Source organism: Capsicum annuum, chromosome 2 (assembly GCF_002878395.1).
Source record: "Capsicum annuum cultivar UCD-10X-F1 chromosome 2, UCD10Xv1.1, whole genome shotgun sequence".
In the NCBI taxonomy this organism is placed as follows: Eukaryota; Viridiplantae; Streptophyta; class Magnoliopsida; order Solanales; family Solanaceae; genus Capsicum; species Capsicum annuum.
In genome coordinates, this window is record NC_061112.1 from 60,956,767 (window position 1) to 61,028,855 (window position 72,089).

Sequence of the window (72,089 nt, forward strand, 5' to 3'; positions counted from 1 at the left end):
TAATCTAATAATGGTACCATTGTGGAAATACTAAGAAACATTAACAATACCTTTTTATGATAGAAAATGTAATACCTTATAAAACCATCCCCAAGGGATATGACAAAGAGGAGATATGGATATATGGATTGTATATTGGTTGACTAACCCCTCATGGAACCTTTGTTGGAAAGCTTTATCTACGTAGGTCTATATGGAGGCTTTGCGATAGTCCCGAAGGTTGTTCAACAACATCGTGTATTACATCATCATCATTATAATCATCATTATTCTTATTATGTTTATTTTATTATACTTTTTATGTGATTGTATATTATATATGACTTGTTACTTATCCACTTTTCTAAAATCCCTTACTTGTACTTGATTCTCTAGTACATGTTATTCCCCTTTCCTTTGCTTATACGTGGTATAAATATATACTTGTATTCCTTTTTAGTGCTTTGTTGTATTATATTTAGATATAATAGAACTATTATTTCAAGCGGTGTGGGCGACCGTGACATACCCTTAGTATGTATTATGTATGCTTTATTTTTTACATTACTCGATTGGCCTATTATGCCTATTGAGTACAGGTGGAACGTACTCATCTTTATTGTACCTAGTTTGGGCAGATTTTGGTGGGGGTGCGTATCATATTGCTTGATTTTGGGGAACCTTCAGAGTTGTTCAAGGTAACGATTGGATTTTCATGCATCTGGTGTCCACTTCTGTCTTTATACATTAGTTCATTTCTTTAATAGTATTTAGAGATAGATATTGTTCCTATTGGATATTCTAATGTATTTGACTCATAGATTGTATTAATAGTTCTTAGACTATGGACACCATATTTTGGGAGTTGGTTTAATATCTTTGGTGTTATATTTCCACTTTTATATTATATTATATGGCTTAGCTTTATTTTAGAAGCGTTGCCTTGGGGTTATTTCTATCTTTTTCCACTTTTGTATCAGTTTGTGTGATAGGCTTACTTGTCTAGGTTTTTGCAAAAAGTGACATCATGACTCTTATTTTTAGGTCATAAAAAATTTGAATCATAGAATCTAGGTTTATTATTCTGAATGGTGTAAGAATAGGATTTCTAACAGTGTCTCACAAATTAGTACGCAGGCATCCTTAACTATCTTTGAGAAACTATAGGATGTCTTTAGGAAAATTTCCCTCATTATTTCCTTTTCATGTGAATTAATTTCATACCTTCTGTTCTGAGTTATGTTTCACTCTTTATAAGCATATGGTATTAACTAGGCCCTGTGAGGTCAAAGATATAGATCCTTCATCTAAAAGGCAAGCCAAAAGTCATGGACGGACTCGAAGGAGTGGACAAGCCTATGGATATACCCCATCTCGGAGTGGTGCTTGGGGACTCTACCCTAATCCTCATGTTGAATATGTTAGAGGTGTAGGTTCTATATCAATTCCACTGAGTTCTTCTACCCCATTCATAGAGGGGTTGTTGGTATTTGCTGAACAAATTAGAGTGTTGTCCTTTGGTTATATTGGGTGTTCCTCCACTCTAAAGTATGGATCCTTCAGTTGCACCCATATTTATTTTGGGTACTCCTTAGACCTCAAGTACTATTCCTATTTTAGCTCCAATATCTGAGTATGGTGTTCTAAGATCGACAACTCATTCTTCATCTATGATACCTCCTCATATAAGATTTTAGCCTGCCAGATTTACCGTGTCTCCTTTTACTGCGAGTATAGGTATGTCTTTTAAGGATCAAAAGAGATTTTAAGAGATTTACTCATTTGGGTCCTCTTAGCTTCAGGGGTGTTGTAGATAAAGATGCCTATGGCTTCTTGATTAACTGTCAGGAGAAGTTGAATATTATGGGTTTGCTTGAGTTGCATAGGGTTGCTTATTATACTTATCAATTTAAAGATACTGCTAGAGATTAGTTGAGTTCACCCATTGATTATAGTCCTCTTGATTCACCTACGATGATATTAGATGAGTTTGATCTCCTAGATTAGGGCACTATGACTATTGTAGAGTTTGAGTCATGCTTCCATGCCTTATCCACATAATCTTATACAAGTATTTCCACCGAGTTTGAGTAGATTTAGAATTTAATAAAGGGTTAGAATGTCTTTTTTCAATTATCTATATCTCAGATGGTTGTATTTACAGTGTGTTTCCAGAGTATAGTGGATCATGCTAAGATGACTAAGGGTATTCTACGAGCATCTCAGGGAGTCTTTAAGAAGGTGAACTATTTTTGTGAGTTCAAAGGTTAGGATTCTTAAGGCAGATATTTTAGAGGTTGTCATGGGTATCATGGTAGATCGGTGCAGATAGACTTGAAATTTAGGTAGCAGATCTTTCGTTCAAATAGTTTTGGGTTGTTGTTTGGGCCCAGCAACAGCTTCTTCTTTTGAGTTGGGCCGTAGAGGTTTCTTTATGTGTGATAATATTTTCTATATCCTTAAGGAATTTCCTCTCAGTATTATTAGAGCTATTTCTATTACAGATGTTAAAGGTAGGGGTTCTACCAAAGGTGTGAGAGGCTGATGTAGTGGAGCCTATGGTGGTAGTAGCTAGACTAACCATCTAATTGGTAGTCGTGGAAAGTGCTATGTAATACCCACCAGACTAAAGGAAAGGCTTCTAATGCTTTGATTACATGTATCATTCCTATTTGTTTCAGATATGCATCTGTGTGATTTGATATAGGATTAACTTTCTCCCATGTGTCAATAGATTTTTCTTTGGGTTTTGATTCTGTTAGTGTACCTTTTGCGTTGACTATTTTTATATCTATCCCTTTATGAGATTTCTTAGTAGTGGATAGGGGTACCAATCTTGTGTTGTAACTTTTGCTAGGTGTGATACTTGGGTAGACTTGATTATGTTTAATATGTTTAATTTCAATGTTATCTAGGATATTGATTGGTTAGATCCTTACCATGCTATCCTAGATTGTTATTCTAAGACCATGATATTAGCTTCACCTGCTATGCAAAAGATATATTGGAATGATATGCTTTGTTCAGGCCCTAACAGGGTAATATCTTATGTTCAGGCTCATCAATTTAATGAGAGGGGATGCTTGTCTTATAGGGCAAAATTTATGATACAAATGTTACTTCACCTCCTTATTTGGGTCCTGTTTGTGTTCTCTGTAAGTTCATGGATGATTTCCCTATGGATTTTCCTGGTATACCTCCAAATCACGATATTGATTTTTCTAATAATATTGAGCCATGCTCCAAGCCTATTTCTCTTCCTTCTTAAAGGATGTCCCTGTTGAATTAAAGGAATTGAAGGATCAGTTTTAGGAGTTGTTGGATCAAGCATTTATCCAACCTGGTATATCACCTAGGGGTGCACCTATCCTATTTGTGAAGAAGAATAATGGATCCATATAGATGTATATTGATTATCGGTACTTGAATAATGTGATGATTAATAATTTGATCATCTTCCTCGTATTAATGATTTATTTGACAAGTTTCAGGGTGTCGTGGTGTTTTTAAAGATGAATTTTATGCTCGAGTATCACCAGTTGAGTATTAGAGCTTTAAATATTTTGAAGAAGGCTTTTTGGACTCGATACGATCATTATGAGTTCTTGGTCATGTCCTTTGGGTTGATCAATACCCCTGACACATTAGAAGTATTGATGAACTGGGTGCTTCAACAAAATCTCGGCTCTATTATTATTGTATTTATTGATGACATCTTGGTTTATTCCTAGAGTTACACCGATCATGAGGAATATCTATGAATTTTGCATTAAAGATTAAAAGATTAGAAATTTGTATGGTAAGGTCTACAAGTGTGATTTAATATTGGAGTCTATTCCTTTCTTTAGTCATAAGGTTACTAAGTATGGTAATATGGTGGATCCAGCCAGAATTACAATGGTTTGTGCTTGGGCTAGCCTACTTTACTGACTAAGATTTAAAGTTTTATTGGCGTAGTACGTTATTATAGTTGTTATGTTATATGCTTATCATTTATTGAAGATCTGTTGACTAAGTTGACTCAAAAGAAGATTTCTTTTTAGTGTTCTGATACTTGTGAGGCGAGCTTCCAAAAGCTCAAGGATTTGTTGGCTTCAGCTTCTATCTTGACTTTTTCAAGGGGGCATCGGTTTTACCATCTTTTGTGATACTTCAGGTGTAGTGTTAGCTATTGTGTTGATGTAGTAGGGTAAGGTGATTGTGTATGCTTCTTGTCAGTTGAATTCCCATGATAAGAATTACCCTATCCATAATTTGGAGTTGTGCACAGTTGTTTTTACTTTGATGTTATGGAGGCATTACTTGTATGTAGTCCATTGTGAGATTTTTTTTATAATTATAAACTTCAATACTTCTACACCCAATAGGAACTTAATATGAGGCAGCATCATTGGCTTGACTTGCTTAAGGATTATGACTTGAGTATTCCTTCTCATCCGGCAAGGATAATGTAGTTGCAGATGCCTTAAGCAAGAAGTCAACTAGCATGGGTAGCTTGGATTGGTAGTGTGGAAGGTGTGATTTGATAGATTTTGGGTCTCATTTTGATCCTTGATGTGGAAAATTGTGAAATTGTTTCTGGGGGATCAATTTTGTAAAAATAACCTCTTTCCAAAAATCTGATGCCTTAATTGAGTTCGGAATGTAGAATTTAGTCTAGTAGCATATTTCATTTTCCTACACATTATTCCAAACGAATACCAAGTGATAGATCCAAAAGTTTGGACATTTAGAAATGGTGTTTATGCACTAATTATCTAGTGCAGCCGCTTTAACGGCCATTGACCGCTATGGAGATAACCTCTTTAGCATCCTACGCGATGGCAAAGGAGATCATTGTTGGTATCCTAGTACCGATAAACCAAGCTTTGGCCGCTTTAGCGCTATGTTAACTGGTATATTGGTTAACCTATGTAGGGCCGGACCACCTTAGCATTCGCCCAAGCCAAAATACTGACTGCTTAAGCAGTCAATGTTGGGTCAATATGAAAACGTTCTTCCTTGAATTTTCTTCCATTTTTGAGACTTTGAGCTTTGGATTGATAGTATTTTGGATGACTTCTTCCATTTTTGAGGTTGGGTAAGCTAAATCACTATTTCAATTGTTTTACCTTGATTTTTGTCATCCAAAACTATCACGAGTCAAAAACCCCGGGTCAGGATGACTCTTTTGCAGCATGCCATGACAAGTAAATCTATCACCCAAGATGATATTAAAAAGGGAAAAGCACCAAAACCGAATATAAGGCTCCTAAAATGAAACTGAACCACACATAATCACAATAATACAGAAAATGCATACCAATAATGCGATAGAACTCCCTAAACCCAATGTCATAGTGTAAGAACTAAAAAGTAAAACTCGAAACAAAAATATACTTAGGATAGACAAAACAAAAATTCATCTCTGAATAGAAAATAAGACATAGTCTAGCTAAGATAAGGTACTAGGCCAACTTTGAATGCATAGATCAACCGCTATGGGAGATACATGGATGAGTACAATCCAATTGTACTCAGTAGGTGTCAAAGGCCGACTGAACAAAGTAGAAAATAAAGCATACAAAATACACACTATAGGCAGGTCACGTGCAATTAGAAAATGTCCCACACGATAGCCAACATCATCTCCACAAATAGTTCTACAATATACACATATACCAAAGTACAAGCATGAAAAAGAAGCACAAATATATATATATCACATTAAGAATGAAAATACAACACAGAATGAACATAGTTAATGTAATGCGCTGAAGTTGATGATCATAATGATGATGTTATGCGCGAGGTCATAACACAAACTCTGTATAAACCTATTGCGTTGTGCTTCTAAGTAGGTCCCATAAGGTGTTTGCAACCTATATACAATCCATTACCAATATCCACAATTCTTCTTCAGCACATCCATCGGCAGAAGATTTTTAAGATGTCAAATTTTCTATTAGGAAAAGCCAGTATTTTCACGGTGTTACCAATGATTCATGAACTAATATGTTATGAGGTTGTAGTGCACACAACAACAAGAATGAGAATTTTTAAATCCAACCAATATACCAACCATGTGAGCCAAAATCCACTCAATACTCTGACCATCCATGAATCCATTATTATCCACAGTATAGTAAAATACACAATAATATGCCTTTGATATAACAACAACAACAACAACAACAAATCCAGTGTATTCCCACCTAGTGGGGTCTGGAGGGGGGGGGTAAGATGTACGCAGTCCATACCTCTACCTTTCATAAAGTAGAAAGGCTGTTTCCGATAGACCCCCGGCTCAAGACACGAGATACCACACAAACACATAGTAAAACATAAAAGCAGATTACATAACATAAATATGGCAACCATAAGTAATATAAAACAGAGGAAAGCAAAGGAAAGCACACAGATTCGTAAAAAAACATGGAACACAGAAGACGGAATCATAACAGGAATAAAACCCCCACCAAGTAATTCCCTACACTAGCGACCCAAACTTGCCCTAATCCTCTGCTGAAAATTGCGCCCTCCAGACCTTCCTATCTAGGGTCATGTCCTCGGTGAGATGTAACTGACATGGACTCGAAATTAGGATTTTTATCAAAAAAAAAATACAACAAAATATACACACACAAGGCTAACAACATCATATAAGATACCACATGGTCACACATAGCCAATAATGACTTAAAATGGACAAATAACAATAATATAGTCCCCCATAAGGGCATGACACAATAATATGTCAATTTTCATGATTGGTCCCCACACCCTAAATATGATTTTACACCAATATTAACTAATCAACCAATTCTGGAGATATTTAAGACATATCCTACCTCGAATACCAAAAAATTGTCAAAAAGCTTTTGACTCAGAGCTTTCCCCTCATAAACAGACTTGGAATAAACTAAAAGATATAAATATAGATCTATGCTTCAAAACAAAGCCAACAATACCATATTGCAAAATTTTGAGTCGGGGTCAAAATGGACCCCTGCAATGATATTTAGAAAAAGAGTGGTAGAATTGAAATTTTAGTACAAAAACATATTACCAGGATTAAAGGAACTCATAGAAGAAACCCCAAGTGAAAATGAGTTGAATTTGTAGTTTAATTCAAAGAATTACTAATTTAGGCCATCAAGGATAAACCCACAAAATTCCACTATTAAATTTATGTTTGAACGAGGTTTATAGGATAAGAATCGAACAAAAATAATTAAAATAGGGATTTATAGCTTACCCAAGATTGAAAATAGAAGAAATCGCCCAAAAACTCATAACCTCATGCTCCAAGTCTCAAAATGGTGAAAAATGACAAATGTGAGAAATTTATATCGCCCAAGCAATGCTTAAGCGATCACCGGTTCGCTTACCCAGCAACCAATTAAGTTATCAGGTGTTGCTTGCGCAATACCCACTGGCTGCACGAGTGTCCCAATAGTGACCTAACTATTACTTAAACGACATTCATTTATGCGATAGGGGAGTCTCTTAAGTGACATACTTTAATATTAGACAGGTTACCTAATCGATCAAAATGTCGCTTAAGAGATGCATCAACTGAAGTATAAATAAATTCCAAGTCTCCTCAGACCCCTCAAGATGTATTTAGAATCCCGAGAACACAAAGAAACTATTCTACCCTATAAATTTTGATGCTATGGACTCAATGGTTATCTCAGATATTTTGAAAAACATCATTTTCACGAAGTTAAAATCCAAAACCCAAATTAACAACTTTCAAAACCGAGGGTCAAAATTATATATAAAAGCCATGAAACATTTTATCGACATAAAATCAATATACCCAATCTATTGTCGCAGTCTATTTTGCCATTCGAGGCACATATCAATAAATGTTGATCGGAGTCAACTACAAAGCCTTTTTAACCACTAAAAATCACAAACTCGCACAAATCACACCTAAATGCATTGGGAACCATGCCAATAGTTCCATACCCCAGAACTACAATAAAGTAACTACAGGGATGGGTAAAATTATTAAATCATTAAAAAATGAATAATTCATAAAAATTACAAAATATCAAGTTGTTACATCATCCACTACTTAAATTCTAGGATGCCTTCAAACTAAAGGCAAGGGAAATACTTAAACCAGTGAAAAATTGGGGATAACTACCACGCATATCAAACTTAACAACCCCTCTAGCCTCATCTATAGGTTGATGTATCTACTGGACCTTAACCACTAGAATATATCCAGAACGTAACTATCCAATATCCCTGGCGAAAATGGAGATGGGCTCATCAACAAAAGACAACCTCTCATTTAACTAGACTGAATCCTAAAAAATGACATGACACTTATTCGAAATATAATGGTGAAGCATGGAAACAGGAAGAACTAGATGAACAGCTTATAAATTTATAGGCAATCCTAAGTCAAATCCCCAATAGTCCAAAGAATCTCACAAAGGTCCAATATACCTTGGGTTAAGCTTGCACCACTTCCCAAACCTCATCATGACCTTTATGGGGTAATCACACAGAAAAACTTGATCATTAACGCCAAATCTCAAGGCACAAATTCTATGATCCGCATAGAACTTCTACCTACTTTGAGCCACTCGATATCTATGCTGAATGTTCCGAACTCTATCCAAAGATCCGTAGCTCAAGGTCTAATCTCAGAAACCTCAAACTAACAAACTACAAAGTGACAACGTCAACCATATAAAGCCTCAAAATAAGACATCTCAGTATTGGATTGGTAGGTCTTATTATAAGAAAACTCTGCCAAATAAAAATGCCACATATTACATAAGCGGAGTATTTTCTTTAAAACCTGAATAAACCGCTCTGACTGACAATTGAAATTTGAAACTAAGATTAACCCAGGTACCTAACTCCTCCTCAAATGTCTTCCCAAAGTTAAATATAAACACTAAAACTTGATCTGAGAAGATAGACACTAGCACACCATGAAGATGCACTATCTAATTAATATATATATATATATATATATATATATATATATGGGTCAACCTTTTAGCATTGAAAGAAATCTAAATCAAAGTAAAATAAGAAGAGTTATCCAATCAATCCATGATGACCAAAATATTATCAGAATCGTGAGAAGTAATAGGGAATCCAGTCAGGAAGTCCATAGTGATCCATTGACATTTCCACATAAGAATGGGTAACCTCTAAAGCAAACCACTAGGTGTCAAATGCTCGACCCTTACTTATTGGCAACTTAGTCAGAGAGCTACAAAATCTGTCACACCCTTCTTCATAGCACCCCACCAGTAGTGCTTCCTTAAATAATGATACACCTTAGTCACTCCCAGATAAATGGAATATTTGGAACAATAAGCTCCTCTAAAATCAATCTAATCTAATCACCCATTCTCAGCATACAAACTAGTCCTCCAATACTCAAAATACTATCTAGATCAAGTGAGGCTTGCTTACCCTCACCACTCAACACCTTATCCCTAATCATTCTCAACCCAACATCATCAAACTAATGATCCTAAATTTGCTCTATCAAGGAAGACCTAGAGTTCACAAATGCCAAAATACAACCAGATATTGAAATATCAAGCCTAACTATTTGGTTAGTCAAAAACTGAACCTCTAAGTCTAAAGGCCTATCTTGGATAAAAAGTTGTACTAAGCTATCCATGCTAGTTGACTTTAGACTCCAGGCATCTGCAACTACATTAGCCTTGCACAAATGATAAAGAATAATAAAGCCATAATCATTAAGTAACTCAAGCCAATGAAACTGCCACATATTAATAGCTTTCTAGGTGAAGAAATACTGAGGCCTATAATGATCCAAGAAATTATCACAATGGACTTAATACAAGTAGTACCTCCAAAACTCAAAAGAAAATACAACCGCACACAACTCCAAATCATGGAAAGGCTAATTCCTCTCATGGGGCTTCAACTAATGAGAAGTATGTGCGATCACCTTCTCCTCCTGAATTAACCCAATAACTAACCCAACATTTGAAGCATCATAAATGATGGTAAAAGACTAGCCCTTCATAGGAAAATTCAAGATAGGAGATGATGTCAACAAATCCTTCAACTTTTGAAATCTCATTACACAAGCATCGAACCACTGAAGGAAATCTTCTTCTGAGTCAGTTTGATCAATAAAGCTACAATAAATGAGAAACCCTCGACAAAATACCGATAGTTACTAGCCAAATGAGCAAATCTTTAAATCTCGGGAGAAGAAGTGGGCCAAGCTCTATCACAAATTGTTGCAATCTTAGTCAGATCAACCATAATACCATTCTTGGTCACCCAGTATCCCTAGAAAGAAATGGACTCCAATGAAAACTCACATAAGAAACTTTGAAAGAAACATATCATCCCCGAATCTCTAAAGTACAATCCATAATTGCTCATTTTGATAGACCTCACTCTTGAAATAAACAAAGATATCTTCTATAAATACAATAACAAAGGAGTCGATATACATTTGAAGTAGCATCTTTATCAACTCCATGATCATGGTTGAGGAATTGGTCAACCCAAAGGACATGACCAAAAAATCATAATGATTGTAACAAGTAAGAAATGTTGTATTTAGAATATTCAAAAGTCTAATCCTTAACTTGTGCTACTCGAATCTCAAATCAATATTTGAAAACACCTAAGCACCCTGGAGTCGATCGAACAAATCATTAGTATGAGGAAGTTAATACTTATTCTTATCTATCACCTTATTCATATCTCAATAATCAATACACATATGCATAGAACCATCCTTTTTATTCATAAAAAATACAGGCACATCCCAACGTTATACACTAGGTCAAATAAATCCCTTGTCCAACAACTCCTGTAATTGATGCTTCAATTTTTTCTAGTCTGTTGTGGCCATCTTATTTGGAGGAATAGAAATGGGCTTTGTTCCTTGATCAACATTAATGGCAAAGTCAATATCGGTATTCATAGCTATACCAAGAAAATTCATAGCAAAAAATCCATAACCACATAGGTAATCAACTAGTATCAAGAATTTGAACCAAATAGGACAAGTACCCTATATTTACCAAATAATAATCTTAAATAAAAGGTATATCCCTCCTGGGACCCAAACGAAGTACACCCTTCAATGTTATCCTTGGCACAACCCATGAAGCCAAAGTCATGGTCTTAGCACAACAATCTAGGATAGTGTGATAAGGAGGAAACCAATCTACACCAAAAATTACATCATAATCTACCATTTTGAAGACAAGTAGATCTACCTAAGTCTCACGACCCGTAAAAGTCACAATGCAAGATCAGTACACCAAATTATCTTTAAAAAGTCTCTTATAGGGGTAAATACATGTATAGGCATGGCAAGAGGCTCACTAGTAGAATCAAAAGAAAAATATACAAATACTAAGGAGAAAGTTGACCGTGGCTCAAAAAACACAGCTACAGATCTAAAATAAATAGGGTTGATACTAGTGATAACAATATTGGAAACAACTACCTCTGTTTTGTTGGGTATATTATTACACTACCCATGACCAAAACTTAACTGAGTAGCCACACGAATACCAATATAAGAACCACTACCTCTTCTTTACACACCTCCAGTAGCACCTCAACCTCTTATAATTGATATAGAAGTAATAACACTAAAAATATGATGGGACACTTCTTAACCAAATGTACAACCTTATCACACACAAAGAAACTTCTATGACCCAACTTAATAGAAGGAGCAACGACTATCCTAGAACAACCACCTAATGATGCTGAACTAGAAAACCCACTACTTGAACCATTTAAGGCTACCTGTATGGGTCTTCCATGATACCTGAAGAAACTACTACAATCTTTACCTCAAGAAGTATGGACCCTGAACTCACCTTGCCTATGCACCATCTTGGTACCTCCTTTAGAAGCTTAAATAATAGACTCAACCATCTTGCACAATCCACTATACTCTAAAATAAAGCCCCTACAACTACCACATGGATAGTAGAAAGATAAATTAAAACATCAAACCCATTCTTGAATTTCTAAATCTTATCAAACTTGGTGGCAATATTGGCATAAAAATATCTAGAAATGTATAAAAATATGCCTCATACTCTATAACAGTCATTTAGCCCTGCTCTAGTTGATCAAACTCATCTCTCATATGATCACTCAAATTTTATAGCACAAACTTATCAAAAAAAGCCTCAACAAACTGATCCTAAGTCATCGTTGATAAATCAAATATTTTGGAACTAACATGTGACCTCCACCATTCCTGGCTGCAACTCTTAACTAGTAAGTCATGTAAGTATCCCCATGCATCTAAAATAATCAATGATTATGCAACTTCTCATGAAAATCAGTCAAGAACTCAAATTATACTCTTATGATCCTCAAAAAAAATAATTTTACTTAAAATACAAGAAGGCATAGTGAATATGGCTTGTTGATATCCCATCTAAGGAGGCAACATTGAGGAATATTGAACCCTTTGGGGTCTTTAAATACCATTCTCGAATGTTAACATAACAGGAGGAATAATATTCGAAGTTTGTTGAGTACTATAAGCAGATGTCGATACCACTGGAGGATCCATACTTGGAACTGAAGGTATACTATAAGCAACGTCTGGACCTCTAGAGGTATAATACTAGGATCACTCTTCAAATACATCACTAAGAAAATAAATAACCACTACAAAACTAGGGTAGAAGAAATCTGTGGGAATAGAGTAGGCCCCATAACTCTAATATGCTAAACTTGATGCTCTAAGGAGGCCCCCCCCAGTACTATCTCTAGATGGGGAAAATCATCATGCCCATATATGACTTGTAACTCATTTTCTAGACTAGGACTTAAATTTTTATGACATAAGTAAAATATGTGTTTTTGTGGGATTTAACTATTTTAACCCTCAGTATGGTTGAATTATGGTATTTTTGGGGTGTGGGGATGATTGACACATTCCTCAATGTATTTTTGTGCCATTTATGCAATATTATGGTTTTTGACGTCTTTAAGAGCTTATAGTTGATTTCAGTCGATATCTTGTGATTTGTCCAATGGATGGCAAAATGAACTACACCAGTAGATCTGTAAAGACAATTTTAGTATGGTAAAATAGATGGTGTGGCTGTATGGATATTAAATCTCATTTCAACCCTTGATTTGGAAATTTGTGATTTTTGGATCCGACGATCAACTTTGTAAAAATGACATATTTTTGACAATTTAATATCTCCATTAAATCTAGAACATTGAATTTGATAGGAAATCATAGTTCATTTGCATTCATGGGATTTTGGATGAATCCCAAGGGCCCGTAGAGACTTGAAATTACACCAAGTCCACAGCTGGTGTAGCACTCATCTATGCACCTGTCATCATGGTAGTAGTACCGCGATTACGATTAGGCCAGAATTACAAGTGCTACAATCACAACACCCTTTTTGCGATCATGAGAGGCCTTTCAATAAAGGTACGACGATCGCGACCCTGGACCACAACTACAAAGCCTAGGTATATAAATACCTGGTTTTTGCTATTTTTACCATTTTTGAGACTTGGGCCTTACGGTTTTGTAGTATTAAGAAACTTTCTCTTTTTTTAATCTTGGTTAAGCTTAATTTCACTGAGTTAAACTAATTTCTTCCATCACTAATATTAAATTCTTGTATTAAACATGTATTAAAATAAGAAATTTTGGAATTTTGGCCTATAAGGCCTAAAAATGGTTTTCCTTTAATTTAAAAACCCAATTTCACTCCCATTTCACTTGGATGAGATTCTAATTCTATAATTATTAGTTCCCTTAGCTTAATCTTCAAACAAATTTAATTCTTTATTTTTAAATAAATTTCAAAACTTTTACCCAATAAAGTTTAAAATTTGTTTCTCATTGATTTAGATCTCAATTTAATTTGTTTTTGCTTGAGTTTTCAGCTGTAGACTCCTAAAAATATGGGAAATATTTTTTCCAAATAAAGTTATAATTTTTCCCTTTTTAAAAACCCCCTTTCATAGGTCTATTTTGAACTGACACTAGGCAATATAGGTATTGTTGGCTTTCTTTTGATAGTAGATTCTAGATTTTGATATTTTAGTTGATTTCGGGTTCATTTATGAGAAGTTATGGAGTAAATAGAAGTGTTAAGACTGGTTTTGTCCTTCGAGGTAGGTTATGGCTTAACTTCTTTTAGACTGTGAAGTCTAGTTAATATTGATATAAAATGCACATTAAGGATGTGCAAACTAATCATGAAAAATAGTTATCTTATCTTTTTGTGTCCGTGTAGGGGCCTATACATGATGTAATTAGTGGATTTAGTATATTATTTTCTATGTGTGATTATATGGGGTCCTATGTGATGTTGATGGCCTGTGTACATGAGAATATTTGTGTTTTGTTTGATTAAAAGCATATTTTGGTACAAAACTACCTGTTGTCATATATTCATACTCTATTTTCATATGAATAATGTTGGATTTGATGAATGGTCGGAAATAATGAGTGGATATTTGGCTCATGTGATGGTATATTGGTTGGTTATGGAAAAACTAATTGTGGTTGGTTTTGGGGATACTTATTATGGTTGTTTGTGAGCATTACATCCTCATACTTCTTCATAAAATAATGGTACCATTGTGGAAATACTAAGAAACATTGACAATACCTTTTTATGATAGAAAATATAATACCTTATAAAACCCTTCCTAAGGGATGTGACAGGGAGAGATATGGATATATGGATTTTTTTAGGTTGACTAACCCCTCATGCGACCTATGTTGGAAAGTCTTAGCTCTGTAGGTCTGTATGGAGGCTTTGCGATAGTTTCAAAGGTTGTTCAACAACCTCATGTATTATAACATCATCATTATAATCATCATTATTCTTATTATGTTTATTTTATTATACTTTTTATGTAATTTTATATTCTATATGACTTGTTACTTATCCATTTTTCTAACATCCCTTACTTGTATTGATCCTCTCGTATATGTTATTCCCCTTTTCTTTGCTTATATATGGTATAAATATATACTTGTATTCCTTTTTAGTGTTTTGTTGTATTATATATAGATATAATTGAACTATTATTTCAAGTGGTGTGGGAGAACGTGATATGCCCTTAGTATGTATTTTTTATGCTTTATTTTTTACATTGCTCAATTGGCCTATGATACCTATTGAGTACAAGTGGAATGTACTCATCCTTATTGTGCCCATTTTGTGTAGATTCTGGTGCGGGTGCGTATCACAGTGCTTGATTTTAGGGCACCTTCAGAGTTGTTTAAGGTAGCGGTTGGACTTTCAGGAATCTGGTATCCACTTCTATCCTTATACATTAGTTCATGTTTTAATAGTATTTAGAGATAGATATTGTTCCTATTGGATATTCTGATGTATTTGACTTATAGATTGTATTATTAGTTCTTAGAGTATGGACACCATGTTTTGGGAGTTGGTTTAATATCTTTGTTTTATATGTCCACTTTCATATTATATTATATGGCCCAACTTCAATCTAAAAGCATTGCCTTGGGGTTATTTCTATCTTTTTCCACTTTTGTATTAGTTTGTGTGATAGGCTTACTTGTCTGGGTTCACTGTGAAAAGTAACATCATGACCCTTATTTTTAGGTCATAAAAAATTTATATCATAGCATCCAGGTTTCTTTTTATGAATGGTTTAAGAATAAGATATCGAACAGAGTCTCACAGATTAGTATGCAGGCATCTGTATCTATCTTCGAGAAATTATAGGATGTCCTTAGGAAAATTTCCCTCATTTTTTTCCTTATCATGCGATTTTTTTTCATATCTTGTGTTTTGAGTTATGTTTCTCTCTTTATAAGTATATGGTGTTGACTAGGCCCTGCGAGGTCAAAGATATAGAAATTTCATCTAAAAGGCAAGCCACGAGTCATAGACAGGCTCGAGGGAGTGGACAAGCCTTTGGATATACCCCATGTAGGAGTGGTTCTAGGTTACTCTCCCCTGATCCTCGTGTTCAATATGTTAGAGTTGTAGGTTCTATATCAATTTCACTAAGTTCTTCTGCCCTATTTATGGAGGGGGTTTTGGTATTTGCTGAACAGATTAGAGTGTTATCCTTTGGATATGTTAGGTGTTCTTCCACTCTAAAGTATGGTTCCTCCAGTTGCACCCACGTCTATTTTGGGTAATCCTCAAACCTCAAGTAGTATTCTTATTTTAGCACCAATATCTTAGTATGATGTTCTAAGATCGATAGCTCAACCTTCATCTATGATACCTCTTCATATAGAATTTTAGCTGGCCAGATTTATCGTGCCTCCTCTTACTGCGAGTTTAGGTATGTCTTTTAAGGATCAAAAGATGTTTTGAGAGATTTACTTATTTGGGTCCTCTTAGCTTCAGTGGTGTTGTAGATGAGGATGCCTATGACTTCTTGATTAACTGTCAGGAGAAGTTGTATAATATGGGTTTGTTCGAGTTGCATGGGGTTTCTTATAATACTTATCAATTTAAAGATACTTCTAGAGATTGTTGTTGGTCACCTATTGGTTGTAGACCTCTTGATTCACCTATGATGAAATGAGATGAGTTTTATCTCCTAGAGAAGGGTACTATGACTATTGTAGAGTATGAGTCTAGCTTCTCCAAATAATCTTATGCTAGTATTTCCACTGAGTTTGAGTAGATTTAGAATTTCATAAAGGTTTTGGATGTCTTTACTCAATTAGCTATGTCTCAAATGGTTGTATTTAGAGTGTCTTTACAGAGTATTATGGATCTTGCTAAGATGACTGAGGGTATTCTATGAGCATCTCAGGAAGGCTTTAAGAAGGTGAACTATTTTGGTAAATTCAAAGGTTAAGATTCTCGAGGCAGAGATTTTAGAGGTTCTCATGGGTATCATGGTAGAACGGTGCAGAAAACCTTGAAGTTTAGGTAGTAGGTCTTTTAATCAAATAGTTTTGGGTGGTTGTTTGGCCCAGCAACAATTTCTTCTTTTGAGTTGGACCGTAGAGGTTTCTTTATGTGCGATAATATTTTCTATATCCTTAAGGAATTTCCCCTCGGTATTGTTAGAGCTATTTCTATTACAGATGTGAAAGGTAGGGGTTCTACCAAAGGTGCAAGGGGCAGAGGTAGTAAAGCCTATGGTGGTGGTAGCCAGGCTAATTGGACAATTGGTAGTCTTAGACCGTGCTATGTAATACCCACCAGACCAGTGGGAAAGGCTTTTGATATTGTGATTACATGTATCGTCCCTATTTGTTTCAGATCTGGCATCTGTGTTATTTGATATGGGATTGACTTTCTCCCATGTGTCTACAGATTTTGCATTGGGTTTTAATTCTGTTAGTAAAACTTTTGCAGTGACTATTTTTATATCTACCTTTATATGAGATTTCTTAATAGTAGATGGGGGTACCAATCTTGTGTTGTAACTTTTGCTGGGCGTGATACTGGGGTAGACTTAATTATATTTGATATGCTTAATTTTGATGATATCTAGGGTATAGATTGGTTGGATCCTTACCACGCTGTCCTAGATTGTTATGCTAAGACCATGACTTTAGCATCACCCGGCATGCAAAAGATATATTGGAATGATGTGCTTCGTTTAGGCCCTAATAGGATTACATCTTATGTTCTAGCTCATCGATTTATTGAGAGGGGATGCTTATCTTACAATGCCATATTTATGATACAAGTGTTGCTTCACCTCTTTGTTTGGGTCCTGTTTGTGTTCTCTGTGAGTTCATGGATGATTTTTCCTATGGATTGGCCTGGTATGTCTCCAGATCATGCTATTTATTTTTCTACTAATATTGAGCTAGGAGCCAAGCCTATTTCTATTTCTCCTTAAGGGATGTCCTAGTTGAGTTGAAAGAATTGATGGATCAATTCTAGGAGATGTTGGATCAAGGATTTATCCAACCTAGTAAATCACCTTGGAGTGCACCTATCCTATTAGTGAAGAAGAAGAAGAATGAATCCATACGGATGTATATTGATTATTAGTAGTTGAATAATATGATAATTAAGAATTTGTATCATCTTCCTCATATTGATGATTTATTTGACAAGCTTCAGGGTGTCGTGGTGTTTTTAAAGATGAATTTTAGGCTCAAGTTTCACCAGTTGAGTATTAGAGCTTCGAATATTCTGAAGAAGGCTTTTTAGACTTGATACGATCATTATGAGTTCTTGGTCATATCCTTTGGGTTGATCAATGCCCCTGCCACATTAGTAGTGTGGATGAATTTGGTGCTTCAACCAAATCTTGGCTCTATTATTATTGTATTTATAGATGACATCTTTGTTTATTCCTAGAGTGACACAAATCATAAGGAACATCTACGGATTTTTCTTCAAAGATTAAAATATGAGAAATTGTATGGTAAGTTCTACAAGTGTGATTTAATGTTGGAGTCTATTTCTTTCTTTAGTCATAGGGTGACTAAGTATGGTATTATGTTGGATCCAGCTAGAATTACAATGGTTTATGATTGGGGGAGACCTACTTTGCCGATGGAGCTTTAGAGTTTTGTTAGTGTAGTAGGTTATTATAGCCGTTAAGTTATGTGTTTATCATTTATTACAGATCTGTTGACTAAGTTGACTCAAAAAACGATTTCTTTACAGTGTTGTGATGCGTGTGAGGCGAGCTTTCAAAAGCTCAAGGATTTGTTGACTTTAGCTCTTATCTTGACTTTTACTATGGGGCATCAGTTTTACCATCTTTTGTGATACTTCAGGTGTAGTGTTAGCTGTTTTGTCGATCTAGGAGGGTAAGGTGATTGTGTGTGCTTCTTGTTATTTGAATTCCCATGAGAATAATTACCCTACCCATGATTTGGAGTTGTGCACAGTTTTTTTTACTTTGAAGTTATGGAGGCATTACTTGTATGGAGTCCATTGTGAGATTTTTTTTATAATCATAGCCTTCAATACTTATACACCCAATAGGAACTTAATCTGAGCCGGCATCGTTGGCTTGAGATGCTTAAGGATTATGAATTGAGTATTCCTTATCATACGGGCAAGGATAATGTAGTTGGAGATACCTTGAGCTGAAGTAAACTAGCATGGGTAGCTTGGCACATTTTTTGATACAAGAGAGGATTTTTTCCTTAAAGGCTTAGTCTTTAGCTAACCAATTGGTTAGGCTTGATATTTTGACACCTAGTTGTCTTTTGGCATTTATGGAGGCTAAGTATTCTTTGGTGGAGAAGATTCAAGCCATCAGTTTGATGGTGTTGGGTTGATGTTAAGGTTGATTCTGGAAAAGGTACTGAGTGGTGAGGCTAAGGAAACCACACTTGATTTTGATGGTGTTTTAATGATTGGGGGCCGAGTTTGTGTGTCGATAGTAGGTGATTGGATTTAATTAATTTTGGAGTAGGACCATTGCTCTAAGTATTCTATCCATCCAGGAGCCACTTTGAGGTATTGTGAATTAAGGTAGCATTACTATTGGGGTGATATGAGGAAGGTTATAGCTGATTTTGTAGCTTGATTCCTTAGTTGCCAATATGCGAAGGCCAAGAAGTTGGACCTAGTTGATTGCTTCAGTGATTACCCATTCTCAAGTGGAAGAAAGAGTGTATCACTATGGACTTCATGACCAGATTGCCTCACACATTGCATGGTTCCAATAGTGTTTGGGTCATTGTGGATCGATTGACCAAGTTTTCTTATTTCTTCCCAGTTCAGTAGGCTTGCTCGTATCTATATTCGGGAGATTGTGTAACTATATGGTGTACCAGTGTATTTAATTTCAGGTCGAGCATCTGTGTTCACCTCCCACTTTTGGAAAACTTTTTTGGATGAGTTGGGTAATCGGGCTGAACTTAGCATAAACATTTCAGCTCTAGACTAACGGCTAGTCATAATGGCATGATATTTTGATAGCTTAGTGTGTTTTGGCATTTGTGGAGTCCAAACCTTCCTAAATGGGGCAAATTTGTGTTCATTGGTTTAATGATGTCGGGTTAAAGGTGATTTGGAGTAAGATGTAGAGTGGTGACACTAAGGAAGCCTTACTTGACTCTGATGGTATTTTATGTATTAGAGTCTAATTTTGCGTGCCAAAAGTTTGTGATTAGGTGAGGTTGATCTTAGAGGAGGCTTATTCTTCTAGTTATTCCATTCATCCGGCAATGACCAAGATGTATCATAATTTGAGATAGCATTAAAGATGGTGTTTTATGACGACGGATGCATCAGATTTTGCAGCTCGTTCTTTTGTTCTAGTAGGTGAAGGCCGATCATTTGTGGCCTAGTAGTTGGCTTTAGAGGTTACCTATTCCCTAGTGGAAATGGAAATAAATCACTATGGCTTTATGACTGGGTTGCCTCATGCTTCTCATGGTTCTTACAGTGTTTGGGTCATCGTTAATCGATTGACAAAATCTACTTATTTTATTCCTTTACTGGTTTCCATCAGTTCGGAGAGGTTGGTATGTATCTATGTTCATGATATAGTTCATCTCCATGGTGTACTAGTGTCTATTATCTCAGATAGAGGCTTACTATTCATGTCTCACTTCTGGAAGTTATTTTAGGAGGTGCTGGATACCTAAGTTGATCTTAGCTTCACTTTTCACCCCATACTGATGTTCTGTAGGAGCGTACTATTCAGTTTTTAGAGGATATGCTCCACGCTTGCATTACGACATTGGACGTTAGTGGGAGTACCATTTTTCCTTGGCAGAGTTTGCATATATTAATACCTACCCTCAATATTAAAATAGCACCCTTATAGGCCTTATATGGTAGGTGTTCTCGCTCTCTTGTTGGTTGGTTTTAGGATTCTGAGATTAGACCATGAGGTCCAGACTTACTTCGGGAGTCTTTGAATAAAGTTTAGGTCATTTAGGATAGTCTTCAAGCGGCTCAGGTATGCAGAAGTGCTATGTAGATTATAGATTTTGTGGATTGAGATTTTGTGTGGATGATCATGTTTTCCATCATGTTTCACCCATAACGGGTGTGATGACGTTTGCGAAGAGCGGACAGCTTAGCCCCAGGTATATTGGCACATTTGATATTCTTCGAACTATTGGGGATGTATCTTATAACTTAGCATTGCCAACAGATTTTTCAGCTCATCACCTAGTATTTCATGTTTCCATTTTACGAAATTATATTCTGGTTGAATCTCATGTCTTTTGTTGGGACACAATGCAGTAAGATGAGAGGTTATGCTTTGTTGAAGTGCGAGTCTCCACATGAGCTTGAGATGTTAGATTGTTATGTTCTAAAGATATTTCAAGGTTTAAGGTCCAATGGATACACTATCCTATAGATGAGGCTAGTTAGGAGGTTGAGTTCAGTGTGCATAGTAGTTATCCCAACTTTTTACTAATTCAGGTATGTCCCTTTCCGTTAGTTCAAGGATGAACTAGATTCTTAGTGGTGGATATTGTACGATTTTGATTCTGTTAATTTTTAATTTGTATGTATTTTTACAACTTTAACCCTCCTCATGGATGGTACGTGATGTTTTTGGCTATGGGGATAGGCAGCACAATTCCCAATGCCATTCAAAATAGTACATATGAGTTTGAGATTCTTAGAGGTTAAAAATGCCTTGTAGTTTACTTTGGTCAAAATTTATAGTTCTGTGTGTTGGATGGCAAAACAAACTGCTCTAGCAGATCCAAAACATCAATTTTGGATTGGTAGTGTGGAAGGTGTGATTTTATGGGTTTTGGGTCTCATTTTTATCCTTGATGTGGGAAATAGTGAAATTGGTTCTCGGGGATCAATTTTGTATAAATAACCTCTTTCCAAAAATCTAATGCCTCAATTGAGTCCGGAATGTAGCATTTAGTTTAGTAGCATATTCCATTTTCCTGCACATTATTCCAAATGAATACCAAGAGATAGATCCAAAAGTTTGGACATTTAGAAAAGGTGTTTGTGCACTAATTATCTAGTTCAGCTGCTTTAACAGCCATTGACTGCTATGGTGATAACCTCTTTAGAGTCCTCCGCAATGCCAAAGAAGATCCCTTTTGGTATTCTAATACCGATAATCCAAGATTTGGCCGCCTTAAATCTATGTTGACTGGTATATTGGTTAACCTAGGGGCAGACCACTTTAGCGATTGGCCCAAGGAAAAATTGTGACTGCATAAGCATTCAATGTTGGGTCAATATTAAAACGTTCTTCCTTGATTTTTCTTCCATTTTTGATACTTTGAGCTTTGGATTGATAGTATTTTGGACGATTTCTTCAATTTTTGATGTTGGGTAAGCCAAATCACTATTTTAATTGTTTTACCTTGATTCATGTCATCGAAAATTATTACGAGTCAAAAACCCAGGGTCATGACGAAACTTTTGCGGCATGCTATGACAAGTAAGTCTATCACCCAAGATGATATTAAAAAGGGAAAAATACCAATACCTAATATAAGGCTCCTAAAATGAAACCGAACCACACACAATCGCAATAATAGAGAAAATACATACCAACAATGCGATAGAACTCCCTAAACCCAGTATCATGGTGTAAGAACTAACTAATAAAACTCGAAACAAAAATATACTTAGGAAATACAAAAAAGAAAAAGAAATCGTCTCTGAATACAAAATAAGACATAGTCTAGATAAGATAAGGTACTAGGCCAACTTTGGATGCATAGATCAACCGCTATGGGAGCAACATGAATGAGTACGATCCACTTGTACTGGGTTGTAAAAGGCCGACTGAGCAAAGTAGAAAATAAAGCATATAAAATACACACTACGGGCACGTCACCCGCAGTTAGAAAATGTCCCATACGATAGCCCACATCATCTCCACAAACAGTCATACAACATACACATATACCAAAGTACAAGCATGAAAAAGAAGCACAAATAGATATATATCACATTAAGAATGAAAATACAACACAGAATGAACACAGTTAATGTAATGTATTGAAGTTTATGATCATGTGATGATGTGATGCCCGAGGTCATAGCACAACCTCTGTATACACCTACTGAGTTGTTCTTCTAAGTAGGTCCCATAAGGTGTTTGCAACCTATATACAATCCAATCCCAATATCCATAACTTCTCTTCAGCACATCCATCGGCAGAGCATTTTTAAGATGTCAGATTTTCTATTAGAAAAAGCAAGTATTTTCACGGTGTTACCAATGATTAATGAATAAATATGTTATGAGAATCTAGTGAACACAACCAACAAGAATGAGAATTTTTAAAACCAACCAATATACCAACCATGTGATCCAAAATCCACTCAATACTCTAACCATTCATGAATCCATTGTAATCCATATGCCAATAGAGTAAAATACACAGTAATATGCCTTTGATATGACATAAACTCGAAATTAGGCTTTTTATAAAAAACAGATACAACCAAATATATATACACAAGGCCAACAACATCATATAAGATACCACACGGTCATACATAGCCAATAATGTCTTAAAACGGACAAATAACAATAATATAGTCCCCCATAAGGGCATAACACAATAATATATCCATTTTCTTGATTGGTTTCCACAACCTAAACATGATTTTACACCAATATTAACTACCTAACCCAGTCTAGAGAAATTTAAGACATATCCTACCTCAAATGACAAAAATTTGTTGAAAAACCTTTTGACTTGGAGCTTTCCCCTCATGAATAGACCTGGAATAAAGAAAAAGATATAAATATAGATCTATGCTTCAAAACAAAGCCAACAATACCATATTGCCAAATTTTGAGTTGGGGTCAAAATGGACCCCTAAAATAAAATTTAGAAAAAGAAGGGTAAAATTTAAATTTTAGTCCAAAAATATATCACCAGGATTAAAGGAACTCATTGAAGAAACCCTAAGTGAAAACGAGTTGAATTTGAGGTTTAATTCGAAGAATTACTAATTTAGGCCTTCAAGGCCAAACCCCCAAAATTCCACTACTAAATTCATATTTTAACAAGGTTTATATGATAAGAATCACAAAAAATAATTAAAATAGGGATTTAGAGCTTACCCAAGATTAAAAATAGAAAAAATCGCTCAAAAACTCATAATCTCATGCTCCAAGTCTCAATATGGTGAAAAATGACAAATATGAGGAATTTATATCGCCCAAGTATCACTTAAGCGATCATCGGGTCGCTTAAGCAGCAATTAATTAAGCGATCAGGTGTTGCTTGCACAATACCCACTAGCTGAATGAGTGTCCCAAAAGTGACCCATCTATTACTTAAACGACATTCATTTACGCAATAGGGGGAGTCTCTTAAGTGACATACTTGACTATTAGACAGGTCACCTAATCGATCAAAATGTCGCTTAAGAGATGCATCAGCTGAAGTATAAATAAATTCCAAGTCTCCGCAGACCTCTCAAGATGTATTAAGAATCTAGAGAACATAAAGAAACTATTCTACCCTATAAATTTTGATGCTATGGACTCAATGGTTATCTAAGATTTTTTGAAAAACATCATTTTCACAAATTTAAAACCCAAAACCCAAATTAACAACTTTCAAAATTGAGGGTCGAAATTATATATAAAAGCCATGAAAACTTTTACCGACACAAAATCAATATACCAAATCTATTGTCGAAGTCTATTTTGCCATCCGATTCACATATTAGTAAATGTTGATCGGAGTCAACTATAAAGCCTTTTTAACCATAAAATATCACAAACTCGCACAAATCACACCTAAATGCATTGGGAACCATGCCAATCATTCCATACCGCAAAAGTACAATAGAGCAACCACAGGGATGGATAAAATTGTTAAATCATAAAAAAATGAACAATTCACAAAAGTTACAAAAAATCAAGTTGTTACATCATCCACAACTAAAATTCTAGGATGCCTTCGAACTAAAGGAAAGGGAAATATCTGAACTAGTTAAAAGCTGGGGATAACTACCACGCATATTAAACTTAACTGCCCCTATAGCCTCATCTACAGGCTGATGTATCTGCAGGACCTTAACCACTACAATATCTCCAGAACGTAACTGTCCAATATCCCTGGTGAAAATGGAGATGGGCTCCTCAACAAAAGACAACCTCTAATCTAACAGGACTGAATCCTAACAAATGATATGACACTTATTCAAAATGTAATAGGGAAGCTTGGAAACATGAAGAACTAGATGAACAGCTAATATATTTATAGGCAATCCTAAGTTATAAGCCAAATCCCCAATAGTCTAAAGAATCTCACAAAGTTCCAAGATGTCAAGGGTTAAGCTTGCCCTACTTCCCAAAACCTCATCATGACCTTCATGGGTGAAAAACAAAGACAAACTTGATCATTAACGCCAGATCTCAAGGAACAAAGTCTATGATACGCATAGAACTTTTGCCTACTTTGAGCTAATCGATATCTAGGTTGAATGTTCTGAACTTTATCCAAAGATCCGTACCTCAAGGTCTAATCTCAGAAACCTCAAACAAACAAACTATAGAGTGACAACTTCTACCATATAAAGCCTCGAAAGAAGGCATCTCAGTATTGGAATAGTAGGCCATATTATAAGAAAACTCTGCCAAATGATACTGCCACATATTACATAAGTCGAGCATATCCTTCAAAACCAGAATAAACCGCTCTGGCTGATGATTGGTCTATGGATGAAATTTAAAACTAAGATCAACCCAGGTACTTAACTCTTTCTCAAATGTCTTCCCAAAGTGAAATATAGACATTGAACCTTGATCTGAGATGATAGACACTATCATACCATGAAGATGTACTATCCCATTAATATATATATACGGGTCAACCTTTTAGTATTGAAAGAAATCTGAATCAAAGTAAAATAAGAAGATTTAGCCAATCAATCCACGATGACCAAAACATTATCAGAACCATAAGAAGTAATAGGCAACCCTGACAGGAAGTCCTTAGTGATTCGTTCCCATTTCCACTCGAGAATGGGTAACCTCTAAAGCAAACCACTAGGTGTCAAATGCTCAACCTTTACTTATTAGCAACTTAGTTAATGAGTTACAAAATTTTCTACACCCTTCTTCATACCACCCCACCAGTAGTGCTGCCTTAAATAATGATACGCCTTAGTCACTCCCAGATGAATGGAATATTTGGAACAATAAGCTCCTCTAAAATCAATCAAATCTGATCACCCACTCTCAGCATACAAACTAGGCCTCCAATACTCAAAATATCATCAAGATCAAGTAAGGCTTGCTTACCCTCACCACTTAACACCTTATTCCAAATCACTCTCAACCCAACATCATCAAACTAATGAGACTGAATTTGCTCTATCAAGGAAGACCTAGCCTTCAGAAATGCCAAAACACACCCAGATGTTAAAATATCAAGCCTAACTATTTGGTTAGTCAAATAGTGAGCCTCTAACTCTAAACACCTATCTTGGGTAAAAAGTTATTCCAAGCTACCCATGCTAGTTGACTTCAGACTCCAGTCATCGGCAACTACATTAGCCTTGCATAAATGATAAAGAATAATAAAATCATAATCATAAAGAAACTCAAGCCAATGACACTGCCACATATTAATAGCTTTTTAGGTGAAGAAATACAAAGGCCTAGGATGATCCGAGAAATTATCACAATGGAATTCATACAAATAGTTCCCCTAAACTCAAAACAAAATACAACCGCACATAACTCCAAATCATGGGTAGGCTAATTCCTCTCATGGTGCTTCAACTAATGAGAAGTATGTGTGATCACCTTCTTCTCCTTAATTAACACAACAACTGACCCAATAATTGAAGCATCATAGAAGATGGTAAAATAAAAGCCCTCTATGGGCAAATTCAATATACGAGATGATGCCAACAAATCCTTCCACTTTTGAAAGCTCATTACACAAGCATCGAACCACTAAAGGAAATCTTCTTCAGAGTCAGCTTGGTCAATAAAGCTGCAATAGATGAGAAACCCTCAACAAAATTCTAATAGTTACTAGCTAAATGAACAAATCTTCAAATCTCGGGAGGAGAAGTAGGCCAAGATCAATCACGAACTGCTGCAATCTTAGTCAGATCAACCATAATACCATTCTTGGTCACCTCGTGACCTTAGAAAAAATAGACTCCAATGAAAACTCACATAGAGAACTTTGAATGCAACTTTTTATCCCCGAATCTCTAAAGTACAATCCATTAATGCTCATTATGATTGACCTCACTCTTTAAATAAACAAAGATATCTTTTATAAATACAATAAAGAAGGATTCGATATACATTTAAAGTACTATATTCATCAACTCCATTATCGCAGTTGGGAATTGGTTAACCCAAAGGACATGACTAAGAAATCATAATGATTGTATCGAGTCAAAAAAGTTATCTTCAAAATATTCAAAGCTCTAATCCTTAACTTGTGATACTCGGATCTCAAATCAATATTTGAAAACACCTAAGCACCCTTAAGACGATCGAACAAATCATTAGTATGAGAAAGTTAATGCTTATTCTTATCTATCACCTTATTTATCTCTCAATAATCAATACACATATGCATAGAACCATCTTTTTTATTCATAAAAAATAAAGGCACATCCCAAGGTTATACACTAGGCCAAATAAATCCCTTATCCAACAACTCCCTCAATTGATCTTGCAATTTCTTCAAGTCTATTATGGACATCTTGTTTGGAGGAATAGAAATGGGTTTAGTTCTTTGCTCAACATTAATGGCAAAGTCAATATCAGTATTCATAGATATAACAAGAAAATTCATAGAAAAAATATCCATAAAGACATAAATAATACGAATAAAACCCAAAGGAGATAGGTAATCAACCCTAGTATCAAGAATTTAAGACAAATAGGGCAAGCACCAATTCTTTACCAAATAATAAACTTAAAGAAAAGATATATCCCTCTTGGGACCCAAACGAGGCACACCCTTTAAAGCTATCCTTGGCACTACCCATGAAGGCAAAGTCATGGTCTTAGAACAACAATCAAGGATAGCATAATAAGGAGAAACCAATCTATACCCAAAATTACATCAAAATCTACCATTATGAAGACAAGCAGATCTACCTAAGTGTCATGACCCGTAAATGTCACAACGCAAGATCGGTACACCTAATCCTCTTTAAAAAGTCTCTTATAGGGGTAAATACATATATAGGCATGGAAAGAGGCTCACTAGTAGAATCCAAAGCAAAATATACAAATGCTAAGGAGAAAGTTGACCCTGTATCAAAAAACACAGATGTAGATCTAAAATAAATAGGGTCGATACTAGTGATAACAACATTGCAAACCACTACCTCTGGTTTGGTAAGTATAGCATTACACTACCCATGACAAAAACGTGACTGAGTAGACCCACAACCACCATCACAAGAACCACTACGTCTACCTCACACACCTTCAGTAGCACCTTAACCTCTTACAACTGATATAGAAGTAGTAACAGTAAAATCATGATGGGACATTTCTTAGCCAAATATACAACCTTATCACACACAAAGCAACCTCTATGACCCACTTAATAGAAGGAGCTATGACTGTCCTAGAACAACCACCCAATGATACCTGAAGAAACCACAACAATCTCTGCCTCAAGGAGTATGGCCCCTGAACTCACCCTGGTTGTGCACCATTTTGGTGCATCCCTAAAAAGCTTAAAGAATAGACTCTACCATCTTAGCACGATCCACTATATTCTAAAATGATGCCCCTAAAACTGCTAGATAGATTGTACAAAGTTAAATTAAAACATCAAACCCATTCTTGAACTTCCAAAACATATCAAACTTGGTTGCAATATTGGCATAAAAATATCTAGAAATGCATAAAAAATATGCCTCATACTCTATAAGAGTGATGGAGCCCTACTCTAGTTGAACAAACTCATCTCTCATTTGATAACTCAAATTGTATGGCACAAACCTATCAAAAAAGGCCTCAACAAACTGATCCTAAGTCATCTTTCATGAACCAAAAGTTTTGGAATTAACATGTAACCTCCACCATTTGTTGGCTGCATCTCTTAACTAGTTAGTCGTGTAAGCATCCCCATGTTGCTAAAATAATCAATGATTATGCACCTTCTTATGAAAATCAGTCAAGAACTCAAATTATACTCTTATGATCCTTAAAATACATCATTGTACTTAAAATAATAAGAGGCATAGTGAATCTGGCTTGTTGAGATCCCACCTAAGGAGGCAACATTGATGAATATCAAACCCCTTGGGGTCTTGAAATACTATTCTCAAATGTTAACATAGAAGGAGAAATAATACTCAAAATTTGTGGAGTACTACAATAAGATGCCAATACCACTGGAGGATCAATACTTGGAACTGAAGGAACATTATAGGCAATATTTGGACTTCTAGATGTATAATACTCTGACTGGGTGTATTCAAATGATCACTCTCTAAATACATCAGTAAGCAGATAAATAACCACTACAAAACTAGGGTAGAAGAAATTTGTAGGAATGGAGTAGGCCTCATAACTCTAATATGGTAAACCTGATACTCTGAGGAGACCCCCCAGTACTATCTCTAGATGGGGCAAATCCTCATGCCCATCTATGCCTTGTATGAATGGCAATATAGATTACACCGATAGCTTCAAAAAGACAATTTTAGGGTGGTAAAATATATGGTGTGGCTTTATGGCTATTAAATCTCATTAAAGCCCTCGATTTGGAAATTCTTGATTTTGGGTTTTGAGGATCAACTTTGTAAAAATGATATATTTTTTACAATTTAATAGCTCCATTGAGTCTGGAGCATCAAATTTGATAGAGTATCATAGTTTATTTGAATTCATGGGATTCTGGATGAATCTTGAGAGTTGAAGGAATTGAAGGATCAGTTCTAGGAGTTGTTGAATTAGGAATTTATCCAACCTAGTACATCACCTTATAGTGTACCTATCCTATTTGTGAAGAAGGAGAATGGATCCATACGGATGTATATTGATTATTGATAGATGAATAATGTGATGATTAAGAATTTGTATCGTGTTCCTCGTATTGATGATTTATTTGACAAGCTTCACGGTGTCGTGATGTTTTGAAAGATGAATTTTAGTCTTGAGTATCAAAATTTGAGTATTAGAGCTTTGAATATATTAAAGAAGGCTTTTTGGAATCGATACATTCATTATGAGTACTTGGTCATGTCCTTTGGATTTATCAATGCCCCTGCCGCATTCGTAGTGTTGATGAATTGGGTGATTCAACCTAATCTTGGCTCTATTATCATTGCATTTATTGATGACATCTTGGTTTATTCCTAGAGTGACACCGATCATGTGGAACATTTGTGGATTTTGCTTCAAAGATTAAAAAATGAGAAATTGTATGGTAAGGTCTACAAGTATGATTTGATGTTGGAGTCTATTTCTTTCTTTATTCATAGGGTGATTAAGTATGGTATTATAGCAGATCCAGCAAAAATTACAACAGTTAGTGATTGGGCTAGACCTACTTCGCCGACTGAGATTTAGAGTTTTGTTGGCGTAGTAGGTTATTATAGCCGTTATCTTATGTGTTTATCATTTATTGTAGATCTGTTGACTAAGTTAACTAAAAAGAAGATTTCTTTTCAGTGTTCTAATGCTTATGAGGCGAGCTTCCAAAATATCAAGGATTTGTTGACTTTAGCTCCTATCTTGACTTTTACCAAGGGCATTGGTTTTTCCATCTTCTGTGATGCTTCAGGTGTAGTGTTAGCTGTTGTGTTGATGTAGGAGGCTAAGGTTATTTTGTATGCTTCTCGTCAGTTGAATTACCATGAGAAGAATTACCCTACCCATGATATAGAGTTGTGCATAGTTGTTTTTACTTTGAAGTTATAGAGGCATTACTTGTATGGAGTCCATTGTGAGATTTTTTTGATAATCATAGCCTCCAATACTTCTACACCCAATAGGAACTTAATATGAGGCGGCATCATTGGCTTGATTTGCTTAAGGATTATGACTTGAGTATTCCTTATCATTCGGGCAAGGATAATGTAGTTGCAGATGCCTTGAGCTGGAAGTCGACTAGCATGGGTAGCTTGGCATATTTTTTTGACTCACGAGAGGCCTTTTGCCTTAGAGGCTTAGTCGTTAGCTAACCAGATAATTAGGCTTGATATTTTCACACCTGGTGTGTTTTGCCTTTTATGGAGGCTAGGTATTCTTTGGTGGAGAAGATTCAAGCCATCAGTTTGATGGTATTGGGTTGAGGTTAAGGTTGATTCTAGATAAAGAATTGAGTAATGAAGGTAGGGAAGCCATAAATAATTTTGATGGTATTTTAAGGATTGGGGGCCGAGTTTATGTGTCAAAAGTAGGTGATTGGATTTAATTAATTTTGGAGAAGGACCATTGCTCCAAGTGTTCTATCCATCCAAGAGTGACTTTGATGTATCGTGACTTGAGGTAGTATTATTGGTGGGGTGGTGTGAGGAAGGATATAGCTGATTTTGTAGCTTGATTCCTTTGTTATCAATAGCTGAAGGTCGAGAGTTTGGACCTAGTTGATTGCTTCAGTAATTATCCATTCTCAAGTGGAAGAAGGAGTGTATCAATATGGACTACATGACCAGATTTCCTCACACATTGCATGGTTCCAATAGTGTTTTGATCATTTGGATCGATTGACCAAGTTTTCTTATTTCTTCCCAGTTTAGGAGGCCGACTCATATGTACATTTGGGAGATTATATAACTACATGGTGTACTAGTGTCTATAATTTTAGGTTGAGGATCTGTTTTCACCTCCCACTTTTGGAAGACTTTTTAGGATGAGTTGGGTAATCGGGTTGAACTTAGCATAACATTTTAGCTGCAGACTAACGACTAGTTAGAATGGACAATTTATGTTTTGGAGGATGTGCTTCGAGTTTGGATGGTGGGTTTTGGTGGCCAGTGGGGGTAGTATTTATCCTTGCCATAATTTGAATATAATAATAGTTACCACTATAGTATAGATATGGCTCATTTTGAGGCTTTGTATAGTAGGCATCATTGCTCTCCGTTGGTTAGTTAGAGATTTTTGAGAATAGATCTCGAGGTACTAAGTTGCTTCGTGAGTCTATGAATAGAGTTCAAATAATTAAGGATATACTTCAAGCGCCTCTGAGTAGGCAGAAGTTCTATGATGATCGTAGCCTTAATGCCTTGTGATTCGGCATTGGTGATCATATTTTTCCTTTAATTTTCACCATGAATGGTATGATGATGTTTGGGAAGAGGCCAAGCTTGGCCCTAGGTATATCGGTCCATTTGATATTATTTGGACTGTTGGTGATGTGTCTTATGACTTAGATTTTCACCTTGTATTGTCAGTCGTTCATCCAGACTTTTATGTTTCCATGCTTCCCATTTCATTCTGGATAAGTCTCATGTCATTCATTGGGCATCGGTTTAGTTAGATAAGAGGCGGTCTTTTGTTGAAGAATGATTCTCTATATTAGCTAGGGATATTAGACAGTTGTGCTCTACAGTTATTCTTATAGTTAAGGTCCAGTAGATACATTGACCTGTAGATTAGGCTACTTAAGAGGTCAAGTTTTATATGAGTACTTCTTATCGCATCTCTTCGTTGATTAAAGTATTTCTTTTGCCTTTAGTTCGAGGATGAACTAGATTTTTATTGATGGATGATAGAATGACCTGAAGTTTCATGAAATATGTGAAGTATGTGTGTTTGTATGATTTGACTATTTTACCCCTCCTCGTGTTTGCATTGTGGTATTTCTAGGGTGTTGGGCTAATTGTACGTTCCCTGATTTCTTTTAGATCCATGTATGTTATATTATGTTTTTTGATAGCTTTTAGAGACTTATAGTTGATTTTAGTTGATATACTTTGATCTATGCAATGAATGGCAAAATGGGTTATGCCAGCAGATCCAGAACATTGATTTTAGGGTGTTATCATGGTTGGTGAGGTTTTATGGCTTTTAAGTCTCGTTTCGACCTTCAATTTGGAAAGTTGTTATTTTGGATTTTAGGGATCAACTTTGTAAAAGTGACGTCTTTTAAAACATTAGATATCAACATCGATTCCAGAGCGTCAAATTTGATAGGGTAGTATAGTTCATTTGCATTCACGAGATTCTGGATGAATCCCGAAGAGCCCGCAGAGATTGGAATTGCACCAAGTCCCTAGCTAGTGCACCCTTAATCATGATAGAAGTACCGTGATTGTGATGGGAATAGTAGGGCAAGTGTCGTGATCATGATAACACTTTTGCAATCGCGATAGGCCTACCAATAAAGGTACAATAATCACGACCCTAGACCGCGATCGTAAAGTCTGGGTATATAAATACCTAGTTTTCACCATTTTTCAGACTTAGAGCTGAAGGTTTCGTGGTTTTGAGAAACTTTCCCTATTTCTAAGCTTGGGTAAGCTCCATTACTCTTATTTAGTCTAATTTATTCCATCTTTAATATTAAATTCTTGTTTTAAACACGAATTAAAGTATGGAATTTGGGGATTTTGGCCAGTAAGGCGTAAAAATGGTATTCCTCCAATTTAAACCCTAATTTCACTCTTTGTTTTCACTATAACAAGTTTCTAATCTTATAATTATCAGTTTACCCCCAATTTTATCTTCAAAACAACTCTGATTCTAGATTGTTAAAGTAATTTCGAAGATTTTATCCAACAAAGATTAAAAGTGATTTTTCTTTTATTTGGATCTCATCTTTAACTCATTTTTTCATGGGTTTTCAGCTGTAGAGACCTAAATATATTGAGAACATGTTTTTAAAATAAAGTTAGGTTTTCGTCCTTTTTTTGTAAAAACCCATTGTGGGGATCTATTTTGACACCTATTTGAAACTAGGCAGTATAGATATTATCGGCTTTCTTTTAATGCATAGATTTGATATTTTGATGTTTTAGTTGATTTGGGGTTCATTAATGAGAAGTAAGGGTGTGGATTGAAGTGTTGCCGATTGGTTTCGGCCTTCGAGGTAGGTGATGGCATAACTTCTTTTAGAATAGGTTGGGTAGTTAATGTTGATACACAATAGATGTTAAGGGTGTGGGAACTAATCATTAAAAATGGATATATTATTGTGGTTTTCTCGTATGGGGGCCTATATGTGATGTTATTATTGTATTTGGTATAGTATATGCTATGTGTGACCGTATGGGATCCTATGTGACGTTGATAGTCTGTGTACATGAGAATAATTGTCTTTTGTTTATTAAAAGCATATTGTGGTACCAATTGTGTATTGTGATGTATTTATACTCTATTGACATATGAATCATGTTGGATTTCATGAAAGGTTGGAAATTATAAGTTTGATTTTTGGCTCACGTAATGGTATATTTGCGGGGTGTGGAAATTGTCATTGTTGTTGGTTGTGGGAATACACATTATTGTTAGTTCTGACCATTGCATCTTCATAGTCATTCATGAAACAATGGTAGCACCGTGGAGATACTGAGAAACATTATCAATGCCTTTTTACGACAAAAAATTTAACAACTTATAAAACCTTCCCCAAAGGATGTTCCGGGGAGGAGATATAGATATATGGATTGTATATGGGTTGATGAACCCCCCATGGTTCCTATATTGGGAAGACATTTCCTAGGGTTATTTCTATTTTTCCCTTTTGTATCATTTTGTGTGATGGGTTTACTTATCTAGGTTCATCATGACAAGTACAGTCATAACCCTTATTTTTGGATTATGCCATCCCAACTTCAATGTTACCCTATGCTAGTGTCAGCTAATAGAAAGGGTGCACAGGGTTAGGGGTAGATCTAGTGGTGCCAAAGGTGGAGCTAATAGAGCTAGTGGTAATGAATGAAGAGTTGGTTAGTTTAGTAGTAGATATTGTAAGTTTTATGCTTTTTGTGGGAAACTTGATGTATAGGGCTCTGATGTTATGATTATAGATATCATCCAAAACTACCATCATCTTTCTTTTGTTATATTTGACCTTAGGTCTATATTGTCTTATGCTTCTACATACTTATTTATGTTATATGTGAGTCCCTTTCTATGCCTATTCTAATTTCTACCCATGTAAGCGATTAGGATGAATAAGATGTACCAATCTTGTGTAATGAGCTTTTAAAATTGTTAGACTTGAGTAGACTTGATTATTCTTAATATGGTTGACCTTGATGTTATATTGGGAAAGGATTGGTTGTCTCCTTATAATGCAGTTTTGCATTGTTTTCCCAAGACTGTGATCTTAGCTATTTTAGGTGTCCCAAGGTTAGAGTAGAAGGGTACTCCTAGTTTATGTCTAAAAGAGGTTATATTTTTTCATCGTGACCATTGCTTGGTAGGGAAGGAGTTTCCCTCAGATTTTACCTATGTGTGTTGTATCAATATGGATTTCTCATCTTTCTTGAATTTTATGTGAGTCATAGAGAATTCATAGACATGGTTCCTATAGACTTGGAATTCCTCTCGATATGGATATTTATTTTACTATTGATATAGATCAGCGCATTTACCATATTTTCATTTCTCTTTATAGGATGGCCTCGAATAATTTGGAGGAATTGGATGAGAAATTGCAGTATTTGTTAAGTAAGGGTTTTATTAGACAGAGTGTGTCTCCTTCGAGCGATTCTATCTATGCGCATGTGCATTGATTATAAGTATTTGAACAAATTGACTACCAAGATCAAGTATCCTTTTTTGGCATAAATGATTTAGTTGACAAACCTGTGGTTGACTCTGTGTTTTCTAAGATCAACTTGAGATCTGGTTAACACTAGTTGATTATTAGAGCTTTAAATATTTGGAAGACAACTTTTTAAATGAGGTATAGCCACTATGAGTTCTTGATTATGTGTTTTGGGTTGACTAATGCCTCGGTGACATTTTTAGAGTTGACGAACAAAGTATTTTGGCATTATCTTGATTCTTGTGATAGTTTTCATCGATGTTATCTTTTTTTATTTTAAGAATGAGGTTGAGCATTTGAGTCATTTGAGAGTCTTAGATGAACAGTTGTATCCCAAGTTCTCTAAGTGTCAGTATTGGTTGATTAGTTTCTTTCTTGGGTCATGTGGTGACCACAGATTTTATTATGGTTGATCTAGATGAGGTGGTGGTGGTGTGTAATTTATATAGACCTACTTCTTCTATAGAGATTCATAGTTTTGTGGACCATCGATGGTTTGTGCAGGTTTCTCTTCCACTATAGCTCCTTTGACAAAGATTACTCAGAAAAAGATTATTTTCCAGTAGTCGTATCATTTTGGAAGGATCTCACAACATCTCAAGAAGTTCTTGACTTTGGGTCCTATGTTGACTTTGTCTGAAGAGGGCATGGCATTCACCATGTGTGATATTTTGGTGTATGTTCAGGCTAGATCCTAATTGATGGAGAAGATTCGAGCTCGACAATTTGATGATTAGATGTTGAGAGTGATTCATGATAGAGTATTTAGTGGTAAATAAAAGATGGCATCTCTTGTTTTTAATAGTATTTTGAGAATTGTCGGTCGTGCTTGTGTGCTTAGAGTTGGTTGGTTGGTAAGTCTGATCTTAATATAGGCTAATAGTCTTATGTATTTTATTCATCCAGGAGTGGCCAAGATTTTCCATGACTTTAACAAGAAGATTGGTGGTCTAGGATGAAAAAAGACATAATAGATTTTGTCACCAAGTGTGTGCATTTGCAACAAATGAAGTATGGGCATCAACAATTGGGTTGTATGATGCATGGGATGCATATTCCACGGTGGAAATGGGAGTGGATCACTATAGACTTTATGGTTGGTCTGCCCCCAATTTTTGAGAAGTTTGATACCATTTGGGTGATTGTTCATAGGTTGACTATATTAGCATACTTTGTACCTATTAAGGTAGATTATAATGTAGAGAAGTTGGCCAAGATATACCTCTCAGAGATTGTTTGATTGCACAGTGTGCCAATCTCCATTAGTTATGATACTGGTACATAGTTTTTGAGTTTTGTACAAAGAATTGATTACTCAGCTAGATAATAGCACAACTTTTCACCCTTAGATAGATGGCCAGTCAAAGCACACTACTTAGATGTTAGAGGACATGCATAGAGTGTGTGATAGAAATTTTGGTGGTCATTAGGACTAGTTATTTCCCTTACTGAAGTTTGCCTACTACAATAGTACCATTCTAGTAATAAGATAGCGCTTTTTGAGGCTTTGTATGGGAGAAGGTATAGATCCCTATTTGAATGGTTTGATTTTGTCGAGGTTAGGACTTGGGGAATAGACTTTTTAAGCCATTTGATGGATTTAGTGAGACTAATTCAACAAAAGCTTGTAGCTACCCAGAGTAGGAAAAAGATCTACGCCAATTGACAATTTTGTGATGTGGCATTTATGCTTGGTGAGCGAGGTTTATTGAAGGCATCACTCATGATAGGTGCAATGAGATTTGGTATGAAAGGGAATCGTAGGCCTCATTTGTTTGTACTTAATGAAGGTCTGAATCTGACTAGTTCAGACCTCAGGCCATTAAGTGCATTAGTTTTTATTAATAATTTATGTCTTAATTGGTCCAAATTGGTCTTTATCATTAGAACCAACTTTTAATATCATTAAGTGGTATTCTTGTGTTGGATAATATTTACCATATATTCACTACTAACCACCTCTGCCACTACCACCATTTTTAATCATTACCTAGTAGCACCAACCACCTGCACCATCAAAATCACATTGGCAACCAACGTCATTACCAATCACCACTGACAGCCACTACCGCACCTACTGCCTCTATTATTCTAATTATATCCGTCGTCAAAACTAGCGCCAACGCTGCCACCACCATTAACCACTACCAATCAATCCTTCCTACCAACCAACTCATCTACCCCAACTACAACCACCGCTAACTACCACTAACACATCATAATCCTCTACACATTCTTCAACCACTACAAATAACATTGTCATTGGTATCTCCACCTCTAACACCACTATCAACCACTACCATATCTATAGTTTTTCTCTACTAACAATGATCTCTACCATCCCAACTAACAACATCTCCAACTAAAACCAATATATTATCGACCATCATGTATACATTTTTCAGCCACCATTATCAATATCTCCAACTACTAACATCAACCAACTTCATATCACAACAACCACCGTTACTATGAATCATCACCATCATGACAGTGAATACAATACCAATCATATCTACCATCACAACTATTACCGCTAAAATTACTAGTCACCAACACCAATCATTACCAGTACCACCACCATTATAAACTATATCCACTATAACAAAAAAATATAAATGTCTCTTTTTTTAATAAAATAATAAGTTTACCGGATTAAACTAAATATTTTTCTACTCCGGGGTACCATAGCATGTCGGGAATATATACAATTATTATTTTTTTGAATTTTATTTTTATTATCTTTATAAGAAATAAATTTTGCTCATTTAGATATTTAAAAAACAATCTTAATCATTTAGATTTTAGATCTAGAGATAACATTTTAATCATTCAGAAGTACATTCAAATTGAGATGTTTGAATCTTAATAAAAACAAATGCAACCTTAGTCTGAGGTTTGTCGGACTTTTCAAGACTCTTAGGTAGTCTAGAGATATGGCCTATAAGTTGGCTCTACCTTCAAACCTATCACATGTTTATCCATTATTCCACATTTCAATATTAAAGCACTGCCATCCCAATGATTTGGGTGGGATTTAGTTGCATTAGAACAATATTTGTCCTTTTGAGGGTGTGCCAATTGATATTTGGGTTAGGCATGCTAGAAAACCCATATCTAAGCATACTAATTTAATGAAAGTTCAGTGGAGATTTTGCCTGATTGAAGAGGCTACGTGGGATGTTGAGTCTGATAAGTGGGGTAGATACTCCTAAATTTTTATCAATTCATCTTCCACGATTTTGCTACTCGACCCTCTTTAATCCTAATTAAACCTTTTAAACATAAACAAACCATTTTCCAAGGAGTCTTTTGATTAGTCCTTAACTATTGGTATCGTCATATCAAAATTAGATCTTGTAAGTCTATCCTTTTAGGCCATACCAATACCATTAAACCAACTTGACTCCAAAGTTTCCAATTAGACCAAAACCATGGCTATCAAGGCCTTTCCAAATCATTTGACAAACCAAACAAAATTAAGTTCCATTACCATTTATGCAATGCAAGGACATCAAGAGAAATAAAACAATGTGATAAATCATTCTTATTGGAAATTTAACAAACATGTTGAGGGCAAATGATTTCCAAAACCAAAACCAAGTATCAATTGACAATTCCCATGAAACCACATGTTCAAACCATAATTATAACATGAAAAATTATAAGTACTACATGAGAAAACATTATCCAACAACAAGCAACAAAAAAACCCCAATATCAATTTCAAAACAAAAACAACACCACGATAATACCATGAAAACCATTCATTAAAACATGTTTTTGGTTGAACTAACAATGAGGGAAGAGTAATATACCTTGGAGACCAAGGAAGATGAAGAAAACCACCCTTGAAAGCCTTAATTTATCATCTTGATGAAATCCTAGCCTTTTTCGAGAGAGAGAGAGTTGAGAGAGATTTTAAGCTTGATTGAGAATAATAGGTTAATGAAGCCCAAAAGGTGTCTTATGTTGTGGTATAAAAGGGAGTTACAAAGGGAAAATGTCCAGAATGCCCTTAACTTAAAACTGTAAAGAACTCATAGGTGGGTACGAGTTGACCCTCCAACTTGTCACCATATCATACGACTAGTATATCATGTCATCACAAAAATAGAAAGTTGGACACCACATTTTGTCCAACATACGACTTCCTTACCTATCTCATCACTAGACCATACGACTAGTACTATCAATTCATATCCAAGGCAGAACATCTAGGGCTAGACATTGGATAACATGTGATTTGACCCTAAGCTTCTCATCACAAGACCATACGACTCGTATGGTGCCTCTACAAACTAGGATATAACTTGGACAACCAAATACTGAACAACATACGACGAGGGTCTTTACCCGTACCATATGACTCTTATGGTGGGTTGTTACAAGGATAGTGTGTTCAAAACTCAAGAAATTTCCAAGACCAAAACCCAGGGTTTTTTAATTCTTCCTCTCTTGGATCTTCATTCTCGAATGATGGGATAAGGCAATGACTAGAATAATAAAACCCTTAAATACCCCTAAGCTTACCTTTAAGACAAAGAATAGATTTCCATGGAACTCACGATCAACTCTGACCTCTAACTAAGTTAGAAATCATAGATACCAAGGAAATCAATCTTTTGTTTAACAAAGTCAGTAAACAAAGATGGTATGAACAACACATACCATACACACGAATGTTTGAAGAAAAAAATAGGAGTGAATATACTTGGACTTCATATCCTCTTCCACTTCCCATAGAAACTTTACCAAGGCAACATCCTTGGTGTTAAACCGACGAACCTATCATTTCAAAATTTCCATATACACCTCTTCATAAGATAGGAAATTCTAAATACTAATATCCTTGAGGGGAAAAATCTTCGATGAGTCGCCCATATACTTCCTCACTATGGACACATGGAATACTAGATGAATGGATCTCAAGATAGAAGGAAACTCCATCTCATATGCAACATTACCCATCCTTCATAAAAACTAAGTATGGACCTACATACGAGGGAATAAGCTTTCCTTTCTTCCCAAATCGTATCACTAACTTTATGGGAGACATCTTAAAGAATACCTTATCCCTAATATCAAACTCTAAATTCCTATGCCTTACATCCGTCTAGGACTTTTGTAGACTTTGGGCAGTCTTAGGCCTACTACCAATCACCTTCACCTTCTCTATAGCTTAGTAAACCAAATCTGAGCCAAATATCTCTACCTTACCAACCTCTAACCACCCAATAGGAGACATATCCCTCTACCATACAAGGCCTTAGATAGAGCCATCCCAATGCTAGAGTGGTAGCTATTGTTTTCTAAAAATCCTATAAAAGGAAAATTCTTAATGCAACTACCATCATAGTATAACACGCAAGCTCTATGCATTTTCTCCAGTGGCTTAATAATCCTTCCTATTTGTCCATCCGACTTTGGGTGAAAAGAAGTACTAAGACTCACCTTAGTCCCTAAACCTTTCTAAAATGATCGCAAAAAGTGAGATAAGAATTGCATACTATGATCTGAGATGATAGAAGTAGGTACCCCATGCAAGTCCACAATCTCTTAAAGATACAACCTTGCATAGTTCTCTATCAAAAAGTTTGTCCTCATAGGTAAAAAGTGCGTAGACATTTTCATCCTAACCACGATAAACCAAACTGAATCAAATTGATTTCGAGACCTATGTAGACTGGTAACAAAATCCATATTGATCATCTCCTTTTCCCAAACAGGCAAGTCAATTTCTTGGTATAATCCTTCGGTCCTCATGTGCTCAACCTTCACCTTTTGGCACACTATGCACTTATCCGCAATACTAGCCATATCCTGTGTCATATTTTCCACCAATACATCTTTTTAAGGTCATGATACATTTTTCTTTAACCAGAATGAACGGAAATGTATAAATCATATGCCTCACCCAAGATACTCTCTCACAAACCATCTATATAAAGAACACATAACCTTCTTTGGTACCACAAGGTAAGATTACTCCTAATTTTAAAGGTCATCACTTTCTGCGTACCTACATCACCTTCGATCTTTGTCAAGACAGGATGCAACACTTGTTTCTCCTTTACTTCAGCACCAAGAGACGACTGTGCCACCTCTTGCACAACTACACCATATTTCTAAAAATATAAGAGACTAACCCCAAGGTTATCCAAATGGTAAATATCTTTCACTAACTTCCACTTCCCCCCATCTATATAAGCCAGACTTCCAAAGGATAACCAATAAACAACATCAACAACCATGTCCTTTGCCTCAAGTTCAACTCTTTCTAAGTAATCAAATATTGTAGCTATTATGATCAGAAAAGATATCCACATACATGTGATATAGATAGTGAAGCCAGATTTTTAATGCAAATACCATAGCCAACAATTCTAATTCATTAGTTGAATAATTCTTCTAATGCAGCTTCAACTGTCTAAAGGGATAAGCTATCACCTTACTATGTTACATGAAGACGCAAATAATCCCCACATAGGATGCATCACAATAGACTACAAAACTGTTATTGCATTTAGACAAAGTCAAGACCAAAGCCGAAGTTAGCTTATCCTTCAGTTTCACCAAACCATCCTCACAACCATCTGGCCATAAGAACTTCACCTTCTTCTGAGTTAACTTAGTCAATAAGGAAACTATAGAAGAAAAAACTTTCCATAAACCTCTTGTAGTAATGAGCTAATCCCCAAAAAGCTCCAACAATCAGTTGGAGTCATAGGTCTAGGCCACCTCTTAAAAACTGCAACTTTTTGCAGATCCACTATGATCTTTTCAATAGATATGACATGGCCTAAAAAAGTGAGAGGGTCAACTAGAATTCAAATTTTGAGAATTTTGCATACAAATGCTGCTCTTTCAAGGTCTGCAACACTACATGAAAGTGATTAGCATGATCTACCTCACTTTTTAAGTACACCAAAATATTGTCTATGAACACAATGATGGACAAATCCATAAAATAACAGTAGACCCTATTCATTAAATCCATGAATATCGCTGGGGAATTAGTCAACCCAAAATAAATAACCAGAAACTCAAAATACCCATAACGAGTATGGAAGGCAGTCTTAGAGATATCTATCTCCCTAATCTTTAATAGATGATACACGAATCGAAGATCAATCTTTGGTAAACTTTTAACACTGTGAAGTTGATCAAACAAATCATCTATCCTTGGAAGATGATACTTATTATTTACCATCACCTTATTCAATTGCCAGTAAACAACACACATCAAAAGGGAACCATCCTTCTTATTTACAAATAACACCTGTGCACCCCATGGCGATACGTTAGGATAGATTAAATCATTTTTCAAAAGATTATTTAGTTTCTCCTTAAGATCCTTCAACTTAGCTGGAGTGATTATATATGGGGGAATAGAAATAGGATAAGTATTCTGAGCAATATCTATCCCAAAATCAATTTCCCTATTAGGAGGGACACCAAGAAGGTCATCAAGGAAGACCTCAGGAAATTCATTCACCGCTGGGATGGAATACAAAGAAGGACCATCCAAGTTAGAATCTTTAATCTAGATAAGATGATAGAGACACCCTTGGAGTTCAATCTTTGATCTATAAGATACAATATGAACATCTCTTTAGGAGCTCAAAAACCACTCTACCATTTAATAACCAACTCATTAAAGAATTTAAGGACAACCTTATGGGTCCAACAATCTAGAAAAGCATAGCATGAGTGTAACCAATCAGTCAATATGACATTAAAATCAACCATGTCTAATTCGAATAGATCTACCAAGGTTTCACAACCACCCACAGATACCACACAACCCCTATAGACTCTTTTATCCCCCATAGAGTCACCCATTGAGGTAGAAATAGAAAAAGAGTGTGAAATATACTAATGACCAAAACAAAAATGAATAGCCACAAATTGAGTCACAAACAAAAGAGTAGACCCTGTGTCAAGTAAAAATTTAAAATCATGAGAAAAGAGTTTCAACATACCAATAATGACATTAGGCAATGCCTCAAACTTCTAATGAGTACTAAGAAAATATAGACGGTTCCTTCCAATGTCAAAACTAGATGGTGTACCCTTTGGTGTTGAAGCTGAAGAAGAGGCAACAAAAACCTTATTTTCCTTAAAAAAAAGCCCTACCAACAGGACAATTTCTAATCAGGTTCCCTGGCTGACCATAGTTGAAGCACTTATCCTTTCTTTCATCACAGTAACCCCATTGCAACCGACCAAAGAATCTATATGGAGGATATAATGGAGCTGACTGGGGCCCACTAGCCTAAAATTAGGCACTATGTGCCCTATAATTATCTCAACTATGATAAGGCCGATAGACTAATGGCTTTAGGTAGGGAGCATTAGCCATCTCGTAAGACCCATAATTGCCTCACTTTTCCTAGGCCACTTCTCACGATCCATGCCAGTCTTCTGTTGGCCACCTCCTCACTTAGAAAATCTAAACTTTGTGTTCTGCTTATTCCTAATCTATTTTTGTTTATTTTTTCTCTGTCTACCTACATCATGTACATAACCAACCTAGAAATACCCATGTGCTTATTGAATAAGGTAGTCTTGCTCTAAAAAATTAAGTCTTGGGACAACTCAGAAGTGAACTTTCTCATTCTAGCCCTAATGCTAGAAACCAAAAATGGATAAGGTAGTCTTACTCTTAAAATTCAAGTCTCAGGATAACTCAGAAGAGAACTTACTCATGCTAGAAACCAACTCTATAGCATACTGAGATAATTAATGAAATTTTAAGACATACTTCTTGACTGACATCTTGCCTTGCTCTATGTTAATAAACTCATCCTCTTTCTCTTTGCTTAACTCTTGAGGAAAAAAGTGGTATTGAGAAATTATCCACCGGGATGACTTAACATTATGATGTAATACCCCATGTCTAAAAGCCACGAGAAAATATACGACTCATGTTCTTGAGTCATAGTCTAACTAAGAGTCATATATAGTAAATGGTACCTTTAGTTCTATAGAGTAGTTGAGGTCTATTGTAGATATAAGTTGACCCAAGAAATTTTCAAGGTATGGTATGAGTCATATGAAGTGAGTTTATGAGTTCAGCAATATAGGGTTCTCTAAGTTTCTATCCAAGTTATGAGTAGGGGGATACAATCTGTATTGGGAGGGTCTCAATCCTAAGTTTAGACTCTTATGTTGACAAGTGTATACCAACTTGTTCCTGCCAAGTTTACAAGTCATAAAGTCAACTCGTATCCTCACCATACGATTCATATATTAGACTCATGATGTTTGGCAGTAATTTTTTTTAAGTTTTGTTGAAGGGATTTGTGGTCTTTTCCCCTCATATAACTCCCAACCTATGACCTATAATGCTAAATAAGCATTATTTTCCTTTATCCTTTAGTCAAATAACAATATTTTCCCTCCTCTTATTTTCAAGAACAATAATATTTGGGTTTTCTCATCCAGTCATCTCTCAAGTCTTAAATTTTAATTCTTCTTCACAAGTCAAGCAATTCTAGGTCTGTGGGGTTTTTAAACAAGGGTAATTCTTCCATCCATGTGCCCAAAAAGCATAGTTTAAGATTAAATTTGCATGTTTTGGGGGCTCATCCCTCAAATTCTTATATATTAAAGTATACCCTTATCTTGTTATTTGAATGTTAAAGATGTATAAAAGTTACATCTATTCATGTTTTGATCTTTAATATTGATATGGTGATATGAGTTTCATTAGTTTGATTTTGATTTTGATGAAAGATTTCTATATGGGTATTGAGCCTGCTATTCTTTAATAAGTGTTATTAAAGAAAGTAAGAGTTTCACGATTCAAGAAGAAGTATTAAGTTTGCAAGAAAGATTAAGCTTTTAAAGTTCCATTCTTTTGAAATACAACATGATTCAAGAAATCTTGATCCTTTTATATAAGGATAAGACATGAAATCCACAATTTTTTATCTTCCTTATGATTTAAGGTAAAGAGAAGCATAACAGGTTTTCATTCTATAAGCCTTTATGCTAATTAAAAGTGAATTTCTTAATTATGAGCATACATAAAGTTTGAGAGTAGTATTTTTCACCGAGAAGGTAATTCGGATGAGTGTAACCAAAATTTCTATAAGCTATGAGCCACCGTAGGTTATGCTTTCTCTCAATATGGATTAATTATAGTGATCACTTAAACTAAGATTCTATTCTAATAGCAAGGGTAGAATAGCTTTCCCCAATGTGGGTATGACGTTGGACTCCATGATACCTCACATGGTTTATGTCGATTAGAACAACCTCCCATAATAAAGAAATTAAAGTAAAAATTTTAGAAACTACATCTTTTTGGCTTACTAAGCTTAGTCATATGCTTCATTATACATGTTTTATTTTCTTTCATTCTTTTGTCTTACTCAAGTCCAATGTGAGTCATTTTCGCTTAGCATGTATTTTTTTAAAGTGTACATATATATATTCATTAATTATTTTACTTATGCATTCACCCCCACATACTAAGTACATTCTAGAAGTACTGACCCATATATATGTCTATGTGCTACATTGTCTTATAATATAGGTTTTGGTGTTCATTTCCAGTAGCACGATTCATCACGAGCATTATCCCCTACATTTCAACATTTGGTGAGTCCTCATAGTTCGAGGTCCCATTTTATCAGAATCATGTTTATGGTTGAAAGTTATTTAAGATCTTTGATTACCATATATGTTTTAGTCAGCTAGGGTCTGCTCTAATGGTTCTTTAGTTAGTTAAAGGGAAGTGTCAGACAGTGTATATTTTAAGTTTAAGAAATTTGTTTATGGTTACCAAAGTTAAAGATTTTTTTTATGATATATAATCACTACCTTTAGTTTTTACACGTGTTAGTTAGCTTTTTATGAGAGTTTCAAGATGAATAGATATCATGGGTTAGCTTGGGACTATTGATAGTCCTAAGCCCAGTGTGGTGTCCGGGGAGTGCATCTATGGTGTTATAAACTTTTTACTAGATCCTAAGGTTTAAAGAGTATTAGGGAGTTAGACAAGCCGCATTACGTATAGTCTTGATCATGAATGTAATGGAGCCTCATATATGAAAAGAAGGGTATGGAACATGTTAAGAATCATCATTTCATTCTTGATCTATTGTGCTTATAGTTGTCTCTATCTACTTTAAATCATGCTTTTATATGATAGAATATGCCTCCTCTCTGAGCTGACATGTGCAAAAATGATGATCAATCACCCCTGCATGCAGACCCTCTCAATGATAATATATCTCATGCTGAATTTTGAGCTACATTTTAAGCATTGGCCTAAGATATGAATGTCAATGTTTAAGGAAACTAACAAGTAGCAGTCCTACTTTAGCGAAATAGTAACCTAGCCATAGCCTGGATTTGGGACTTTATGAGGATGAATCTAACCAATCTCAGTGGGTCAGAGGTGGATGAATATCCTCAACTCTTTATTGATGAGGTGCAAATGATTACTCAAATCATGTATATTATTAAAGAGAAGAGTGTATAGTTGGTATCTTATAGACTAGAGGATATTGAGTATGATTATGTCATTATGTGAAAAGATGGTAGGGGTGAGAATGCAACTCATATGATTTAGTAGGTTTTTCAGAATGCTTTTCTAAATAGGTTCTTCCCGTATACGATAAGGGAGGCTAAAGTAGAGGATTTCAAGACTCTAAGGCAGGGCTCTATGAAAGTAAAAGAGTACTGCCTTAAGTTAACTTAATTATCTAAGTATGTTGCAGAGTTGCTATGTTACTCTAGAACTCATAATAGTAAGTTTATTATTAGGGTATCTAATTTAATGGTCAAGAAGTATAGTACATCCATGATGATTAGGGATATGGATATTGCTTGGTTGATTACTCATGTTCAATAGATTGAGGAAGAAAAATTAAAGGAAGGGGAGAAGAGAAACAAGATAGCTAGGACTAGATAGTTTTAATATAGTTAGCCCAGGTCTAGAGGAGAAGTATTTCATAGTTTTAGAGTCATTCACTAGTGCCTGCACCATCTTCATCCAGTGCCTCTACACCTAGGACTAAGTAGGATTAGTGGGCCAGGGCTTTGTATTATATGTCTCAAAATAGTGTAGTCAGGAGTCCCAAATAACAGATATGTATAGAGTGTGGCATAACGTATCTTGGTAAGTGTTTGATGGGAAAAAGGTGTTTCTATGGTAGTGAAAAGTTGGGCTACAAGATCAAGAAGTGTCAACATGCTAGGCAGAGAGGTAGAGATACTCATCCTTAAACTCAGGCTACCAATCTAGTAACCCAGCTAGGTCACCCAGTTCCTCCATAGGGCACATCATCAAATGTTGATGGTAGTCAGATTCAAAATTAATTTTATGCTTTACCATCCAATCAGGAGAAGGAGAGTTCTCTAGAGGTTGTCATTGGTGTGCTTCATTCCATTTACCTGGATATATATATGTTGTTTGATCCAAGATTGAATCTCTCTTATCTAACTCCGTTGGTTGTAGTAAATTTTAGGGTAGGTCTTGAAAATCTCTCTAATCCCTTCTCAGTTTCTATCCCTGTAGGTGAGTCAGTTATTTCTATGTGAGTCTATTAGGAGTGTCCTATTACCATCCTCCATAAAATTAGACTAGAAGACCTAATAGTGTTTGAGATGATGGATTTTTATGTTATTATGAGCATGGATTGGATCCATTCATGATATGCATCAATAGATTGTCGCACCTATATGGTGAAGTTTCAATTTCCTGGTAAGGCAGTTTTTAAGTGAGAGGGTAGTTTAGTATCTCTTAAAGATCATTTCATCTCTTATCTTAAGGCCAAAAAGTTAATATCAAAATGGTGTATGTTCCATTTAGTTCGATTCAAAGATACTAATAATGAAGTCCTGATAGTTTAATTAGTTCGGGTAGTAAATGAGTTTCCAGAGGTTTTCACCGAAGATCTACCATGGGTATCTCAAGACAAATAAATAGAGTTTGGTATTGATCTTCTTCCTGATACCCAACCCATCTCTATCCCTCCATATCCTATGTCTCTGGTCAAACTTAAGGTGTTAAAAGAAGAAGCTTGGGGATCTATTAGACAAAGGTTTCATCAGACCCTATGTTTTTCGTGAGGTGCTCCAATATTTTTTGTGCACAAGAAAGATGGCACTAACAGAATATATATAGATTATAAACAGGTAGACAAAGCTACCATCTAGAAAAATTATCCCATTTCTTGGATTGATGATTTATTCAATCAACTTCAGGGTGCCTGATGGTTTTACCAAATTAACCATAGGTTCGGATACTATCAGTTGAAAGTCAGGGAGTAAGACAATTCAAAAATAGCTTTCCTTACAAGGTACGGCAATTTTGAGCTTGCAATTATGCTATTTAGATTGAAAAATGCTCCATCAGCTTTTACATTCCTTAGATTGATGATTTGTTCTATCAACTTTAGGATGATCGATGGTTTTCTAAGATTTACCTTATGGATGGATATCATCAGTTGAACGTCACAGAGTAAGACATTCTAAAAATAGCTTTCTGAATAAGGTACGACCATTATGAGTTTTTGCTTATGTAGTTAGGATTGACAAAGGCTCTTGCAACTTTTATGGATTTGATGAATAATGTCTTCAAGAAACACTTAGACATTTTTGTCATTGTCTTTATAGATGATATACTGGTGTATCCTAGGAGTGAAGAGAAACATACAGACCATTTGAGAATAGTGTTGTAGACCCTCAAAGATCATCAGTTATATGTAAGGTTTTGTAAATGTGAATTTTTGTTGGAATCTATTAATTTGTCGGGGAATGTCATTTTATAGGTTGGTATTCATATAGATCCTCAGAAGACTAATACAACATTATGCTAGACTTATCTCTCCATCCGATGTCAGGAGTTTTTTTGGGTTTGGCTAGGTATTATAGAATGTTTGTTGAAGGGTTCTCGTATATATCCTCACCATTGAATAAGTTGACCCAAAAGAAAGTGAAGTTTATATGGTCAGATAACTATGAAAAGAGCTTCCAAAGGTTGAAGGATATATTTACTTCGGCTCCAGTTTTAGCTTTATTGGAAGGGTTAGACAGATTTGTGGTTTGTTGTGATGCTTCTAGAGTTTGGTTAGGTTGTGTGTTGATGCGAATAGGGAAAGTAATAGCCTATTCCACTAGGTAACTTAAGGATTTCGATATGAATTATCCAACTCATAATTTGGAGATAGCTATCGTGGTATTTTACTTGAAAATTTTGAGACACTACCTCTATGGCGTGCATGGTGTTGTTTTCACTAACCACACAAGCATTTAGTATGTATTTTCTTAATGGGAGCTGAATTTTTGTCGGAGAAGTTGGTTGGTGTTATTGAAAATTTATGACATAAGTGTGCTCTATCATCTAGGTAAGGCCAAAGTGGTGGAAGATGAACTGAGTAAGCTATCTATGGGTAGTGTGTCATATGTGTAGGGGGAAGAACATGTGTTGGCCAAAGAGGTGCATAGATTATCCCATTTGGGAGTACATTTGCTCGATACTGGTGATGGGATAATAGTAGTTTAGAATGGTTCAAAATCATCCTTGGGGGTGGAAGTGAAGGAAAAGAAGTGAAATGATCCTATACTTAGCTAAATATTTAAAGCAATCCAGCATCAGAAGGTCGCGGTTTTCTCCCAAGGGGGAGATGGTGTACTTTGTATCAAGGTAGACTTTGTGTTCTAAATGTAGATGGTAGAGGGAAAGGATACTACCCAAGGCTTATGGTTCGAGGTATTAAATTCATCTGGGTGCTACCAAGATGTACCGCGACTTATGGGAAATCCGTGAGTGGAATGGTATTAAAAGAGACATAGAAGAAGTTTTTACTAAGTGTCCCAACTGCCAGCAAGTTATGGTTGAACACTAAAGACTGGGGGGGTATTCTACAGGAGATCAACATCCCTACTTTGAAGTGGAAAGTAGTGAATATGGATTTCATATAGGGTTGACTCGTATTAGAAGCCAACATGATTCTGTTTAGGTCAGAGTAGATTGAATGACTAAATCGGCCTATTTCGTCAAGACTTCTGATATAACAAAAGATTATGCCAAAATATATATTTGCAAGTTTGGAAGAATTCATGGGATACCTTAATCCATCATCTCAAATAGAGGGACGTAGTTCACTTCACAGTTTTTGTAGTCTTTCTAGAAAGGCCTTGGTACAAAGGTTAAGCCTAGTACTATTTTTCGTAGAACGATGGTCAGGCTAAATACATAATTAAGACATTAGAAAACATGCTGAGGGCATGTGTTTTAGACATTAAATGAAGTTGGGATGACCATCTACCTTTGATAGAGTTTGCTTATAATAATAGTTATTATTCTAGCATTCAGATGGCTCCATTTAAAGCATTATAAGGGCGTAGGAGTAGATCACCCATAGGATTGTCTGAGGTTGTTGAAGTGGCATTGATTTGGCTAGATTCTGCTCTTTAAGTTATGGAAAGGGTTTGGTTGATTTGTGAGACATTGAAAACTACTCAAAGCCATCAGAAATTGTATGTCGATGTAAGAAGGAGAGAGCTCAAGTTTGAAGTGGGAAATTGGGTATTCTTAAAAGTATAGCCTATGAAGGGAATAATGATATTTGTTAAGAAAGAGAAGCTAAGTCCCTAATTTGTTTGTCCGTATGAGGTAGTGAATCGTGTAGGAGAGGTTTCTTACAAATTGGACCTTCCATCAGAGTTAGCTACAAATCACCAGTGTTCCATGTTTTGATGCTTAAGAAGTTCATTGTAAATTCATCCTTAATAGTTCCCCTAGATAGTATTAGGTTCAAAGGTTCTTTGGAGAAACCAACTCCTTGAAGGGGCCACTTGGGAAGCTGACACAGACATGATGACCAAGTATCCTCATCTCTTTTCTTCCAACTTAATCCCTACCAAAGGTAAATAGTTATTTTTCAGCCAAAACTCTTTTTGTTTAAGTCTATGTAAGGATTCTTAAGTCACATTTTATGTTGTGAGCAATTAGATCCATATGATAGGTATAGGTTTGGTGATAAAAGTAAAGATTTTAGAAACTAAGTGTTGTGACTTACTAAGTTTACTCATATGTTTTATGATCTTGCAGTCTTTTGTCTTATTTAAGTTCAAGGTGAGTCATTTACGCTTAGCATGCACCATTTGAAAGTGTATATGTACATTCAGTTCTTATTTTACTTATGCATTCACCCCCAAATACTCATTATTCCAAAAGTACTTACCCAGTTATATGTCTATGAGATACATTGTTTTATAATGTTATTTCTGGTGCTCGTTTCAGCAGCATAATTGATCATGGGCATCATCCCCTGCATCCCAGCTATTGGTGAGTCTTCATAGTTAGAGGACCCAGTATATCAGACTCATGTTTATGGTTTAAAGCTATTTTAGATCTTCAATTTCCACTTATGTTCGAGACCGCTGGGGTCTATCCCAGTGGATCTCTGGTTAGTAAAACAAGCTTGTCAGACTTTGTATGTTTTAAGCTCAAGAGGTTTGTTTAAGGTTTCCAAATTTAAGGATTTAAATTAAGATATGGTATAGCTACCTTCAGTTTCTATACATGTTAGATCACTTTTCATGAGAGTTTCAAGCATAAATAGATATCACGGGTTAGCTTAGGACTATTCGTAGTCCTAAGCACAGTGTGGCATCTAGGGGGTACTTTTGAGGTGTTACACGTCACCCTTTAACTGTTTCCATTCCTCATACCATTAGTATGCTACCTCTTTCAGTTGGTCGGCAGCAAATTCCACACCTTCCACATTGGTAACATGCATAATACGGAAGTTTTTTCCATTTCATCCACAAAATCTTGAGAATACTCCTCCACCTTAATACCAGTGAACTTATGAGGGTTCAACCTCATAAATAGACCAACTATTTTAACCTCAGAATGTGGAGGGATAGAAGCACCACACTCGGCCTGAGAAGCTACCAACAGGGCCAACATATGAATAGACTGACAAAACTCAACATTCATCACATTAGCCTGAGGGGCTTGAGAAGGACTGGAGGGAACCGATGGAACTCCAGGAGGACAATCAAGAATTAGACCCCTATACTAGCTCTGAACCTCATAAGTAAAATGAGTCCCATCAAGGTTGCCCCAAAGTGGTACAGAGGAGTTTTTGTGAGATTCAGATCAATGAGGTGGCATAATCTAAAAAGCAAACAAACAAGGATTAGAGAAGATTTAAGTACCTTACACTCTATATCTTGAAAATATAAGTCAAGAAAGAGAAATATTCCTAAATTCCTCGTAGATCTCCCTTATGAGTGTGGCATGCTACTCACACTTAAAAGAGACTCTACTCAATAAAACTTTGTCGAACACCCCATTAACTATGAATCTAAGGCTCTTATACCAATGTAACATAAAGAAAAATAGGTCCTAGTCGTGTTGGACATCTCGAGTCCAACCAGGACTAGAGACCACCCCCATTACCCAACTATAATTGCCCTGCACCCTATTTTGGATGCATTTTGAACATATAACAAGAATAATTTAAAGACATTAGGTAAAGTCAATAATCATAATCCAATAACATAAATGAAATTCCCAACCAGTGCCAACCCCAATTCCAATACTAATACCAAGGCAGACACCAATACCGACACTGCTCGTGCCCATAATTGTCTAACCAAGCCTCTAACCAGAATCAATAACATTCGGTCAGGACATGCCATCGACCATAGCCAAAAATAAAAAAACAAATAACAAAAATAAGAGAAATCCATAACATGAAATGGATCATTCTGAAGTATGTAAGCTCACCTCTTCAGTCTGTCTCAAAGTTGTCTCCAAATCCAAGCCAATGAGCAGGAGAAATGGTAGTATGGTCGGTTCCTGCATTGCGTAGGGATACAATACCCGAAGATGGTTAGCGGAGTGAACACTAGGATGTACTTAGGGATAAGATAAAATAATGCCTGTAATTCAAAACCAAAGTACATAACCATATGCAATCACATAGATATAAATATATATCATGCCAGGAAAGAGAATCGGGTTTATCATGCATTTAAAACCTTAATCTAGGTTGATTAGCTTGACCATCCTACAACTACCCATGGGATATATGTGTTCAGCTCTCCCTACTGAAAGGGCCCAGTACGTGTTAGACGCACGATCGGAGAAAAATCATGAGATGACTAGTACATCTCCAAAAATATAAAGTGTGACATCATGCACACGGTCACCAAGACCACCTTTATATCGGCAAACGTGAGTTTCTAGTGTTGGTCCCCTCATGACCCGCACCTTGCACAATTTTACCAATCAACCCTCTTCAAGCCCAATTAAACCTTTTACACATAACAAAACCATTTACCAAGGAGTCTTTTTTGTCTTTAATCGTTGGCATAGTCATACAAAAATTAGAACTTGCAAGTCTATCCTTTTATGTCATACCCAAATAATTAAACCAAGTTGAATCCCAAGTTTCCAATTAGACCAAAACCATTTCCATCAAGTCCTTTTTAAATTATTTAATATCAACCAAGCCAATTTAAGTTCCATTACCATTTACACAATGGAAGGACATCAAGAGAAACCAAACAATGTGTAAAAATCATTCTTATTGGCATTTTAACAAACATGTTGAGGCCATATGATTTTGAAACAAAAACAAAGTATCAATTGACCATTCCTATGCAACCACATGTTCAAACAATGACTATAACATGAAAAACCATTAGTATTGCCTGGAAAACATTATCCAACCACAAGCAACCAAAACCACCATCATCTATTTCAAAACCAAAATAATACCATGAAAAATAACCATTAAAACATGCTTTTAGTTGAACTAACAATGAGGGGAAGAGTAACACTCCTTAGAAACCAAGAAAGATAAAGAGAAACCACCCTTGAAAGCCTTGATTGATTATATTAATGAAACCCTAGCCTTTAGATTGAGAGAGAGAGAGAGTTGAGAGTGATTTTAAGAATGATTTATTTAGAATAATCAGTTAATAAATCCCCAAAAAGTATTTTAATTCATGGTATCAAAGGGAGCTAAAAAGGTACATGTCCAGAATACCCCCTACTTAAAATTTTGCAAAACTCACAGGTGGGAATTGACCCTCCAACTTGTTACCTCATCATACGACTGGTATCACCAAGTTGTCACCAGAAAAGAAAGTTGGACACCACATTTTGTCCAACATATGAGTCATTTGCCAAACTCATCACTAGACCATATGACTAGTACCATGAAGTCATATCAGAGGAAGAACATCAAGGGCTATACACTAGACTGCATATGATTTGACCCTAAACCTCTCATCATAAGACCATATGACTCGTGTGGTGTCTCTCGTAACTAGGAAAGAACTATCCCACAACATACTGACCAAATATGACTATGGTCCTTAGACCAGTACCCATACTATACTACTCATATGGTGGGTTGTTACAAGGAAAATGACATCAAAACTCAGGAAATTTCCAGGGCCAAAACCTAGGGTGTTTCATTTACATTTTTATGTTATGAATATTTTTCCTTCATTTTATCATTATGTGTTGTAGAGATGGTTAATACAATTACCAAAGTGATCGAGAGTGATTTGTGTGAGTTTGGGGTTTTGGAGTAGAATTTATAGTGTTATATTTGTCTTTGGTCAATATTTCAAGCATTGGATGGTGTTTTTGTCAGTTCTATCAGATTTAGAATGTCATTTTTTGTTAGGAGCATGGTCAGTTTTGGGCTTAAGTATTTATTTTGAGTATTGATAATTTAGATAAAAAAATAAGTTATTTTAGCTTAAAAAGGTTCCTAGGGGTAACTCATTGATAATGACCTTTTTTAATAAACATAGTGGTTCCATTTTAAATGGAACGTCAAAATTAGCCTGCTATAACTATCGAGTTGTTTTTGTTGGGTACTGAATGAGATATGAGGATCCATTAGGAACACTTTTTCCTTGAACTTATTCGTGGTGCTTAGTTTTTGGTGCACAAGCCATTCCTTCATAGCAATGGTGTGACATCGCACTTCGATCGTGAGTTTGGTTCGGGTGGCTCCTAGTAGTTGCTACCCCTATATATGCAATCATGATGAATATTTTAATTCTAGTCAATGTTGACCCTCAGATTGCATGTTGGGGGTTATGATCACGAGGCATAGTTCACCTAAACAGTATAAATACTCTATTTTTGCAATTCCAAGTCAATTTTCACCATTTAGACCTATACCTCAAGAAAGCGATTTCAACTTGCTTGGATAAAATGTTAAACCTTATTTCTAATATTATTATTGATTTATCTCAAAAACAATTTCAAAACTTAGATTCTAAAGTTGAAATTTTGGGGCTTTACTCAGTAAAGTGAGAAAATATTTTTTCAATGATTTCAAGCTTAATTTCATCTTAATTTTTTATGGATTTTTCATATTTGGAACCCTTAATGTATGGGCAATATGATTCTTTATTAAAATTTCATTTTTTATCCTTTTATTTTTGGAGTCAATTTTTAAAGAGATTTTTGACACGACCCGAACAAGGGCTTTATCATAATGGGCATCTTAAGCCTAACAAGGACCAAAGATCACACAGCTACCCAATCCAACCAACAAATAAATACTTTGAGTCGGATGTATTCCAATCATATAAAAAATAAGGTGATTAATAATAAAAAACAATTAGAGAAAGGTTCAAGACCCTAACTAACCCAAACAAGTCTAACCGTCCAATGTCCAATCAATAACAATAACAAAACAAAAATAATAACCAAGTCTATATTTATACCACAATGTACCCAAGTCCATAGTTTGGCTATACAAAGCCTCTAATAGAAATCCAAGAATGTCCGATCGGGACATGCCCTCGACCATAGCCAAAACCAGTGTCCAAGTTTAAACCAATAAAGACATAAGAAAACTCAAAGTAAGAAATGGAGCCTTCCAAAGTATTGAAGATCACCACTTCAAGTCAACGTAAGTTGTTCATGAGTCCCATCACTGAGTAGGTGGTGTAAGAAAGTGACCAACTGACGTGACCTGACTAAGGGACTTATTGTAATTGGCATATCAAGACTAACTAGGACTAGATAACAGCCCTGATACATTATCTAACCATCAAGCTTATGCCCTGAGTCGGTTGAATTCCAAAAATATAATAAGATAGAGTGTAATAGAACCAATCCAGGCTCTGGGATGGGTATATGTTTGAGACAGACCTAAACAATCCCAATTGTCCCAAATCTAACGAATCACCATAATTAACCAAAACCGTAAGCGAAAACAAAAATAATAACCAAAAGAAGTTCATAAAATAATATAAAAGGATGGAACAACCAACAATACAGTCAACCAGTATCAGTCCCAATAACAAGGCCAATACCAAGGATGGCGTCACTACTAATCACGCCCATACCAACCCATAATAGTTCCATAAAATCCTATAACCAAAAGAAAAACAATATTCGATTGGGACATGTCCCCAACCTTACCCAAAACCATATCCATAAATAATCCTAAGTGTTTAAAAACATCCATGAACATGAAATTGAGACTTCTGGAAAGATAGAGGCTCACCACTTCAATCCAAAAGCTGATCTCAAATTTGATCACTATGCAGGAGTAAAATTGCTCGTTCCTACATTGCGTGGGGGTATAGCTGCCCAAATATGGGTTACCGGGTGAACGCTAGCATGAACTCCGAATAAGGATAAAATAATTCCATCCATTAAAACTAAGTAAACTAACCATACGCATACAAACCATACATATATATTTAACCATGCCGGGAAAGAGAACCAGGTTTAGCATGCATTTAAAACAATTAACCTAGGTATGTGTGGCTTAACTATCCTAAAACCACCCATGAGCTATATGGGTCTAGTATAACCTCCTAAACGAGCCTCGATGTGTGTAGCTACTTGTATTGGAGATACCATAAGACTAGGGGATTCCCAAATACCCTTTCATCCTCATGATACATATATACAGTGTACTTAGAGTATTCTTGTGTACCTCATAGTATCATATATGGTCACCATGACCAACCCCTCATGTCGGCAAAACACGAGTTTCTAGTGTTCGTTCATTGAACTCCCACATTCACGGTTAGTTATCACACCCCAACATTATTTCCCAATTAAAACCATTTCCAACTAACTAATCTATTATTCCATTTAACCAAGGCTATTAATAGTGGTATCATCGTACCGACTAGAACTTGCAAGTATTTTCCTTAGCCAAACCTTAAGAGGTTAAGGAATTTCCATGTACACATTTACCAAATTAACTTGGGGGAGTTCCATGTAGCCTACAAGTGTTCCATTATTATGTTTTCCTGGGGGAGTCCTATGTACCCCACAATTTGTTTATTAACATATTTACTTGAATAATTCTATTGCACACAACAAGGAGTTCAATTAGCCATATCCATGACCACTAAACCATTCCATTTAACCATTCCAAACCATTGAAACTATTTATACCATTTAGGGTTCCATTACCAACCCATACCAAGCAATAGCTCCATTAAAAAGTCCAACAATATAGTAAAAGAATTTCATAGGCATCTTAACAAACATATTGGGGGCATAGTATTTCCAAAACCAAAATTAAGTACCAATTAACCATTTTCATGCAATCAAGTAACTAAACCACCATTAAAACATGGGAAAACCATAACCAAGCCATTATAACCAAAACCCCCCATATATATATATTTGAAAACACAAAACAATATAACAATCATGCCATGAAAACAATTTTCAAAATATGCCTTTAGTTAGAACTAACAATGAGGGAAGGAGTACATGCTCTAAATTGGGCAGATGATGGCGAGATCACCAACACAAGCCCTATATTGATCACCTTAGTGAAACCCTAGACCTTTTTTACCCAAAAGTCATAGAGAGGATTGAAGAGTGTTTTGTAAGTAATAATAAATAGAATAATAGGGAAAATAACCTCCCAAGTGTTTTAAAAGTCATGGGGCTTTAATAGGTTAAGTCGGTAAATGTCCAAATTTCCGTCACTTAAACTACATAAATTCCCATCAAGGGGTATGACAAACCATACAAGTTGTACCCTTTAGTACGAGTGATACCCACCACTTGTACCCTAGGCCTCTACCTTGGAACCAACACTATCCAAGGTACGACTTACCCAAGCTAAGTAGTAATCAAAGTATATGACTTGTACCCCTAATAGTATAGAATAAAGAGGATTGAACATTGACCACAATATGAGTCTATGGTACGACTTATACCCTAGCTTACAGCTCTTGGTGAGCCACTTGTACTAAGATCCAAGTTAAGCTACCAAGTCTAAGATTAAGTAAAGGAAAAGCACCAAAATAGACGACGTATATCCACCAATACGACTTGTATCCACCAAGTTGCATCCATTAAATAAACCAATCCAAGCCACCAACCAACACTGGTTATCATATTACCAACCTATAAAAACTATACCCCAACATACGACTAGCACCTGTTAGTTATATTTTGTCTAGAAACCAAAAATCTAGCAAATTTTCTAAAGATCAAAAACCCAGGGTATTATAGTTTCCCTCACTAGGAATATTCATCCCCAAATGACGGATAAGGTAGGGTAAACACAAGCACGATTAATTTGTATTATGAAATATTAATTGAACCTTTAACCAAGTTAGAAAATAAAGATACAAATATATTAATCTTTCTTTTAATAAAGTTTGAAAACAAAAGTATGTTGAATAAAACATACTATCCGCACAAATCCCATAAGTAGAAAATAGATGTAGATACTTGGACTTCATTTCCTCCTCCAGTTCCTATGTATCCTTTTCTACCTTATGGTTCTGCCATAGAACCATAACCGAGGCCACCTCTTTGGTCCGTAACTAATGAACCTACCTATCTAAGATCTCAATCGGGACCTCTTCATAAGATAGACAATCTGAGATACCTAATCTCTCCTAAGAAAAGACTGAAGAAGGATTACTAATATACTTCATCATCCAAAAGATATGATATCGGGTGAATGGTGCTCAAACTAGAAGGAAACTCTAATTCATAAGACACATTACCAAACCTTCGCAAACGATTATAAGGACCAACAAACCATGGACTGAGCTTTCCCTTTTTACTAAACTGCATTACTCCCTTCATGGGAGATACCTTTAGTAACACCATATCCCCAACCTCAAATTCCAAGTCTCTACGCCTTATATTTGTATAGGACTTTTGGAGGCTTTGGCAAGCCTTAAGCCTATCCCCACCTTTACCTTTTTCATAAGCTGATAAACTAAATTCAGACCAAACATATCAACTTCACCAAGCTCAAACCACCCAATAGGAGATCTATACCTCATATCATACAATGTCTCAAAAGGGACCATACATATACTAGAATGATAGATATTGTTGTAAGCAAACTATACCAAAGGTATATGCTCATCCCAACTACCACCATAATCAGTCAGGCACCCTCGAAGCATATCCTTCAACATTTAAATAGTACATTTTGCTTGCCCATCCATCTGTAGATGAAAAGCAGTGCTCAGACGAACCTTAATCCCCAATCCATCCATAAGTGAGATGAAACCTACGTACCTTAATCAAAAATAATCATAATAGGTACCCCATACAACTTTAAAATCTCATGAAGATACAATAGTGCCAGTCGACTATGTTTCAAAGTGGGTGGAGGCAGTTGTGCTTCCAAATAATGAGGGTTAAAGTGTCACAACCTTTTTGAAGAAGAACATATTCTCATGCTTTGGCATAGAAACACCTTGGATTTTGATCCTCAGAAATTTCCTGAGTTTTGAACTCTCTAGACATCATACGACTAGATGTGCTAGTAATGTATCAGGGTATGGTTTAGGGGTGATCACTTGTATATTGATCAGTGTGGCTGGTTTGTCTACTATCCAAGGCACTATTTCTCTATAAGGGTGTATGATAGGGTGCAAGTCGTATGATGCAACTCATATGATGTCCTATGTCTCAAACTAGGTGATCCTATTCTACCTAGGGTATGGTTTATGGGTACCAATTGTATGATTGGGTATAAGTGGGACTTGGAGTCTAGGTATGGATAGGGGGTGGTCATACCCTCTTGGAGGAAATTAATAAAGTTTAAATGATGGTAATCTGGACATTTTCTCTTATAACTTCAAGGGACCTCATGACTTAAAACACTTTTTGAGGATTTATTAACCTATTTTCAATAAATCAAACACTCTAAACTCTCTCAAAAAACTCTCAAGGCTCGTGGGTTAGGCAAAAGGTAGGGTTTCCTTGAAGGTGCTCAATTATGGCTCATATGAGTGATTTTCTCTTAACTTCTCCTTATTTTAAGGTATGTTACTCCTCCCATATTGTTAGTTCCAATAAAGAAATATTTAATGAATTGTTTTCATGGCATAATTGTTGTGTGGTTTTGGTCTTTATAATATATGTTGGGGGTTTTGGTTATAAATTCTTGGTTATGGTTTTCCCATGTTTTAACTATGAATTTACATGTTTTAATGGTGGTTTGGACATGTGGTTTCTTGGGAATGGTTAACTGGTACTTGGTTTTGGGTTTTGGCAACACTATTCCCCCAATATGTTTGATAAAATGCCTATGAGAATGCTTTTACTACATTATTGGACTTTTAATGGAACTATTTAATGGTATAACTTGGTAATGGGACCCTAAATGGTATAAAAGGTTTAAATGGTCAGGAATGATTAAATGGTAAGGTCTTGGTGGTTATGGTTGGTATAATTAAAAGCCTTGTTGGGTACAAGGGAATCCCCCAAGAAAACACAATAATGATCACTTGTGGGGTAATGGGATTTCCCCAAGTCAACTTAATAATGTAATATATAGGTACATGGGAATCCCTTTTTCTTAAAAAAAATGGCTAAGGACATTTCTTGTAAGATATAGTCGGTATAATGATACCACTACTTATAGCTTGGTTAATAATAAATGGAATAGTGGTTTATTTGTACGGTAATAGTTTTAGTTAGGCAATAATAGCAGGGTGTGATAGCTAACAGTGAAGGTGTGAGTCCAATGGATGGACACTAGAAACTCGTGTTTACCAACATGAGAATCGGTCACTGCAACGATATATCATACGTATTAGGTACACGGGAATACCATAAGTACATTTGTATATATGTATCATGGAGAGTGAAGGATACTTAGGAATCCCCTACTCCTATGGTATCTCTAGTTCGTGCAGCTACACACATCAGGGCCCATTAATGGGTGACACAACCCATACTTTTGCTCATATCATATAGGCACCTTAATCTCACATGAAATGGAGGTTGCCCTAATAATCTAACTCAAAAATAAACTATTATCCACAAATGTCGGTTGGATTTCAACTATCGAATAAGATAGCGAAAATGTAAGACTAATAGTCAATGCTAGACAATATCTACCATTTCATTAAAACCAATATTCTCTCCAATATGCCCAAGCCCATAGTCATTCACAATGCCTCAATACAAAACCGATGTCAATAAAAGTATATGTTGGGACAAGCCCCGGCCAATAGGCAAACTAAGTCAAAAAGAGACTAAGTCTAAAGATAAATACTAGGAAAGGCCTTCCGGAGTAGGGAAGCTCAAAACTTTAAGTCGCAACATGAATTTCCTCGATCTACAAGTCACTGTACGGGAAAAGAAGAAGAAGCTACAGGACCTAGTCGCGTGGGGACATAGCAACCGAGGATAGTTAGTGGCTGGAATGGTAACATGTAACTCAAGGATAAAGATAAAATAGTACGTTTGATCAATCCATGTCAATCCATCATATACAATCACATTTACATAAGAATAGTCATATCGAAGGCACATATACATCTAGTGACACATCAAGTTAAATCATGAAACAACTCATAACATGCATTTATGACACAATAATTCATGAGACAAGGGGTGACAAACTACCAACCTTCCACCCTTATATTTTAGGCTTAATGAGATCCCATAATACATTAAATAAGATCCTCAGACTAACCATATTATATGGTAAGTGAACTAGACCTCAAACCAATGGTAAGTGGACTAGGACCTCCAACTAATGGTAAGTGAATGAGGACCACAAACCAACACATCTCATATGGTAAGTGGATAGGACCTCAAACCAAAGGTAAGTGGACTGGGACCTCCAACCAATGGTAAGTGGACTTGGGCAACGAACCAACATGTCTCATATGGAAAGTGGATGGGACATTGAACCATAGGCAAGTGGACTAGGACCTTCAACTAATGGTAAGTGGACTGGGACCTCCAACTAATGGTAAGTGGACTAGGGCCACAAATTGACACCTCTCTTATGGTAATTGGATGGGACCTTGAACTAATGGTAAGTTGACTAAGACCTTTAACCAATGGTAAGTGGACGGGGGCCACGAACCGACACGTCTCTTATGGTAAGTTGATGGCACCTCGATCCAATGGTAAGTAGATTAATACCTCTTACCAATGGTAAGTGGATTGGGGCCACAAATTAACACATCTCAACACATATACTAGCACCCAATCAATTTATCAATTAAGGAATCGACTCAACTCGAGGCATTAAAGGCATCGAGGCTACACATCAACATATAGATGACCACATGGTATTTACCATCCTATTTGGCTATTTGCTCACATGGATAGGCCCAAGGCCTTAGTTCATTACACAATGCAAATTCATTCATAGTCATCAAGATTCCTACCAACAATTATTAATACTTATTAATCTTATACGCACTATTTATTCAAAAAAAATTGAGTTCATACTTTAGGGACTATGACCATTTAGTAAACCAATCATAAAGGACATAAATTTAGTCATCAAGTGGCCAACAAGTCCTTTGCCAACCATTTACCAAGCAATCAGATGCATTTAATTCCATACACATGGGCTTTAACACATTTACCCATTTTCAACACTATACGTAATCATATGGCCCTAATGGGGGACTTCATTATACAACCTCTTTCAATAGGCCAATGCCTTAACTAATTCCATCACACATTTCAACTTATGGTCTTCATGACCCACACAAACTATTCACTTTTTATTAACAAGATTACACCACCTTCTTACCATATTTAGGCCCAACACATACATCAAGTTAATTTTTATTCTTGGGGTTTTAACCTACTTATTAGTCATTAACCCAACAATATATTCTATTACACCATACATGGCTCATAATAATTTTACCGCAGAATGTATTAATCAACCATACTCATTTGGTCCGTTGCCCTAAATCAATATACTATCAACATGTAGTTAGTCATATCACCTAGACAATTTCACAAACACATTGTATGCAAATCATTAACAAGTCCAACTTCATGGTAGAAATCATTACAACTAGGGTTACTCAATACCCTTATGTTAAACAACATACAACAAGCACCAACATATGCAATCTACAATCCATAACATGTATCAACAAAAACAAAAGCAAGATTCATCATTATTCATTATTTGGTAACAAAACCTTTTTCATTTGATTGAAAACCACCATCTACACTTACTAATACAAGTGTGAAATATATGAGTTTATAGTTATTTAAAGAGGGTAAGAGATACATTCTTTAAACAAGATGATACACCAATAATCTTAACCCTTCCTTCTAGCCACAAGATGAACACCTTCAAACCCTTGCCTCCAATCTTGCTTCCAAGAACCTGTAGAGTATTTAGAGTTCTTAAGTCTTGCCAATAAATACTTAGGAGACTACCATAAATTATATAGTTCAAGGAATTAGGGTTTTAGGAAAGGGAAATAACCTAAAGGTCCTTGGTTGAATTCTAGAAAACACACACCTGTGAAAGGGTATGACTTCCTTTCACGGTTCTCTTGGCAATCTTAACCTAGGGTATTAGTGGTGCCCTAAATTATACCTTATGTCACGACCCAAACCAGGGCCTAGCCGTGACGAGCATTTTGAACAATGAAGGCCCAAAACACCCTTATCTGTCTGGTAATGATGCACCTGATCCATATGATCAAAGTAATGCGGAAAAACATGATAATTCAAAAACATGGTCATAAATATGAAAAGAAACAATAACGGGGAGATAAGGTTCCCTCAACATCAATTAACCTCTAAACAACTATCTACAAAAATCTCTAACAAATGACTGAGTCAAGTAACCGTATATAAACTGGGACAAGGCCCCAAATAGACCCCCAAAACTAAATATAAGATAAAAGGACTATAGGACATAAGAACTTCCGAAACATAGAAGGCTCACCACTTGTCTTTGCAACTCTGTCTGAATGATCTACTGATTCTCTTGACCCCTTGAGTGGGCCTCTGAACCTAAGAGGTTAGAGAAGGGAGGGGGTCAGCATAAAAGTACTGGCATGTAGAGATATCAAAACAAAATATAATATTTTTACAAAATATAGTTGAGAGCCATTATAAAGCAATTTTGTATCAAATCATTTTAAAACACAAGGGCGTAATGCAATAGTTTCACAACAAAAATAAAATGTAACTAAGCTTGGTGGAATACCCTACATAATTTACACCAACTACCTAACCTCGGTTTCCACTGAGATTTGAGTATAAGTAAGGGAGAGAGACACAAGATCACAGAGCATGGTGTCTCGACCCAATGGTAGTTCCCAAGATCACTTAGGCCAGGATCCTACCTATAGTCCTAATTTAGGAATGACATAAAGTCAAGTACACAAGATCACTTAGCCTGGTACAAATATTTCGTGTCAACAAACATGTTTTCCAGCAATGAGCCCTTATGTCTCAAACGCCTTCTTCAGGCATCCACCTTTCTAATGTAAAATCAATGCATTAAAATTTTATCTTATTCAATCACATATCATATTCTGTAGGGTATCATCATACCCGACTTGCAAGTCCTCAATATCAATTCCACATATGCATAACCATGTAAAAAAAAACCCAAGGTGCTTCATCATTTACAAGTAGTGAACAATATTTATTTCAAATTCATGCTTTCTTTTGTTGATCACAATATGATATGGGGTATCAAGACATTATCATGGGAATTTGAAAGCAATTTATCATTCATATTTATCAAACTTCCATTGGAAAATCTCAAATCACATATGTATGGTTTCAACCATTGAAGTATATAGGCAAACAATTCCCATGACATAAAGTAAATGACTTAGAAATCATATTGAAAGCAAGATATTAGCATTTAATTGAAAACCCCCATTTAAAAGCATGCATGTTCATAAAAACTACAACCATGATATTTTTTGATAACCTCACGTACCTCTATTTTGAAGGATAATAGATGTTTCTTAAAGCTTGTGGATTGGTGATTCCGAATATGTAATTATCTTTGAAAACCTATGGTAAAATCTTGAACTATTTGGGTTTTTATTTTGAAAGCCTAAGGAGAATCTTTGAGAACTTTTTATGAATGAATATGTATTTTTGGGTCCTTGGAACTAAATCTCGTGTTTTAGGGCTAAGTAAGGATGGAAAAAGACCACATTGTCCCCAACACGGAGTGTTTACATCACTAGATTTCTTTACATAGGCGCTGCTCATCCCATTGGCTATATTCACATAGGCGCCGCCTAGGCTATCGCCTATGTTTACATAGGTGCCGCCTAGGCTATCGCCTATGTTTACATAGGCATCCCCTAGGCTATTTCCTATGCTCTCCAGTGTCTATGGACGATTGGTTAGGCGACGCTTATCACTTTGAAGGGCCATAACTTCTTGGTTGGGTGTCGGATTTTATCCAAATTGGTATCGTTGGAAAGACTCGAAGACCTATCATTTGACAGATAGTAGGCTTCCTAATTCGATAGATACAGAGAGTTATGATCGATGGAAGCTGACACACTTTACAACGTCCACTAAAACTTAGTCGATCAAAATAGTTTCAACTCGTCCTTGAGTTGAAGGACCTCTATGATCTAAATTAAATATTGAGTGGATTCCCATGCTCCACAATAATTAACATGTCGTATTGGAATAGGATTTTATTACTTTGGGATTAACAATGCATCGAAATCATGGTCTATATTGTAGCCCGAATTGCAGGGTGTTACACCTTAGCATTCTCCTAGGATAACCACACTATTGTGGGTAATAAAGGGACCATTGAGTCGTAACCAAGGGTATGAATTACCCTCTAATTCTGATCTCAAGTCGTGACAAAAATAGTCCACTCTAGGGTTGAGACTTTGCTCTATACAATTGTTTAGTTTAAGACTCACAAGCTTTGTTATGACAAAAGAATGACCTTGTCATATGGAGGATAGTATAATAACCTAACACACTGTATAGGATATGAAAGGGGATGTCATTGTGGATATGAGTTGTGACCTAGGGTACGACTCAAGTACCACCAACCGTATCCACTCTAGAGACATCCAAAGTTGATGGTTTATCAATCGTTCCAAGGCCTAGGTTCTTCAACTCTCTTCCAATTTGATAGGAAAGAATATATATATATATATATATATAATTTAGCACCTCAACAAACATTAAATAAACTTTTACACAAGTTAGAAACAACACACTACTAGAATGTAACACAACATACCTATAATGATCACTGCCAATAAACCAAAAATTTTGCAAGGCCACATTCTCAGGTTTTTCCTTCCCCCCCACTTAGGATCATTATTCTGTGAATTATAGGTAACGCAAGCATGACCACAAGCTAACTGTAATACCCTATGATTTCCCTAGCTTACACTCATCTCGAAAAATGTCAAGGATTAGATTTTAGAATAAATGATGTTTAATTTAAGTGGAATTATGTAGATTTGAACTTTTCATGGCGTAGGAAATTAAATAAGATTTCCAATGATATAAGATTCACCTAAATCTAATAATCAAGTAAGAAGTTATGTCTATTTTAAGTTCCAGTCGTCAAACACCGTCATTTGAACCCTTAGCGCATCGCGGAGCAGTGCTAATTCCTAATTATCATTTTCCAGTGGACCTCCACAATATTGGCATATCACAGAGAATACCAATATCCTGTTGGTCAATTTCTAGTGGTCCAACAAAATAACGGCGCATTGCGCCATGTGCAAAAATGGCATTCAAAGGGGCACCGTGATGACCCCGCATCGCGGAGTCTAACCAGTTCCTAGTTGACATTTTCCAGTGACTTGGTGCAATTATGGTGTGTTGCACCAAGGCAAAAAATCAGGGCCCTAGTTTATTTTTCCTGTTTCGTTCAAAAGTTAAATAGGGGTATTTTGGACTTTTCCCCAACCCCCAATCCATCCAAACACGATATTAAAGCCTTTTTAGAACCATTACATGCTAAGTTTTATCAAACTTACTCTCATCTAAAACCTTAGGCTTCAACATTTATCTCCAAGAAACTCAAGATTCCACCATCCTTTCTCCAAATTGATTCTAGATTTAAGATCCCAGACTAAGAGCTTCAAGAATATTTATTCAAGAGTGCGAAAAGAAATCTTGTGCATCTAGTTCATCATCTAATATATGTGGGGTTTCAACAAGAACAATCCTTTCATCCTTGTGACCAAAACATGTTTTTATTTATAAAGATACATGATTTTAAATGTTTTCCTATGAATTTGAAGTTGGGTTTAAACCCCATATTATTATACATGAGATTATGAGATTTCCAATGCTTTAGAAGTTGAATTACATAAGTATGAATATATTTTTATGCACATTGCGGAAATTTCCAGATTTTATGATGAATTATGAATATTTACGTCATCAAACATGAATTTCGAGATGTTTTATTATGAGATTGATATATGGGTCATTAAGCCCTATTTGAGATTGTGATTTTGGGAATTTTTGTGCTATAAGCACCCCAGGATTAGATTATTTTAATATTATTGAGAAAGATTTTACCTTTTGGTCACAATAGATTGAAATCCACTTTGCAAATTGAGATTATATATTTTATAGTTGGTTTCCTTATAAACCAATAGATTACTTTTAAAGTGGACTTTTCATAAGATTTTGAGAATAAGAATGGGAGTAGCATTTAGCACCGACATGGGTACGTTACTATAGTTTCATACCCTAGAACAACTTGCTAACGTAGGATTTAAATTATACCCATATCTATGTGGATAACTAAGATTCTGATCACTGAGAAAAGATTGTTCTATTCTGTTGGGAAGGGTAAAACGTCACTAACCTTATGGAGGCTAGTCGTGGAACACCATGGATGCTCACATGGTGTACATTGTGGTTTGAAGAACATCCCAAATAGATGTCCCCCACTCTTAAAACAACTTTTGAGATAAAGTATTTACTACGAAGAATGAGCTTCGGATTTCATCTAGCTTACATGATTTAAGAACAAAAAGAGAATACATATTTTTAGAACTAAGTGTAATGAATCACAAGATTTAGAATATATGCATCATTATTAATGATTTTAGATTCCGGTATTTTAGATTTACTTGACCTATGTGAGTCATTTACGCGTAGCATGCATGATTTATAAATTGTGTTGATATTACTTACTTATTGCATACACCCCCATATACTCAGTACATCATCAAAGTACTGATCCACATATATGTCTATGTACTATATTTTCTCATATTGTAGGTAGAGGTACTCAGTTTGAGCAGCGTAATTGATCTTCGAGCATCTTATCTATGTCCCTGTAGTTGGTGAGTCCTCATAGTTTTAAGGGCTTAGTTATTTAGATTGCCAGGTTACTAGTAGATATGTCTTTACTCATTTCAGATAGTTGAGTCAGCTGGGGCCTTTTTGAATGACTCTCTAGATTTAGATAGTAGAGGCTTGTCGAATTGTTAGATTCAGATTTAGACCTTTGAGTTAGTATTCTGATTTTTAGCATTTCTTTAATTAGATTGATGAGATTAGTACTTTTAGATATATTCAGATAGTTTTCCATATTTAATCATGATTTATACTTATATTTCTCTATGTTGAGATTCAAATGTGTTAGAATGCAGTTAGGGTTATCTCAGGACTATTTGTAGTTCGGAGCACCATGTGGCATCTCGTGTACTAGATTTTGGGGCATTACAAACTTGGTATTAGAGCCTAAGGTTTAGAGAGTCCTAGGGAGTCAGACAAGCCACGTTACATAAAGTTTTGATCATCAGTGAGAAATGCACCATATCTATGATCAAGGGGCTATGGAGCATTTTAGGAAAATCCTCTTTTTTTTTCATAATCCATCATGCTTATAGTTTATTCTATCTGTTATTAACTCATGCTTTTTTATGACAGAATATGCTTCCTCACAGAGCTAATGCCTATAGGAATGATAACTAACCACCTTAGCCTGCAAATCTTTTGAATGAGAATATGTCACATGCAGTGACAGCTAATGTTCAAGGGAATTGTCAGGCCGTAGTTCCACATCAACAGGATAGGGATTTATCCATAGCTAGAATTTGAGACTTCATGAGAATGAACTCACCAGAATTATTTAGGCCAAACACAGGTGAGGACCTACAGCTATATCTTAATGAGGTGAAGAAGATCACCTGAATTATACATGTTTCTAAATAGGAGAGTGTAGAATTGGCTTCCTATAGGCTGAAGGATGTTGCTTATGAATGGGTGGTGATGTGGAAAAGAATAGAGGGGAATATGCAGCCCTTATAACTTTGCAGATATTTCAGGATGTGCTCTTAGACAAATTCTTCCCACTTGAGATGAGGGAAGCTAAGATAAAAGAGTTCATAAACCTGATACAGGGCTCCATGATAGTGAAAGAGTATTGCCTCAAGTTCAACCAGTTGTCAAAGTATGCCCCTGAGTAGAAGGCTGACCCTAGGTCAAGCATGAGTAAGTTTGTGACCTATATATCTGGGATGGTAGTTAAGAAGTGTAGGACTTCTATGCTCAACAGAGACATAGACCTTCCTAGATCAATGATGTGTCCTCAGCAGATTAAGGCAGAAAAGATGAAGAAAAGAGAGAGAGTAAATAAGAGGGCTAAGACAGGGCAGTTTGATCATGGTCAGAATAGGTCTGGAGGAGGAAATCATTTATAGTTTTAGAATTTCTCATCTATGCCTGCACCTTCTTCAGCCAGTGCTCTAGTACCCAGAAATAGGCAAGAGTAGTGGGGCAAGTCTTCTATTTCCAGATCTCAAAATAGTATGAGTGGGAAGCCCAATTATCCCCCATGTGTTAAGTGTGGTAAGGATCATGAAGGTAAATATTTATGGGGTTAGAAAGGTTTTTATGGTTATGGACAAGAGGGTCACAGTATTAGAGATTACCCGCATACTAGAAAAGAAAGTAGAGATGTTCTTCCCTAGACTCAGGCTAACAGTGCTCCAGCTCCCTTAGGTTTCCTAGCTCCTCCTCAGGGTACATCATCTAGTACCGCTGGCGGTCAGTGCCAGAACTAATTTTATGTTTTAACCCCATACCAGGAGTAGGAAGATTAACCTAATGTTGTTACCGGTATGCTTCGTATCTTTTTTCTTATGTGACCCCATTAGTTGCTGTGAATTTTGAGATAAATTCTGATAAGATTCCTAAGACTTTCTTGGTTTCTACCCCAGTAGGTGAGTCATTTGTTGCTAAATAAATATGTAAAAAGTTTCTTATCACTGTCTTTTACAAAGTCATATTAGCAGACATGATAGAGTTAGATGTGGTTAACTTTGATCTTATTCTTCGTATGTATTGGCTCCATTCCTGTTATGCTTCTATAGATTGTTGCACCCGAGTGGTGAAGTTTCAATTTCCAAATGAGCCAACCTATGAGTGGTCTGATAATTCAGCAATCCCAAGAGTCACTTCATATCTTATCTTAAAGCCAGAAAGTTAATCTCCAAAGGATGTATTTATCATCTTGTTCGAGTTAAAGACACTAAGTCTAAGACCCCAATAGTTCAGTCAGTCCATGTAGTAAATGAGTTTCCAAATATCTTTCCAAAAGATCTCCTAGGCGTACCTCCCAATAGGGAAATAGAATTTAGTATTGACCTTCTTTCTGATACTCAGCCTATTTCAATCTCACCATATCGTATGGCTGCCACATAGCTTAAAGAGTTGAAAGAGAAACTCAAAGATCTTTTAGATAAAGGTTTCATAAGGCCTAGTATTTCTCCATGGGGTTCTCCTATCCCATTCGTGAAAAATAAAGATGGTTATTTGCGTATGTGCATTGACTATCGCCAGCTAAATAAGTTTACAGTAAAATACAAATATCCTCTTCCTAGAATTGATGACCTATTTGATCAATTACAAGGTGCAAGTTATTTCTAAAAGATAGACCTTAGATCCGGCTATCATCAGCTTAAAGTTAGGGAATGTGATATTCTGAAGACTGCCTTTAAAACCTGCTATGGACATTTTGAGTTTCTAGTTATGTATTTCAAGCTAACCAATGCTCCAGCATCTTTCATGGACCTCATGAATTAAGTGTTCAAGTAGTATCTAGATATGTTTGTCATAGTGTTCATAGGTGATATCCTTGTGTACTCCCATTGTAAGAATAACCATGTAGACCATCTTAGAATTGTTATGCAAACTCTTATAGATCATTAATTGTTTGCCAAATTCCGTAAGTGTGAGTTTTGGATAAGATCAGTAGCCTTTCTTGGTCATATTGTTTCTGCCGATGGCATTAAAGTT